Here is a 72,089-nt window from a genome sequence, read left to right on the forward strand (position 1 = left end):
ACTAATAGAAACGATAAGGATCCCGGCAAAAATTACCGTAGCAGTATATGTGTATTACCTTTTTGAATTTTGTTTTCTTAATACTTTACAACTTTTAACCTTATTTAGCTTTCCGATTTTTTAATGTGCATCTTATGAATCAAATTATAAGCCAGGTATTTTGGATGGGTTGTTTTTATTGCCTCCATCATAATTCTTCTGACCTGACGTGACAGGGGTTAGCAGATTTGAACAAAACATATGAACTGCATATGGCACAATTTATTACTACATTACTACGATACAAAGAATCTGAATTAAAAATATAAAAACAATGATTTTTTTCTGTTAAAAGAAACAATGCTTTTGATTTTACAATTATAGTAGAGATACTAAATGATAAGGTAAATAGGAATATCACAACCATATCTATTTATCTAAACAAAATAACAAAAATACGAAATAATGACAGTATCATTTTGCAATCACAGAAGATTTGTATCGACACTAAATATTATTTGTTATTATAATTGTAATATGGAATGCAAAAGAAGTGTCTGCAGCAATCTACACCTCATTTAGGTGTGTCATAAGTCATTTACAATATGAATTAGATGGCCAGAAATCCGGCACCGCTATTAATTGAATGTCTTTAGTTTTACAAGACATAACACACATTACACTCCGAAAATTATAAATTAGAAAGAAATAGATGTCCTACGATTTTGATCACATGGCATTTTGAAACAATGTCACGTTTGTAGAAATGTTTCAGGCACTATGGCTCTGATAGGATCTTAACTACATCCGGTTGAAGCGTCCAATGCTGTGGCGACAGGATGGACAGGTATGAACAACATCTTTGCAACCATCAATACAGAAAGGTATCAAACAGCAACCTAGCCATAACCTGAAATGAGACAAACACAAGTAACACGATGCTTAACAAAGTAAACATACATAAGAATTGATTAGATATTATATCAGTTGTCGTATTTGAAGTAAGTATAGATCATAGTATTGCACAAACATGTCTAATAAAAAAATATCAACAGAAATATCAAACTTAATATAATTTCTAAAAGAATGATATCCATAAAACCAGGCAAAATAGAACTTCAAACAATTTATCAACAAACAGGAAATAACGAAAAAAGAACTGTCATATTTCGAAAGTGTCATTTCTAGATTTAACTAAAGTTTAACAGGCAATAAAGATGTGTTATCTCTTACATACAAATCATTGCAATGGGTTCAGATGATTTTCGATGCAAAATTTTACAAAAACATGTAAAATGTTCAATAATTTACTACAGTTGTCTTCAGTTGACAGCCTGAGTAAATTTTTGATATTTGCTATGGATGAATATAAAATTATTTGAAAATCTCAATTTTAGTTTGTTGATATTCTTCGAGAATATTGCTTTGCAGTTAATTGTTTATGTGAAGCAAAGACAGGAAATCGCAATATCATTCATTTTTAGCATCACAAACTGTGTATTTAGGTTGAAGCGCTAGATACATTTCTAATTCAAATTATTTAATAAATTTTTGAAACGATTTAAAATCGAAAATTTTTTTAGTAAATCTAGTGTTTGAACCTAAATTCTCCGTTATAATATTATATACAATCTAAAAGGAAACTTCATTTACCCGACAAAACACAAAACTCCAGCAACAACCCAAGTCATTGTTCCTGTTTCATAGTGAGTTGAAGTTAGGATGTCTGCTCTGCAGCTTGGACACTGGGTACGAACAGGTGCCTCTCTGAACTGTTGTACCAATACTGTTGGCTGGCCAGTAACAACAACGGTAGCACTGGATTGCTGTCCGCCATACCCATACTGAGGCTGTGGTTGCGCAGGGTAACCGCCTGGCTGCTGGTTATATTGACCAGGGTATGCTGTAAAACAATAACAGATCGTGACATCAAAAGATAGTTTTTTTTCACATTTTGCAGTTGAAACTCCAGATATTTAAACACAATAAAAAAATGCATGCTACGAAATGTTAAACTTCATTTGGGGTAACGGTGGCAAACCAATACATTATAGATCCTAATGTGAAAGAGAGGCGGAAGTCACCAGAGGGACATTCAAACTCATAAGTTGAAAGTAAACTGATATTGCTTTGGCAAAATATATATACGATATCAAAAATAAACAAACAATAGTACACAATATTACACTTGTAAGTCTCAAGTACCCAATCATAAATAATTTTTTATCAGTAAAAACTACAAAAAATATTCGGATGAATTAAATTATAAAAATTAATATTCTAAATAAATAAACTGCTTGAAGGTTGTTTTAATGAACAAGAAACGCTCTGTTCAAAGTATCAAGGAGCCAAATGATTGTTTGGTGTATGGTCATATATCTTTAACTACAATAATATTTTTGTTCACATCATAGTGCTTTGAAAACAAAATATATACTGTGACAACAATGACAAAGGAACAATTTGACGTAAAATCTCACAAAGTCATCATCCCTGTTTCCACCACCAAATTACAAAAACAATCACTTTGCTTACTTTGAAATTATGTTGCAACTGACAAACACACGTTTTCTTTAAAGGAAGACAGTTTTATGTTACATAAACTTAATGGTTGCTCAATGATTGATTATAAAATTAGAATTATCTTAGTTTTTGCTTTAGCGTTACCTCGGAGTTTTACACATTAGAAATCATATTAATTTACTGATGACAATCATCTAGCATGGTAATTTCATTATTTTTAAGTTTTGACCAGACATTATTATACTATAAGTACGTAGACAATGAATGAATGGCTTTCGGCATGTGATATGACAGTATGTTTCCTTTGCCAAATCCGAAAATTTCTATCGACATTTCTTCGAATAACCGTTCTCTCATCTGATTTACATGTATGATGATGGAAGTTTTTAGCAAATCTGCTTTGTCTATATACCTTTTAGTATTTCTCTGTTACATATTTCTATGTTTTGGAGTGATTAGATAATAACACAATGTTGACTTCTCTATCCCTTTTTTGACATGTGTACTTATTATGTCTGTTTGTTTACATATTTTTGTCAATATAATGGAATTTTTTGCGACTGTCATAAAAGTGAGAGGTTTAGCTAGCTATAAGACCAGGTTTCATCCATTATTTCCTACATAAAAAAAATGCCTTTACCAAGTCAGGAACATGACAGTTGTTATTTGTTTGTTTTGATTTTGAGATTTGATTAAATATGCACTTTCCGTTTTGAATTTTCCTAGGATTTCGGTATTTTTGTTTTTATTTTACTGTAACAAATGACAATTAGCTACATTTTAAAATCTTTGTTATATTAAGATTAACGTGGAAAGACACCGAGAACTTTAAAGTATATATTCATTGTGAATTTAACACATATGCGTTTGTAACATGAGCTGGTTGGATTGAAACATTTGTTTTACATTTTAATATTTAACAGTTCATGTGTTTATTAAACATTAAAAATCCAATATCGGCAGATCTCAGGTGTACACATAATCCTTACCTGTATACTGACCTATTTCGACTATAATTATTTATTAGGTCTCTCTATATATATACTTATATCTAATGCAAATAATGTTTTGTTGTCTCCATGGTTATACCTTTAATATATTGATCAGACAAGGAAGAACACCTATTGTAATACTACCCTTCTAGATATCTGTATATTTATAGACATTGAATTTCTATTTATTTTTTCAACATGTAGGTACACAGCAATATTTTAATAAAATCTACTACCTAGAAATGGGTGCGGAATGCTGGTCAATAATTGTAACAATAAGATTAAGACTGAGGTGGTCGGCTTTTTTATGAAACGAAAAGAATTGTTTTTTTTTTTAGTATTGATTGATTTAAGTTTTCAAATAAAACCTGATTGAAATATATGTTAATAATTGTCAACAGTTATACTTCAAGCAGTCAGCTTTATTTTGATTAATAGAGACTATGCCCGTTGATTTCAAATGTCAAATTAAATAAATATTGAGTCCCAATTATTCACTCGTTGGTGAAAAATTTAAATGACCACCTTAGTTAAGCCCAATTAATACTGACCATAGGTTAAATTCAATTATAGATTTAACGGTAGTCTTTAAAAAAGATTTAATTCTACTTACCGGGTGGAGGTGGGTTATACTGAGGTGGTGGTGCACCTTTTTCCGTCATCTTTCACGAATAAACAAGGAAATTGATTATTCAATGCTTTAGAACTGTTAATATTGCGAAATACTACCTTTACAGGTTGGTACTGTTTACAGGTAATCGATCGCGCACAGTAGGCTGATAAGCCCAACTTAACAGATCTATAACTTTGAAAGTCCATTTGGTATTTTCCGCCCCTCTCTTTCAATATGCTTCCCTTTTGGAAGGATTTGGAAGAAATATCATACACTGATCATATTACTAATAGAGCTATCAATAAAATATGAATCTACAATAAATATAATGTTCATGACAAGATTTAGTTAAATTCCACATTGTTCTGGTGGAAAATACAAAACTAGATCAGAACTGAAAAAGGAGCATTTGATAAAGATTGATCACAATAATCTTCTAAGCATTTAATAAAAATCTACAAATAAACCATGCTTATAATTCTCAAATGGTAAATACTTGTTCAACTAATGTACACATTCAAATGTCTTTGCTTTTTATTCCCAAAATGGCGTGTGGTTGAATCTACAAATACAAAAAGAAATTAAACATAAAAAACCTACTCCTGTACCAAGATAATCACTTTCTTTTATTTATTTTTTTATCAAAATGCAAGGTTTAAAATAATCATCGAACACTATTTACATAAGCGTAACTTTCAACAACGTTGTGCACCAATTCCAAGAGGCGGAATTTAGGGGGAGTTACATAATAGTATTTCGTTAATACATAAACTATTTACAAGTCCGACTCCTAACGTTGCCTCGTTGGTATATCCAACGCCTGGATCAAAATTGAAATTTCCACATTGTTTTTATTTAACTTTAAATGATGCAATGTAACCCGACATGATGGCCGCTACATTACTGTGCTTATGTAAAATATTACCAAAGCCAAGGATTTAAAATGACGCTTTGGAAGGCTGTTAGACTATCTATATTCTTACTCAATTAAGTATGTAATACTTTAAAAAATATATATACATAAACCCAATGAGTATCTTTCTTTAATATAGACCATATTTTTCTGCAAATATACGGAGGTTAAACGGACAAAACATGTCGTGCAATTGAAGGTTCCATATTAGCCATACTGTATTTGTGTGACGACAGATATAGGCATTTCGCCAAACGCCCCGTGATAAAATATCGATACATATTTTAACTCATATACCTATGACCTAAACTTTTAAATTTAAATAGGATGTATTCAATAAACAACATGTGTACTTGTATATAGTTCGGTGATATATTTAGATCAATAAATTTAAATGTAAATGTGAAAGTAAGATCCCAAATTGACATTTTTCAAAATCAAACAGTTGTCTTCGTTAGCTTGTGGATAATCCCAAGAATAAAGGAAATGAAGCGTTTCGTGGTTGATTCGTCAGAAACCAATTGGGTGTGAGAGATGGCCGATTGTTGGTTGCTTAACGTCCAGTGGAAAATATATAATGCATGCTCAGAAGAAGACTAGCAAGAATACAGCAGCAAAAGAAGTATTGGTGGAAATTTTGACTCCCACTGGGAAATAATGGTTTATTGAGTAGGAACAGCAATATTGTGTTTCCACCTATGAATCTTTCTCAACGACTTGTTAACGTACATAGATCGTGGCACTCTCTCGATTCGAGACATCGGATTTAACAAAATGTATTTAACATTTGTTGGTACTGAAAAAAAAAGAAGTTATACCCCCAAAAAGTCTAAGACAAATTCAACCGTCCTCAAACATTAGTCTTCGAGGACTAACCAATAAATTGATGTTTTGAATTATTATAGTGAGTTTTGGATCTTTCAAATATGAAACGGAAAACATAGGAATTATGACAGCGTTTTGATTCTGCAATTCCTTTTAATTTCCTTCATTGTCCATTCATAAATTGTCAAATTATAAACAAAACTTATGTTTCAACTCCATCGGTCAAGATAATCTTCGACTGATTTGACTATATTTTATTGTCCATTTAAACAAATATCTCAAATAGTGTTTTTCTGTTCCTTTACATCTTTGACGCTCAAATATTCGGTGCTGGGCGTACATAATGAAGATCAGTTCAAAAATGCGCTTTGGACACATGCAATTCTTCTTCTTCTTCTTTCAGGTAAGGAACCGAATTCAATATTTGAATGTATGAGGTCCCGCGAAAACTAACGCAGTGCCGGACAACACAGAAAGTTTTCTCTTGGCTACTTACAGGATAATACGTTCTCGATATATATATACAATTGCAACTATGTACAGGATGTTACTGTCTAAATTTTAGCAGAACATGCCTTCAACTATGTCAGCTGATGTTGCTCAGTCATGTTGGCAGTTGGTTATTTACAGGATAATACGTTCTCGATATATATACAATTAAAACTATGTACAGGATGTTACTGTCTAAATTTTAGCAGAACATGCCTTCAACTGTGTCAGCTGATGTTGCTCATGTTGGCAGTAGGTTCCAGCCTTTAATGGTCCTTGGAAAAAATGATTGCCCGAAGGCGTCTGTTGTGGACCTTTCTTGGAAAAAGCGATTTTTACCTCTGGTCCGGCTATTGTTTGGCGTCAGATATTGGTGCCTATCTATGTCTATGTCTATTAGATCATGTTGAATTTTGAACAGCATGCATAGCCTATTTTGTTTCCTGCGGTCTTCAGGAAAAATGATTTTTGTAACACAAAATTGACTTTTGTTGCACAACATTGACCTTTGTGTTAAAGTTTCACTTCTGTTTAAAAAAACTCAATTTTGTCTGCACAAAAATAAACATTGAATTTTGTGACAAATTTTCAGTTTTGTATGCAAATTAGTTCACAGAATCCAAACTAAACTAATTTGCATACAAAATTGACTTTTGTCGCCAAATTTTCAAATAAGGTAACAAAAGTAGTCTGCGTTACAAAAATAAATTTTGTCATGACAAAAGTAACTTTTGACCACTAAAAGATAATTTTGTATGACAAAATTTTAATGTTAAACTGAACTCATTTTTGTTGAACAAAACTCACTTTTGTCCGTACAAAATTGAATTTCGAGTACAAAACCACAAGAGTCCCATTCGGCGCCCCGTAAAGTGTCTTTCGTCCTTTTTAAAAAGTGGGAAATCATTTGCATCTTTCCAATCTTGAGGGACTTCTCCGGTGTTGAGGGATGCATGGTACAGTTCTGTAAGAAAACTTCAAAACTTTTTGTCACTATTGCAAATGATCTTACTTGTTACTATTCTTTTGTCAATTATCAATAATACATTCGATATGTAGAAAACGCAAAGTTGCATTATTTTGTAAATCATATATTTCTGGAATCAGCATATTTTTGAATTTATGTTAATTTTTATTACATTCTAGCACCCCATTATTTTCTATTCTATATTTGATTGCCTTTTTTTATTTTGTTTTATTAAATTGGTTGTTTTGGTGGTCTCTTTTAGAATTAAAGTCGGTGATATTAATATGCTACAACCAACCGGCAAAGCGGGTTGCCTACTATGAATTAAAAGTTTTTACATTTTCTATTTTACTAGTTTTTTTTTGTTGTTGCCTCACTCTCGTCATGGTTTTATATATTTATATTTTTATTGGACTTTTTTCAAATTCTTTTTCAACGACAACGCATGTAACATCTCATCTTTTTATGAAAATTCTTCTCTCGGTGATAAGTTTGCATGAAATATTTGCCACTGTACGTTCAGAAAACAACAAGCAATCAATCATATCTCATCTAAAATTGCAGTAGATCTATCTGGTTGTGAAATATCGGGAACAACTTTTTACTGATTGTGAAAAGGATGGTGATCTACGTAGGATCGTGTTATCTTTTGAAATAGAATTGGATTTAATAGGATTTTCACACCAGATCTTTTACAATCGGATTGCAGCACTTAGCCAGTGTTACTTATTCTTTCACGATTATGTTTTTGTTAATCGGACGAAGGCTTTGAAGTTCGGCCGATGACACAATTCGTATGAAATATCATTTAAAAAGATACAAAGAAGCACACTAACTGTACACCGTTTTATACTACAAATAAACGAACTGTTACACATATCTGACCTCCCGTTCCAAGCACCTGTTTAATAATACCATTCCATATTTTTAAATTGCTCTACCTAATTATACATGTTATACTGTCACTTGAAGAATTAATCGATTTTCTAAAATAGCCATATCTAATTAAACCTTTGTTGATCCAATGACGTATAAAAAGATAAGGTTGACGAACTGGGTTAAAAACATATACCTGTATCATACATGTAATTCAGGTAGTTAAATCAATATAAAGCAATACTGTTGGGAAATACTTGTGACAACAGATATAGCAGCCATTCATTGATAAAAGTTTTCTTTTAAGGACAATGTCTACAGGACCACCACCGATATATACCAAAGGAAATGGACCATTACCAGTATTCCCAGCACCACCAGGACCAAATGAAGCACCACCAGGTCTGTTTGTCTGAATATATTTTAATATCCAAAAGTTGACCGAGTAACATTTATTTGAACTCCTATAAAGATATATATATGTTTTATCAAAATAAACGTGAGATTGACATTCTTCCTCTTGTAGACATTTTTATTTCGAAGAAGTGAACCGTTAATTCCGATTAAAATTTAATGTGAGATAAGCTTCCTGTATGTTATTTATCCATACATTTTTGACAGTTTGGATTCTTTATCTGGGGTTTAATAAAGGTTTCTTTTTGGGATATTTTTCTGTTTGTTTCCATTTTTTGTTTCTTTCCATCAATCTTTTAAAAGCAAATTCATTACCCTTTGGAAGCTTGCTAACACTACACATAACCACTGAATCTGCCAGAATTATCAGAATACATACACTTTTTATTGAGTTAAGCTAGTTCAATTGTTATTTTATAGTGTGTCTTTTCATGTTGTGATGTTACACTATTGTTTCAGGTTAGGGTGCAGGTTGGTACCTATTTAAAATGTTTAAACCATCGGCATTTGTTTGCACCTGTCCTAAGTCAAGAACCTGATGTTCAGTGGAAGTCGTTTGCTTATTTGCATATATGGGAACATAAGTATTAAAAATATAAGGGAGACGAAGAATGAACATCTACTTCATTTGAACTTTGGTGGATAGTTGTCTCATTGTCAATCATACACACCTCCTTATTATATATTTTATATTTGTTTTATACTTTTCCTTATATTTTAGGATATACGCAAACTTCACATTACTCACAAAACTTTGTGGTGGTCAATCAGCCTGGTATGATGAGATGTCAATCATTCCTTGAAACACCTGTCCGGACAACATGTCCATCGTGTCGAGCGGAGATTCTTACATCCACACATTATGAAACTGGTACTTTTACATGGGTTGCATGTCTAGTTATTGCATTTGTTGGGTACGTTTTAATTATTTTATACAATCTCACAAAAGAAGATGCTATTTGTTCATTAAGTTTGTTCTTTAATTTGTCAGGTACGATGAGCTATACGAATGAATTAATTTTATAACAATTAAATAAATACAAGCATTCAAAAAAGATAACACGGTGTTTTAAACTACCATGGGCCAGGGGACACTTATAATAAAATGAATTAATGGTGAATCACAGGCCAACAAAAATTAAGCATTCCTAAATATTGATTATTCAACGCTCAGTAGCATTTATTTCATACATGTTCCTTCAAAAACGAATTAACAACAAATCCAACAATAAGATTCGTCAAAAAAGGTGAACCGGAATAAAAGACGGAAAATTGTGACTGCAAAAACAAAAGAAGGGCATGTTTGAAAAGGACAAGAATTTTGCAATGCAACAGGTTACTTATTGCTACTCAAAGAGTTATTCAAAGTGTCATCTAACGTACAGAGAGTATGGCTCTGTCCCTACGACAGCAATCCCATTTCCTTCCTTTCGAATCATCATATGTTTTGACTGTCTACTCCGTTACTGCTTACTCAACGCATTTTTTAATATACAAGGTCTACTCAACTCATTTATTTTTAATAATCTAAAGTGTAACTCGATCTTGCTCGGACGTATACACTATACAAAATAATATTTACATGTACATTTATTTCAATTCATCACTTGTAGGTTATGGCTATTTTGCTGTCTGATACCGTTTTGTATGAATGCATGCAAAGATGTAGTACATACTTGTCCTAGCTGTAGACACACAGTTGGACGGTTTAGCAGAGCTTGATTTACAAGAAAACCTAGTCTACAGATATCGTCAAAATAATAATATTTTGAAGAAGGATGTCATAATAAATGCAGTTCCGAGAGGATTTGCATCGTTATCTAAAAATCTTTAAATTTCTGTTTCTGGGATATTTAATATAGTTTTTTTGCATTCATTTTTTTACATTTGTTTTGTTTTCTTATTAATCGTGATTGTAAAGCATAGTGTATGCTCATAAAAATAGTTATTCTCATTGGTTCTAATAGACAATCAAAGCTTTGTATAATACGCATGTTTTAAATTAATTGAAGAAGGCGGGCCACTGTCGACAATTTATTCGTTCAAACAAAGTATTTACACAGAAATCAATGAGATAAATGTATTTTCCATGCATTGCAAAAATTTTCATATGTTAACAATTTACGCATTTCGGATTGGAAGGTCATCATTGTGACTCCAGTTTTTGTAAACTCAAATGTCATTTTACCACATGACTTAGCGTCAAGGTTTTAGTAAAATTGAAAATTATGCTAGAAGGTTCAGGAGTTTACTATTTTTTCAAAAAAATTGTCTTTCGTTCTTAAATATGAAATTTTTTAACAAATAAATATCAGGGATGAAGAAAATTTAACCACCAAAGTAGTTCTTTTTATAAAAATACCCATAACCACTGCACAAATTTTTGTACCTTAATTATTTATATTCGTTTTAGTGTTTTATTGTTCAAATTGTAATAAAATGTTGTTAATGAAGTTTCAATAAAAAATATGCATCATTGCTCCTTTGTTGTTTATAGGTAAGATATCTTATGAAGTTTAAGAATTCGGAAAGGGAATTAGAGATTACAAATGTCAAGTTATCATCAACATATAATTTTTATTGTCTATCATAGGTTTTTAGAAATTTTGCCAATGATCTGACGATGGAAGTGTTTAACGACCTTGACTAACTTTACAGCCCTCGCACGGTCGGTTGATCTGATTTAGTAGGGCTTACCATATTACAGTCAGAAAATAATACCATTAGCTTAGAAACAAACTTGTGACGAAATCACACAAATAAAACTTTTGGAGCAGTTAAAGGAAACAAGGCAATCAAATCGTAAGTTGCCAAGCGAATCATCATCCGATGCCAAAAGAAAACAGTGCATAAACATTCCACAACACACCACATAGAAGAATGAAGAGTGAGCAACACGAACCTTAACAAAAAAAAAAACCAGACCGTCAACTTGTATAAACCAGTAAATAATGTGTTCCTTTTCTGCTTATAACACCTATCGTATCCGATGATGAAGCAGTAACGGTATTGTTGCTTAAACAAAAGCACGAATCCGTCACTGGGCAGAGATTATGCTTGGAGACGACGAGCGCATAGACAAATGCTTCTGATTAAGAGATTTAAACTTTTTAAAAGTCATTCTAATCTCTGATTTTTGTCGAGCCTTCGACTTTAGTCGAAAAATCGAGACTAAGCGATCCTACATTCCGTCGTCGTCGGCGGCGGCGTCCACAAATATTCACTCTGTGGTTAAAGTTTTTGAAATTTTAATAACTTTCTTAAACTATACTGAATTTCTACCAAACTTGGACAGAAGCTTGTTTATGATCATAAGAAAGTATCCAGAAGTAAATTTTGTAAAAATAAAATTCCATTTTTTCCGTATTTTACTTATAAATGGACTTAGTTTTTCTGCGAGGAAACATTACATTCACTCTGTGGTTAAAGTTTTTAAAATTTTAACAATTTTCATAAACTATCCTTGATGTGTACCAAACTTGGACAGAAGCTTGTTTATGATCATAAGGTAGTATCAAGAAGAAAATTTTGTAAAAATAAATTTCTACTTTACCGTATTTTACTTATAAATGGCCTTTTTTTTTGCCAGAAACAAAACATTCACTCTGTGGTTTAAGTTTTTAAAATTTTTATAATGTTCTTAAACTATCCTGGATTTCTACCAAACTTAGACAAAAGCTTGTTTCTGATCATAAGATATTATTCAGAAGTAAATTTTGTTAAAAAAAATTTACTTTTTCCGTATTTTACTTATAAATGGACTTAGTTTTTCTTCCAGTTAACATTACATACAGTCTGCAGTTAAAGTTTATAAAACATTTATTAGATTCATAAACTATCCTGGATTTTTTACCAAACTTGGAAGCTTCTTTCAATCAAAAGACAGCATCGAGAGGGAAATTTTTATTGATGTTTTTCCTCATTTTTGTTGAGTCTGCGATTAACATCAAAAGTAGGCGAGACACTGGGTTCTGTGGAACCCTTACGAATTTTTTTTCTTCGGGGTCATTTTATTTTTTACAAAAATAAGCAGTGCAATCAGTCGAGTGAACATATTTCTTTTAAAATTTGCCAGTCAACTGTCGGCCATCTTTCAATTTTGATGCTGTCGACATGTGAATATTGTTTATAGTGGTCTATGTGACACTTTATTTTAACAAAAAAAAACAAGTCTTAGAAGTAAATAGAGACTTAAATTTGCTGGGGTCATAATTGAATTTTCCGAAAACTTTGAGACATTTCACAAAAAACAAGTCAACCTCTTGTAGGACAGTGACAAATTGACATCCAAAGAAGGAGGTGCAGCTAAAACATTCTACCGATTGCCATATTACAAAAATCCTGCACCATATTAAAAAAAATACCCAAAAATGCAAACTAATTTTAACACATTTTTACATTACTAGAAATTCGTATACAACAAAGCAGCCAAACATCCAAACCCTAAATATTTACAGAACAGGACAGTCAGCCTCAGAGACAAATACATCAACTTATTTAAAGTACTACGTACGTAAATGACAATTTGGATAGCCATTCAACCATTTCAATCATCATTTTTATACACGGAAACAAGTAAAGATTAGGGGAAATTCCCTGTAAAGAAACTCTGCTGTTTAAATAATATATTGACGGGATACATCCAAAACCACTGGATGACAAGTATGTGTGTTAGGCCTGCAAGATAAGGCCAGCTGCTACAATTCAAGATCCATGTTGAGTTTCATAGTTAACCTGCTACACCAACAAATGAGAGTGCAACGCCTTAAATAATACCAAGCACACGATACACTCGGCACAAAATACGTTAATACTGTCATCTCCACCAACTGACAACTATTTTTATTTAGTGCGTAACAACGAGACCAGATCAGCAACGCATCATCACAAAATCATGATGCCTTGCATGAGTACGGATCAAAGCCCCCTGGAAAGTTCTAAAGACTTGCTCTTCTTCAATTTTTAAGCTGGTGTCTTAAAAATATCATGTTATACATATCAGAACGTTACTACAGCAGGTTTTTAATGGACTTCCAGACACACAAATTTTGGAAATTAAAACAACTACATAAAGAACTCTTAAATAAGTTAATTATAAATATTCACACCACAATTAAGTCATGAAAATAAAATGCATGCATATATTTACAGCAAAAAAAAAAAAAAAAACCAAAGCCATTAATGTAAGTGTTATTAAATATTGATTTTTAGAATTTTACTAATTATCCTGAGGTTTTGTACTCCTTTTTCTATATATTAATGTTTACATTTTCAAAAACAAATTGTTACTGATAAGATAGGTTTCTAAATCACAAGTCTGTCCACTTTTCGTTTCTAGATATTCCTTTAACCGGTGAATACTTTGATACACAAGAAAATACTAGTACCGTGTGAGGAAACTCTGTACAAAATCATGATAGCCATAAAACACAGGTATAAGATGGCTTCAAGGAGCATTTTAAAAGTTCTTAAAAAACACAAGATCCAAACAAGTACCACTTTCCTTTGTTATCTGTAGGTAAGAATGTTTAAACTCTTGAAGAATTTAAGATTCCAGATGGTTCTTGGAAAGTATGATTGAAATTTCCAATAATGAGTTCTTGCATATTCTTTTTCTTATCATTATCAATCAGTCACTGTACCAAGTTACTACAGACTAGTTGTATCGGACACATTAATGTTGTCAATAAAAGTTAAATAATGAAAATTCTAAACTCCAAAGAAAATTAAAAGCGGAAAGTTCCTCGTCAAATGGCACAAACACGTCAAACGAATGGACAAAAACTGTCATATTTCTGACTTGAAACAGGCGTTTCGTATGTAGAAAATGGTGGATTTAACATGGTTTTGTATTACTAAACCTCTCACTTGTATGACAGTCGCATCAAATTTCATTATATTGACAACGATGCGTGAATATAACAAACAGACATAATAGGTAAAATTGTCAAAAAAGGGGTACAGCAGTTAACGCCGTGTCACAATCTTAAACACAATAAAAACTAACAAATATTTACTAAAGAATCACAAAAAGCATATAGCACGTTTAACAACCACGGTCATTGCTTAATTATTTTTGTGTTTTATTTAAGTTTGCCAAATCAACCCATAAAGGATCGTGAGGGAATCTGAATGGCCTTTCTATAGGGTACAAACACACTTGATGTGAGGTGAAACCACTATTTCGTGGTGAAAATGAAGATCCCTATGTTTGAAGGTAAAAACTCCTCCTCTTCCTGTTGAATCCAGTATCATATTAGGTGATCTGTTGAACTGTATGAATCTAACATATATTTACACACTGGATTGAAGTGAGTCAACATCTTTACTTCTTTGTCTGTTTTATTTTGGATAATCTGCCACGGATATATGTTAATAACTAGAGGTCAACTATGGATAATTCATCTATCACCAGAACGCACAAGCGCACATATTTTAGCGAAGGTTATTCGGTAGGTTCTCTTCTAAAGTTTTGTAGGACACCTTAATAGCTTGATTGATAACTAAAGCTGAGTGAATTGGGGTTACTTCAATGTATGAAATGCAGCTATCCCAGTTGATGCTGTAAGAAGAACAGACATCACATTTGGAGTATCTGCATATTTTAAGATAATTCTATTTATACCTCATGGGATATGTATTGTACTACGAGGGTCTAAATTGGTACCGGACCACCAGATAAGAGAGATAAGATCGTTCTGAAAGTATTTTAATATTGTATCTTTTGCACAATTTTTTGATTTCATGAAATATTTGTTATTGTTTCTTGTTCAATTCTCACTGATTTTGTTTTTTTTTTGATAACTTTTATAGTCTTTAGAGTTCAATGAAATGAGCGACATGATAGCAGGAATGCTCATATTAAAATATCTCAAACTGGGGTAGATCTTCACGTTTCTTTGGTATTTTCACACATATAATATCCATTTCTATCACCAGCCTTTTTGCTTTTGCCTCTGTCGTAATCTGAGCTCAAGCATCCTAAATATTATCATCCAAGACTTGTCTCATTTATAAGGTCATGCTTATACTGTTTCCTGTTTGCAGAGATACCGGTTATATCCATAACAACTGAATCATCGAAATCTACTTATATCCGAAACTCTGCTTGTTTAAAGTCAACAATTCTGTTTGGCATGTACAACTGAAGTAAAGACATTTAAAACTGTCCTAATGCTGTTTTCATATTGAAAATTGTATATCTGTTTTCATTTCCTTGCCTTTTTTTTAATATATTCTAGGTAATTATGCAATTTTCTTTAGATTTTGTTTTTTGCGTGATGGGATAAATATTGTTCAATGAACAGAAACCCGCCAAATACATATCATTAAAGTCTTCATCATCTGGAAGATCATAATACTAGTACTTTTCTCTAAATTTAAGTAATCCAAATATGATCATTGTCATCACGCCCAGATCTGATTATATAGAAGACAAGGCCATGTTCATTGAATTACAACCTGTGTGTATAAATACAGTATTGCTATCTAATTTGAAGTTGCAAACACTGTACACTGTATCATGAGAAACATCTCTGTTGTTCATATACTTCTGGCATATTTTTTCATTGTTTTCTGAAGCATCTTGGTTGTCTTCTATTGCTTCTTTTTTCAGCACTTTGTATTGTTTATTTCACCTCCAATCTTATTGGTATAAAATACGATATACCCAACACAGGAGTAAAAGTCTGTCACATATTGTCATTTAATGTTGGTATTCCAAGCAGGTGATAAAACACTGTTGTAATTGTTGATCCAAAGTTCTGTATGATTTTTCTTGTGGTGTATGACATTCTTGGTTGTGATATTTTTCAGACATTGCTTATAGTCTTAATAAAAATCATTTTCATTACATCGTGGACAACCGCAATACTTATGTTGGTAATACTATTGAATCATTACCCTTTAACCTGTTTGTCATTGGCTATCGATAACAGTTAGTTTACGCTCACTCAGTGTGTAAGAGGCCTTCCAATGGGGATTAAGATAGAATAAAAAGTTAAATACATGCACGGGCATGAAAAGATAAAAGAAAGTTAAGTACTCAACATTTATTCGTATTATTTGATTGAGGCGTTTAGAACCTGTGGCGACCCCACAGTTTAAATGACTATAACAATTACGATATGACAAGTGAGCGTTACAGACCCTATTCTGACCCAGTCAATTAATAACCTAAGCGCGCACAGAAATAGTCTTGACCACGCTGTTATGAAAATGATCCTGTGGAATTTTTGTCAGTTTAAGTTTGCCATCCAATGACAAATCTGGTAAGGAATCAGAGGCTGATATGATTATCATAATTTCTTTTAGAAGAGGGGAGAAAGATACCAGAGGGACAGTCAATTTCATAGATCAAAAATAAACTACCAATGCCATGGCTAAAAAAGACAAACAGACAAATAATAGTACACATGACACAACATATCATGTACACATGACACAAATTATCATGTACCCACGAAATCCACGAAAATTGGTATCCAACGAATATTAATGAATCCACAGTAGTTTAATTCGGTAGGTCATAGAACATGTGTGGAAAACATATTTCAAGCGGAATGGCACATCCTAATGTTTACGGTGAAGGTGTGTGCCGAGCCTGGAAATATAGAAACGATTGAAGGGGAAAACGTAAACAAACCAAAAAATACACAAAAAGAGAAACCTCTGTTCGATATAGATGCAGCACAAAATAAAACACTCGAAAACGCGAGGAAAGAGAAGATTACATTCAGAAGGTATATATTGATTTGCGGCAAAGTTAGAGAAGTTACAGAAATAAAGTTTCACTGACATGAAACTACAAATAACAACGAGAGATCCGTAAATGACCTGTTACCATGCAAAATTTCTGTCTATATCCAATATACCATCGTATTCCAGGGACAGTCCACAATTCCTTGGACTTCATTCCGAACGGCCTCTATTACAGGACATACCTCTTTTCAATTATTTATTCTCGTCCCAAACATTCACGATCTGTATGATACTGGACGTTACTCAACCAAAGATCAATCAATCGACATATTAAGTGATGGCTGCACACAATTTACTTAAATAATACTTTTTACCACTGGACGTTAGGCAACTAACAATCAAACAAGCACACCATTGTATATAAAAAGTATTTATCACATAATTTAATTCATTTACCATTTATTATGTAATTGTAAACAATAAGTTCGTATAATCAAAAATATTACTTCCATGGTATAATATTGATTATTATGAAGGAAATTTTGCTTAGCATTAAATCTGTCTTTCGACTAAGATAAGAGAGTGTTATTGTTGACCACCAAGTAGTTAATATTTTGGGTTTGCTTATAATGTAATAACTACTTGGTGGTTTTTTTTTAAACAAAAAGTAAACAAAATAGTTGTGTGTCAGTTTGAGCAACAGCTGTTTTGGTCGATTCTTCATTTTTAAAACTAAAATGTTGCCTTTGATTTTGTTGAACAGTTTAGGCTAAAATGTAAAAAAAAAACATGTCCGATATCCAATTTAACAAGACGGTGCTGTCAAAATGCACAATGCAACTAATTATATCAAAAGTAAAATCACAAAAATACCGAACGCCGAGGAAAATTCAAAACGGAAAGTCCATAATCAAATGGCAAAATCAAAAGCTCAAACGAATGGATACCAACTGTCATATTACTGATTTGGTACAGGCATTTTCTTGTGTAAACAATGGTGGATGAAACCTGGTTTTATAGCTATGTAGACCTCTCACTTGCATGACAGTCGTATAAAATTCTATTATATCGACAACAATGTCTGAACAAAACAAACCGACATAATAGGTAAAAAAAATGTCAGCCAACATTGTGTTATAAACTAAATCACTATAAAAATAAAGAAATATGTAACAAAGAAACACAAAAAGGCATATTGACAAAGCACATTAATTTATTAAAACTAATACAAGAATACAATAATTTACAATAGCTCAATAACACAATGACTGGATGTATAAGTACAGAGCCACGTCATATGTAACAAAGAAACACAAAAAGGCATATATACAAACAATAGTTAACTTAAATAATAAAAAAACTGAAATTTAACTTCATAAGCTGGTTCTGTCTTGTTGTACTGTGGTCTGCACACTTAATGTAATGTTGCATTATAAATATTATAACTGAGAGATTAGACTTTTAAAAAATAAAAATATGGGATTGATTCTGGATTACGCTTGCGATCGTTTTCAAATTAAAAAGTGCTTGAATGTCTGAAAGTTCACTTTATCCTATCATATCTTCCTACTGTAACCCGGCAATTGGGACATGTATGCACTACATCTTTACATGAATTAAGGCAAAACGGAATCAAGCAGCAAAACAGCGACAAACTGAAACAGAATGAAGTTACTCGTTACAAATAACAATTTCTTTTACAAAAACTTATACCGTTATACACTTTATAGAACAGTACATCGTTTAGATATGTTCAGGAACAAGACATTAATGTCCCTAGAGTATCAGCGTCGATCATTACAAAATCCTTAAGTCAAAATTTGAATTTATCATAATCAATTATCTATTGCCGTTTTGTTTTACTCTATGTTCCGTAGTGTTCCATGCTAAAAGATTACCTATATAGTTATTAAAGAGGATCCAAAAATATGTAAAACTAATATTTTCGAGGGCCATAAGGTGATCCATAGCTCCTTGAGAACCGCTTGAGAAACAAATAGGATAAGATTGAAAGAAAAAAAGAAAATAAAAGCTAAGACAATAACTAATAAATCTCAGTTACATACCCAACAAATACCAGGAAAATACAGGCAACCCAGGCAAATGTTCCATTCTCATAATGAGTATTAGTTAAAATATCAGCTCTACAAGATGTACACGTCATTCGAACTGGAGTTTCGCCAAAGATTAGGGTCTGATATAAAACATTTGGCTGATTATGTATGATAACTGATGACTGATTGGCTATGTTATATGCTGAAACAAATATGGTACATACATCAATATCAAGATTTAAGAGCAATTTAATAGAAAAACCTTTGGATTTTAACACCCTAGACCCTTTAAATAAACCATGGCATTAGTGCAGATATAGAAGGTATAATACGCATTATTTTGATACTAAAAAGTAGTATACATAATTTAAATTTAATCCCGCAGACATTCACATGACATAAATCTTTCAGAAATAAGAATTGGTAGTTTTAAATTTCCTCTTGAATATTTTGCGTTGTGCCTTGAACTCCTACGATAATGACAAAAACATGCCATAGACTACCTAAATTTGAGATCATGATATTAATGGTTAGATGTGTGCAACAGCATCAATTACACAAAAAAGTAGATTGTTAAAATATTTCTTATTAAAATATTTAGATGCAAGTAAAATTCATTTTTGGTAAGCCCGTTGCTGAAATTTAATTGTACCAAAAACTATGTCGAAAGTGACTTTTTACTCTTTAGCCCATTGCTAATGACAAATTGTTCAGGCGAAGCAAGTGCATTGTATAGTATAAAATAGTTTTCCAACCTATTCTAGTGTTTGACATTCAGTTGTCTGACGAAGGTTGAAGGCCGTACGGTGACCTATAGTTGTTAATGTCTGTGTCATTTTGGTCTTTTGTTGATAGATGTCTCATTGGCAATCATACCACATCTTCTTTTTTATATTACCTATCATACCACATCTTCTTTTTTATATTACCTATCATACCACATCTTCTTTTTTTATATTACCTACAAGTATTACACATTCCAAACTAAAAGACAAATTGAAAGCGTTGGTATTGCTTTGTTTCATTAAAAATAATGGCCAACGAAGATACAAGTATCTTGTCTTAGGGAGGGATATATCCTACTTTGTAAAGAATCACTCTGATTCAAACAAAAAAGTCTCTGAAACTGACATTATCAAGATGCTTGATTCTTGATTGAAAAGATGTTTGATACGTTTGGACGATGTGTTTTTGAACAGACTGTAGGCATTCCATTGGGAATCAATTATGACCTTGCCAACGTGTTCCTTTATTACTAAGAGACTGACATCATACAAGAACTTCTTATGAAGAAAGATAAGAAGTTAGCAATATCCTTTAACTTGTACTTTCCGCTATAGAGATGATTTTCTCTCACTAAATAATTCAAAACTTGGTGACTATGTTGAACGTATCTATCCCATCGAACCAGATATAAAGTATATAACAGATACAACTAAATCAGCCTTATATCTTGACTTACATTTAGACATTGACAATGATGGTCGGTTGAAAACAAAACTTAACGACAAAAAAAGATAATTTCAGCTTCCCAGTTGTGAACTTTTCTAAGCTATTAAGCTAAGAGTTTCAAAATTTAAGGACGCCATCACGAGTTGTTTGAACGTTATGGAATACAACATTCACTGGCATTGGTAATAATATGTTTTAACACTTCGCCTGCTTCACATCACCTACATTTACTAGCAATGGTCACAAGTTATAACTCTTCACTACTAGAAGATGCCTGCGAAATTGCGGTACCATTGGGCAAGTGTTGAAACAAAGAGTTTTAAATATCGTAAGCAGTACCGTCAGTACGTCGACTGAGCATGATGCACGAAAGCGTATATGACACATATCGATAACGTTCTCTGAATTTGGATATTTTCTAAAATTTTGGCGTTTTCTGTGGAAAAAAGATTGTTTCAAAGACAAATTTATGAAGTACAAAACACTACATTTATACATCATATCGCAAATATTTCCGACTTTGTATTGTTTCAGAGGAGTTGTGACTCAATGAAATTGGTCTGAGGCTCTTTTCCTTTAGTAGTATAGAGAGTTGATCAGTGTGAAAAGATAAATTCCAATCAACTGCAACGTGGGAAACATTATGGGCAATTGGTATACTTGGGCTAAGGTTTTTTCATAATGACAGTAAAAGAAAAACTTGCATGTTCATAAATTCGTGTAAAAGAATTGATTGGACAACTAGGTTTTTGTAACGCCTAGTTACCTTGGTAAAAATCTATGTCACTGACAATACCCCGGGAAAAACTAATATCAAAACCAAAATGATAACCCCAAATAAAACTATATATTATGGTGTTCCTAGCACAAGACCATCGCGAAATCAGAGGCGGATTTAGAGGGGGCCATTCTTGGAAAAATTTGTTTATTATATAGGGAATCACTGAAGCTTTATGATCGTTTACGAGAATTAAACTTTGATAAACTACCTAGAGGTATAGGGAAGGGTTGAGAGCTCATAAACATGTTTAACCCCGCCGCAATTTTGCTCCTGTCCCAAGTCAGGAGCCTCTGGCCTTTGTTGTCTTGTGTGATTTTTAATTTTAGTTTCTTGTGTATAATTCGGAGTTTATTATGACGTCCATTATCACTTAACTAGTATGTATACATATTTTAAGGGGCCAGCTGAAAGACGCCTCCGGGTGCGGGAGTTTCTCTGTACATTGAAGACCCATTGGTGGCCTTCTGCTGTTGTCTGCTCTATGGTCGGGTTGTTGTCACTTTGACACATCACCCATTTCCTTTCTCAATTTTACCTTAATGTATGCCATTTTAGAAAAGTCGGAAATTTATTTCGCACAATTTTGGTTCCATCTTTTATTCAGACAAACGTTTTACCCTCCCGTTTTGTCAACTGTTTGCGAAAACAGGCATAATGTTGTTTGCAAACTCAGAGTACACAAATCTGTGATGGTATGGATTTTAGTAAAGATTGAGAGATTTTTGCAAATGACCCTAGTGTGAAATGAATACATGCAGATGAAGTTGGCCCTATCTCTTTCTCAGTGCTATTTATTAGGGGTCAAATATCGTACCTTCCTTTGTAAAATAAAAATAGAAATCATCCCATAAAATAAATTTAAAGAATTAAATAATACAAACAACTGTCATGATTTTACAAATTAAATATTATAAACATATGTTATGTTTGCCATAAAATTTCACCAAGTGAATAATGTGAACTGAACTGATCAAAAAGTAGAACACGGAATTAAGAAATAAGTTTAAAATCAATAATTGACCCGATCATGGTCATTTTGTGGCAAGATAGGTCGGACATTTATACCGGCATATATGACTAACATATAGTGTGAACATATATGTACTTTTTCATTTACTGATTATGCAATGTAAGTACCTGACAATAAAGATGCTAAATGTAATTCAAATGTTTATGATAGCCTTAATGACTACAGGACTTTTTGTGTACCATTGCCGAATAAATACAAATTAACAAAATATAAATTAACAAAATAGATATAGTAAAATAAATGCCCTTACCGGGTGGTGGTCCTTGTGGTGCGCCTGTGTTTGGATCATTGTATGTAAATGATTGTGGAACTTCAGTCGATTTTGTAGTCTCGATCACCCAGACGCATTATGAATATAGCGTCTGGATTTTTGTGTCTTTGGATTTCGTTCATAGATGGCGTTTTAAAATTAGGTAAATGACCTTGACTACATGTTCCCGGAAGGAAACACTTCAGGAATATGGACGATAACATGCGGCAGTGGTTGACCAGAGTTGATCAGAGTTGTGAGGTTCAGTGTAAAATGAAACGTTTAAACAGCATGGAAACTAGACAATTAACTTATCAAGGTTCATGTTTACGAATGTCTCTTTTAATAGGATAGGGAAAAGGTAGTTTTTTTAACACATAACTAAGAAAAGGGGGGGGGGGGGTGCAAACTTATCCTTGGTTGTTACAACCTACTGTTTTTGTACACCTTTATGCAACCAAGGATTAGTTTGCAAAATCATAACAACCAGAGGCGGATTTAGGGGGGGGGGGGCCTGGCCTCCCCTTTTTGAGAAAAAAATTGGTTGCTTATATAGGGAATCATTGAAGCGTGACTGGAGCGGACCCCCTCTTAGGTCAGTCAGTGGGCCCCCACTTTGAACATTTCTGGATCCGCCACTGACAACAAGTATCATAAAAATAAAATATTTGACAGTTTGTATTAGGTTTGTAGTTATTTTACCTCATGCATCGATCAATGAAATCTGAGACAACACAGTAATCTCAGCTGAAATCTCAATATAAAAAAAACCCAAAACTACCAAAACATTTGACTCTTGAGTTATACTGCAAATCACAAGGATATTTAATATGACTAATCTGCAGTAAGCACCAAGAATTGATGCTTAAAGGGAAGTCCCTTCTTGTACTTTATGCAGATGAGTCAAACTCCTAAATTATTTGAAATATATTTTAAAAGCATATTTTTAAGATTATAGATTCTGTGTCCAACCAGCAAAGATCATCAAGGGACGGTGCAAGAGAATATGAAATTCTTCTTACAATAAGACAATTTATCCTCATGCTATATATATGGATTATGCCATTTAGAATTTAGAATGCACTTAATGAAACTAACAATTAAACAAATACAGATTTACCGTTGTAACAATTGTTGATTGCCATAACAGGCTGATTAGTATTGAGAATGAAATAAATAATATGACCAACAGAATACAGTATATTATAACTATCTATAATCTATGTACATTGTAATCTATGCATAAAGTATCTGCATTGAGTTGCATCTGAAATAGTAAAATACTGACATATTATATCTTTTCCAGGTCAGTTATCTGTATTGAATGGCTGGAGAATACAAACCTAGTACAAATGTATAGGGAAACGAAGAGGCCTCACATATAACTGACTGTCATTGGGTAATTTTATTATTAATAAAAAATTGAGAATGGAAATGGGGAATGTGTCAAAGAGACAACAACCTGACCAAAGAGCAGAAAACAGCCAAAGACCACCAATGGATCTACAAAACACTGAGAAAATCACGCACACAGAGGCATGCTTCAGCTGCCACCTTAACAAAAATGTGTACTACTCCTGGTAACATGGGGTCAAGGTAATAATGAATGTTATACTAGACTCCGAAATATATAAATGAACTAAAATTAAATATCATACAAGACTAACAAAGGCCAGAGGCTCCTGACTTGGGACATGCGAAAAAATGTGTAGGGGTTAAACATGTTTTGCAAGATCTCAACCTATCCAGCTAGCCATTGTAGAAAAACAAAAACAATAGGCACATTAAATCTCAGTTTAAAGAAGTCATATTTAGTCCTATGTCAGAATAGGAAACAAACCAAACTAAGCAAAATGACGATGAAAAAATTTACAAAGGACTACTAGCAGTTACTGACATGTTCCTCTGACATATGTGAACTTAACTTTAAATGTCATACACTATATGCATGATATGTTTTATCACTTTTTGACTTTTTTTTTTTTTAGCATATGAAATATATCTTGAATATATTGTACCAATGGTTTTTTTAAGAATATTTTTTTGGCACCCTAATACCGGTACGACATGAATTACCAATAAGAAAAATAATTTCATTGGTTTTATTCCGATACAGATACATGAAGTCAGACTAAATGTTTTTTAACCTTGCATATCTACTTGAACTTGTTTCTTAGTTTTGCAAAATTACTTTATTCAGTAAAATTTCTAAACAAATGTATAGTTTTGTAGACATTGGCCTCACACAAATTGCATTTTATTAAACTTGAGCTAATTATATTTCAGCAAAAGGCTTTGCAGCCATACAAAACATGTATTTCATCTTGGAAGAAAAAGAACAACAGTCCTGATGATGGTGACAGGTCAAATTAATCTACCAGGTAACACATACACAACATATTGTTTTAAGGCTTTTCCATTTAAACATACATGCATGCATATTGGGACCAGGGAAGACACTTAGAGATCCAAAGTTATAATGTGGGGTGGGGTTAATTGCAATGAAAATGTTAGTGAAATTCTCAATTGGCTTCTATCAGATGATTATTGATTAAGTATAAATTTAACTTTATTAGCTATAGTTGAAAAATCTACTTTTTTCATCTGTTATATTTATCCTTCCATGGATGGGCACTTGTTGTTTAACTTACATACATTATTGTTATGTTAGTTTAGTAAAATATAATAATGGATTAAACCCAGATTTTAGTTAAATATAGCCTCCTTTTGTTGTGCTTGATATCCTGATTTTTTTTATATTAAGATAAGTAAGTTAACACTTATAGATATTCTCCATCAAATATAATATTTTTTTACAACCAGTATATATTTTAAATGGAACGTCAGAAAGCGAGAGTAAAAAAAAAACAATTCACAAAAACAGAAAAATTGAAACAAATGCATGACATAGATGTGTTGAAAAACAAAAGGAATGTTTCTCTGTTTAAGAGTTATTGTATGGACTACAAACACAATACAACCCTCTTAAAACCCAGGTTATATCAGGTGTTAAAAGTGAACATACACTGCTTGTATATGATTTATAGTTCATAACAGTCTCATTCTGTACCTCTGTCAAATTAGCCATACTTGGTATAGAATAAAGATTATTTGTACACAATGATTTTCAATGTAAAGTTTCACATAGGAAAATAACTTTGTATAATTTTCATATGTCTGTTTCCTGTAAACTAGTAACGATTACCCGTATAGTTGTATAGTTCTGAGCATTTTGTCAAACATATAAACTTGTAATAATATTCACTGAACATTTTGGTACAGGATTGTGGGTAAAACTCTTAAAATATAAATATTTCTGTAACAATTGTACATGTAATAACAATTAGCCACTTCATGATATCCATTACCAAAAATGTTGTATAGTCTGATATAACCACAGAATTTACTTTGCTTTTCAGATACTAGTGAAGAAATAAAGAAACAAGAGTAGACACCATTTGACCAACTGTGCTTACAATACTTGTGCAATAGTTGTAATTGATGTTCATACTACATTGTAGTGTCATACATGTATGATAATACATTACAGCATCCATAGAATTATCATCTTGGTCGTCAATGCCTCTCATTTCTTAATAAATTGCATTTGTTATTTTGGTTGTATGATTTTCTAAAAAGACTTTTTTGTTATTAATGGAGTAGAATGTTGAAAAAACAAATGACAAAGATCATTGCTGAATGAAGTACAAGTATTTTTTTAAAGTTTAAATAGACAATTGGTATGGTGTTTGAGTGATTTTAAATAGATATTTCTTATTTGTTTCCAGTACATTAATAAGCACTTTATCACACAATCAGTGGCAGATCCAGAAATTTTCATAAGTTGGGGCCCACTGACTGCCTAAGAGGGGGTCCGGCCCACTCCAGTCATGCTTCAGTGATTCCCTATATAATCAACCAAATTTCTTTCCAAAAAAGGGGAAGCCAGGGGCCCCTGGCCCCCTCTAAATCCGCCTCTGACAATACCATGAAAATAAATTAGCTGTAGCTATTTGTTGTATTTCGTTTTACATTGTTTATTTCTGACATAAAACCCGCTTAAAAAAATACAATTTGAAACTAAAAACACTTATCCTAAAAATTGCATTTTAATATTAAAACCAAAGAGAATGAAGAAAGAACACTATCGAGTGTACCTTAATATGATTCTGAAAAGTAATCATTACATTGAATGCTTATAATTATGGTATGATTGCCACTGAGATTTATATCCACCAGAGTTCAAATATTGTGCATTCAATTTGTAGGTCACCTTTCAACCTTCAACAATGAGCAAAATCCATAGCCTATAGTAAGCTTTAAAATGCTCTAACATGGCAAAAAACATTGTTAATCTAACTGATATGTCTAAATTACTGAATGTTCAATTGTTATGATGGAGAAAATAAGTGGCATTACAGTTTATCATGTTTATGTCATGGACACAAAGACCATCTAGGAGTTTTGCAAATGCCTACTTTGGACAGTCAAACGACAAGTAGGAATAAAAAAATCTACTTTAATGTTGAATATATTAAATTGATAATAGATATGGGGAATGTGTCAAAGAGACAATTAAGTAGAAGAAAACAGCCAAAGGACACCAATGCTTCTTATCACAGCAAAGAAAATCCAGCTCCCTCAGGCAGGCTTTAGCTGAACTCTAAAACAAAATGTGTACTAGTTCAGTGAAAATAGATGTCATACAAAACTTCAAAACATAAATGAACTAAGATTGAAAGTCCTACAAGGCTATTTAACATGCATAAAAATAAGAAGATGAGTATAAAAAAGATGTGATATAATTTCCAATGAAAAACTATAGGTTACTGTACAGCCTTCAACAATGAGCAAAACCCATACAACGTAATACAAATATACAGTTGTATAAAGATGAAGGAAAAACAAACGACAACCACTGAATTAGAGGCTGTTGCCTTGGGACAGGCACATATATACATACATACAGAATGTGGTTGGGTTAAACATGTTAGCGGTATCCCAACCCGCCCCCCCATACCTAGGACAGTGGTGTAACAGTACAACATAAGAACGAACTATAAAAAAATCAGTTGAAAAAGGCTAGTCATCAGATGGATACAATTAGAAATACTACATAGAGTGGACGTGGCCGGGTACTTGTATATCCCAACAACAAAGGTACATTTGAGTATGATTGCCAATGAGACAACTCGATCAAAGTTCAAATCAAGTGGATGTTATCAATTATAGGCAACTGTACAGTCTTCAACAATGAGTAAAACCCATATATAGTCTGCTGTTAAAGGCCCAGACATAAATTATATGAACAATTCAAAATGAGAAACTGACGGCCTAATTTATTACAAAACAAAAAATATCGAAAAATTAAAAATTACATGCATGAACCAACAACAACCACTGAACTAAAGCTTAAGGCATAACACTGTACAAGGGTTAAATAATACTATTAATTTGAAAGCATGCCTTTTATGGCTTTATTTGTAAATACCCAGCTATCTATCTAATTGCCAACTGCAGAAATTGTAATATTTCATAAAAGGCTATCAGGAACTATGATACTGAAAATATATGGTTTTTGGTAGGGTTTGTGTTGCTTTCTTTAGTTTTTGTTGTTGCGTTGTGTCCTTCTTTATGACTATAAATACTAGGAAAAAGAAATAACCTAGTAAACTGAATTAGTAAGTCTATCAAGCCTCTAATCCTTGTTGTTAGGGTATATTAAGAAAATAAAATTGCAATGAATAACAATACAGTAGAAAGTAGGTCAACAAACACTATCTCGATGTGGCTATATATGTATGTAGATTTATGTTAAATTGAAGGGCATGTAAATAAAATAATCAGATTTTCCTGTTCTTTTAGTTAAAACCATTCACAGCAAAAAATATCTGGTGAAATTCTGTTGATTGATGTGCAACTCAGTATATTATATAAAGGCATACGACTACAATTCACACATATGCACAGTACATAAAATCATGAGTTACTTAATCCTGCAAAAATCCATAGAAGAATATTGACAGCGATCGATCAATGCAATACTGCTTTGCTCTACAAAATAAAACAAATTTATTATACATTAAATATTGAATCACCTGAGTAAAAAATTGTCTATAATAATAGTCTGAGGTCTTACTCAATAAAATAAGACCTTGTACAGCTGTTGCATACTTGCAGTGTTTTATTCATATTATAAACCATTACCAGGGTAACAAAGAAATACAATATTAAAGACTTTAAATCAAAGAGGACTGACAGAAGACCAAATAAGGTACACAAGCTCCATACAAATTTAAAAAAGAATGTTTAGAGAGGGAAGGCATCACAGAAAAAACATGCCTAGTCCTATAATTTTTGCATCTACATGTAAGCAAAAATATAAAATAGTCTTTCAAAGTGTCAAAATTATTTGGACTCTTGGACATGTTTTGAACTTACGATACCAGATAGATGTAAATAGTTCTTTCAATGCCAATGGGAAACATTTCTTCAAATAATATAAATATATGCTCATTTGACATAAATTTTGTACTAAAAAGTGGCTTTTACAACAAAAACAAAATTAATCACTTCAAATGTATTACTTATATAAGGGAGCTACCATTTGCATTTGATTTTTATGGGGGGGGGGGGCTAGGATGAAATTTGAAAAAAATAGGCAGGACAGGAGTTTTGAGTAAAAAAAAAAGGCAGGATGAGACATTTGCAAAAAAAAAAAAGTCAGGACGGCAATTTAGGTAAAAAAAAGTCTGACAGGATAAACTAAAAAAAAAAGACAGGACCGAACAGAGTGAAAAATAAAAATTCAGGACAGATATTACAGCTAAAAAAAAATTCAGGACAAAATTTTCATCTTAGCCCCCCCCCCATAAAAATCAAATGGTAGCTTCCTAAGGGATAGTCATGCAATTGAGGGGTTGTTCCTAACCTGTTGGAGGCAATGTCTTTTTAATACAATTATTAAATTAAAATTATTTTGAAACTCAGATCACAGGGGTTTGTTTCAAACCCTGTGCTCAGATGTTCAACTGTTCAATAAATTTATGTTGCGCGACTTTACTGTTTTTGCTTTTATTTCAATATTTTATTGGAAAGAGCACAATAGAGGCGTGATCCAAATACAGACAATTATAATATTAAAACAACACATAAATGAAATAAAGATTCATGTAACAAGTCATGAGCCAATTCTATGTATACAAATGCTTTTAAACCTATCAACTATAACCTACAATTCACCTACTGCCTTTTGACAACACATTAATTACACCATGACCCTTTAACACGTATATGCTAGCTGCATGTTGATGTTCTGTGGTTGAAGTCGATAAAAAACAAGCACTCATGGAGGCTGCCATTTTGGATGTTGTGGGTCAAACTATCATTTCGGATACTATCGTTACTTTTCATAGGGTCTACGAATAATCCAAAATGTTCCGAGTCTCTGACAGAAATCTGTCATAAGAATTTTTACCATTGCGAAAACCCAGACGTTTGGTTTGTAAAATTCAAGCGTCTGGGTAATCGAGACTATCGATTTTGGATCATACATATTGTTTCTGGTATTATATATGTCGTAAAATGCTTCCCACCGACAAATATGTTTTAAAGGGATATAAAGGTAATAGAATATATAATTGTATCGAATTTGTCATGCATGAAAGACGTTTCGTTACGTACAGTTACTTTTTATTTCAGTAATATTACGAAATCTAGCATTTCAAATGGTTTCATTCTTAATTATCCAACTTTTTAAAATTATATGTAGTACAGGTAAAAAAAAAGTTGGATAGATGAGATCAAAGGTAATCAAGAACAAAGGGTTTTTTTCAATCAGAGTTTGGGTTGAATGACAGGTGAAAAATAAGACTGAAAATTATACTCGGATTAAATTTTCTGTAGTTTTATTTAGCATAGCATGTTAAAATGTGCAACTGACATTTAGTTAATGTAATGTAAATCATTTGAAAGTATTTTAAAGTTTTTTTAACCGTTTTAAAATCTAAATGTGAATTGGATAGAAAAATATCAGTTGCACTTTTATTCATGAAGAGATTTGTCAATGATATGGATTTTTTTTTGTGTAATAGATCCTCTTCGTTCCTTTTTTTTCTGTTCTTCTGGCCAAATGATCCAAATGGGACAAAATATAAGTTGAATAGGCTGTCTCTGCTGCGTTACGTGCTGCTGATTCAAAGTCCATGAAGATTCTGTTTGGGTTGATTGGTGTGCTGTTGTCTGCTCCACTTGCTTTACGAATTGCAAACAAACGTTGGTAGGTTGTCTGGCATTTATCAGGCAGGATCGCGAATATTAATGCACAAAAAGGCATCAACAGTTTGCAGAAGTTTTCAACAACATAATCCTGCTTAAAATCTTATGTTCTCAATTTATTACGCCCATTTCCCCATCTGGAAGAGGGTGAATTAACAATACTTTTCCATTCTTCAATATAATTATCAAACATTCTTGACATGACTGTATCAATAAACATATTTTTATAAAAATTAGTAGATACTGGAAGATGTGGTATTAGTGCCAATGAGACAACTCTCCATCCAAATAACAATTTATAAAAGTAAACCATTATAGGTCAATGTACGGCCTTCAACACGGAGCCTTGGCACACACCGAACAACAAGCTATATCAATGTACAAAGGGGTCCAAAATTACTAGTGTAAAACCATTCAAACGGGAAAACGAAGTGTTTGTATAACAAAAGTCAACCAATTCAAGTTCCGTGAAATGTTTTTTAACCATGAAAATTCCAATGTATTACAATTCTGTGTTTCAGACTGACCTCATCTGTCCATATTAATATTTTCCATATTTACTAATCTATGCCAGTGTCTTGTAGTGTAATAAAGACATTCATGTTTACTTTCATAAAATGATTTGTGGGTTTCTTCTGTTTAAATGATTTATTATTTAAAATATATTAAATTTTATTTGAAAATAAAATGTAACAAGTTTACTATCGTCTATTTTATATATATTTTTAAATAATATAAAAACGTACAGGAACAATTTTACTGTCAAATTTTAGAAAGACACCTTATTATTACTAAACAAACAAGTTACAACCCAATAATTAACAAAAATAAAAAGTTGGCTAAATGAGAATACCTTATTTTAAAAAGTTGGATAAATGGGAAGACACCTTCAAATGACCGTTTGATAGGTCAACAAATATGTTTTGTACATAAGGCTACAATGTATAACAAGGTTCAAGGAGAGTAAATGTCAGTAGGTATATCTTGTCTACAGGAAGAATTATCGTGTAATTTCAATCGCATTGGACTGTGGTAGGATTTGCAAGCTCTCGAATAGCATATAAACTGTGAGATATATACTCCATAGCTGTAACAATTTTGCTGCTTAGAAATGGAAAGTTCACAATTTAAAAGCTAGTTTTTAAGGGACCATCATTGTAATTTCTAAATGTAAGTCAAGGTAGGAAAAAGACTTATCTGGGTTTCCTTTACTTAAAGTTTCATACGGGATAGATGTGTTCAACATACAGTCATCAAATTTTAGATCATTATGTGAGAGTATAGTCAAATGTTTTATCCCATTGCACACACGGAAAGAGACGTGTATTGTTATTATAGACAACAAAAGATGTGGTACGATTGCCAACGAGACAACTCTCCACAAGAGACCAAAATGACACAGAAATTAACAACTATAAGTCACCGTACGGCCTTCAACAATGAGCAAAGCACATGCCGTATAGTCAGCTATTAAAGTCCCCGAAATGCAAATGTAAAACAATTCAAACGAGAAAACTAACGGCCTAATTTATGTACAAAAATGAACGAAAAATCAACAAACGACAAACGATTTATAGTATACTCTTAACAACCAATCTTTTGGAAATTTTATCTATCTATCTATATATATATATATGTACTGTCACACCTTATTCACAGTCACTCTAGAGCGGGAAGTTTCACTATAATTATTAAGCCTGGTTTTTATTTTTGATGTTAATAAATTTGAAAGTGTTTTCGTGAAACATGTCGGAGAACGATATATTTCGCAGCTTTGAGTGCAGGATAACGTATATGTAGCTCGGGTAGGCTTTGAAATATTTGGTCATGTAAATTTTGTTCATGTGAAATTCACATGAATTTTTAAAATAGAGTTATTCAAATAACATCTAAATTTTCAAATATAATTAAAATCATGAAAAATATCATTTTTTTGTTGTTGTTGTAAATTTCACATGAAATTCATGTAAAAAAATTCACATCAGATCCATGTGAATCTGAAGTCACGTAAAATTCACATGAACATTTTCACGTGAGTTTCATGTGTAAGCTCGATTGAGGTGAATCTCACGTGAAATTTTTCAAGTGAGATTCGTGTGAAATTCATGTGAGCAAATTTTGCCTGTGTAATCCTCAACTAAATACATAGATCTATATAGGGTTTTTTAAAGTTGTGTTTTCAGTTCAGAGATTTAGGCTTGACTATATATATATCGGTAATTTGGTAGTCACATCACGTAATAAAACTAACAAGCATTTAGACTCCATTTAGTTTTTAAAATGTTGTTGTTTCCTTACAGTTATAAAATGTGCTAGATCTTCTTGCTATTAGCGCAACCGTCCCAATTTTGTCCTTTTTTACGGAATATTATGAAAGGTTTGTTTAAACATTGTAAAAACTAGAAATATAGAAATAATAAATTATGGTTTTACTGCTATTGAAATATCTCACCACCAGAGACCACACAAAGGAGATTTTGTTTTACAACTTAGAATAGGTATCGTACGGCCTTCAGCAATGAGCAGCACAATACAACATAGGTAGCTACAAAAGACTCGTAAATGATAAATGTAAAACAATTATAACAAGAAAACCATCTGCCTAACTATGACCAATAAATAACATTTTTCTACAGGTAAAGACAAAAAAACCCGAATGTTTTGATAGAATTTAGTAAATATTACATGTTATTTGTTGTAACAGAATCCTTGATTACCAGTAATACACATATTACGTAAATTCAAAATAAAAACACCCTACATAGATAGGCGTACCGAATAAGTGGGGATACATTGATTCTACCAAATTGTCGACAGTTAGACAGTAAAATGCCTCGTTAGAAAGAAAATCAATGCCTTCGTCAAATAGGGATGTTGCAAGCATACAGTTGACTAAAATCACTGTTTGAATGAGAACCTCGTTTCTAGTTTTTATATAGATTAGACCGTTGGTTTCCCGTTTGAATGGTTTTACACTAGTAATTTTGGGACCCTTTATAGCTCGCTGTTTGGAGTGAGCCAAGGCTCCGTGTTGAAGGCTGTACCTTGACCTATAATTGTTTACTTTTATATGTTGTTACTTCGATGGAGAGTTGTCTCCTTGGCACTCATACCACATCTTCCTATATCTACTTATCTTAGAACGAATGCGTTTTCTAATGTCTAGCATCCAAATTATGGAACCGTAGTTTGCTGTTATAACTGAATTTCATTTGGCATTAACCCGCATTTTGAACAATGTTCTATAGGCATATGTTCGTCCCTTTTTAGGTCCCTTTTAATCATGTAACACCGTCAACTAATTTATGTACTTACATATTATTGACTTTCAAATATTTGGCTATGTGCGTTCATGATGAAGGAAAATCCACGTGAAAGATAACATACACGTTTTTATATATATGTGAACATGTTTGGACTCCGTGGCCATGTTTACCTCTTACTTTAGAATGAATCGGAGTCAACAGAAAGATATCGGTTGATTTTGTAACGTTGACAACTGAGACGTTTTTATAATTCATCATTGTAACATATATATATATATATATATATATATATATATATATATATATATATATATATATATATATATATATATATATATATATATATATATTAATTTAAAAGTAAAAAACACAAAAAATCACATCATAAATCGAACATTGTTTCTGTTAGCGCTTTCTATTTTCTGTACCAAGGACTTTTTATTTATCAAAATATATATATATATATATATATATATATATATATATATATATATATATATATATATATATATATATATTAATACATGTATGTATATCATGACTAGAATTCGTAATATAAATATAAATATTTTCAATTATTAGATCATGGACAGTTTGCATTTTCCATTAGTAAACGTTTATGAGATAATATATTTGGTTGTTTCTAGTATGTTGCAAAAAATCTTGTTGACAGGCCTTGTCCCTTAGATGTAAACATTACCGTTTGAACGTAGTTTGCTTGGCTAAATATAAAGTATACTCAAACAATCGGGTTCGAAAAATTTTGAAACGGAGTTATCTCGCTTTTTGCGTTAAATAAAAAACAGATCGATGATCAGCTTGTTTTTTCATCGTAACAGTGATCCCTCTCAAGTCATTTCAGTAATAAAAAAAAAAAAAAAAAACTATAACGATAACGATAATAAAATCAATTAAAAAATAATCTTATAATGAAGCTAATTATGCATAATGAGTCTGCTTGGGAAAAACAATTGAACCTCTCAAAACATGTGTGCAATTCCTCTGTTGCTTATTTAACCAAGATGGTAGTTTTAATTCGGAAGAATTTTAACAAATACTCTTCACTAGGTTTTAGTCACGGAGACGGGATACTAGTTTGTTCTTTGTTTACACAGAAGATTGACTTTAGATAAATAACGTATGAAAAATTATTCTCGATTGTCATAAAATTCCAACTTTTTAAGCTGTATCTCCACGTGTTACACATTTATGGAGAAGCGATAGCTATCTTATCACACATTAAAAGGAATAAAAAGATTACATTTGTATGATTTTCACACTCTTTTGGTTGTCAATGTCCCCTACCGCGAATTAAAAAGTGCTTAGACATTATGCTTAAAAACTTTACTTATACCTAAAAATACACATCGAAACGTGTTCCAATTTAGAAGAAGTTGTCAAAGTTAGTAGTATTTTTTCAGCAATGTCACAATAGAAAAGTCTCGCATAGTGCTCATCGTAAGACGATTTTTTATTGGTATACTTCACTAAAATTACATCGTACAGGGATATAACTTTTTTTTTGTATTTTCTACACATTTTTTCAATCTAGATTACTGTGGACATGTTGGATGATATACATGGAAAACACGAATTTCAGAATTAATAATGGAAAAAAGAGGATGTGGGTTATACGGCAATGAAACAACAACCCAACGACACAAATAAACAAAATGACATCAAGAAAATTAAGTCTTCGACAATCATGAGATTGTAATAGTAAATAACGTGCCAATCTCTAAATCGTCCAGAGTCTATAAACGATCTGAATAAAATTAAACAGCATATATTGAAGATCTTTCGTCAGCTTCATATAACCGCCAACAAACAAATCATGTATGACAATAGACAACCAGTGACGAATTTGTCGTCAACTTTATACAATCACCAACAAATCAAAGAAATTAGTAGCCGAATTTTTATTTTTTAAGAAATGAGAAATGTAATAAAATATTCATTTTGATATATTACTCAAGCATAACAAAATTAAAGATGATTGTGTCTGAGAACACGAATGCCCCTGCTCAAGCTTTGCAATTTTACGAGTAAAAAAGGTCATAAGTGTAGATATGTAGGTGACTCACTGCCCATATTCAAACTCTGTCTGCGAGTATCGGTTCTTAGCATTATGTCATGATAAGTTCATAACATTTAGATGAGAAGAACTTAATTTAAAGTGCGGAAACGAAAATTGGATGGACGGAAAGACGGAAGGACAACGGTCAAGAGTAATATGTAATGCCCACTTTTCCTATATGGCGGGGCCATAAAAAGAAATTGATAAAATCGAAAATTCTTCTTTGTGTAAGTCATTGGATGTACTATACATTGTACTTCTATGGTCTGTTCTACAACATTCTGTTAAATCGAATCATGACATTTTATAACTTGGCGAACACAAACAAATTCCGTAGCTGTGAAATGACAAAGGGAAAATACTACGTACAAAATGGTGAAAAATCAACAACGAAGGTATGCAATAATGATTTTAAAATAAGAATGTACTTATATTGATCTATGCATGGAGCTATCTCCTGATCTATAACGAAATAGCTATAACCCCTTCAAATAGCTTGATATTATCCTGTGTATGCCATTGGACTTGCAAGCTTGTCTGGGTAAAGATATGATTTTTAAGTGTTTTGCTTGGAAATGTTTGATAACGTGGACAACAATTACATGCAGAATACGTTAATAAATTTAGTAACTTATTTGATGTATGTATCGAGAGATATACTATTAATGCACTGTCTTTACAGAGTTCATAGACAATAAAATCAGAAAGGTTTTTATTATTCAATATTAAAAGTTCTAGCATGAAATTCGAAATTTGATTGAAAGACCAAAAGTAGATAGCTCGAAACATAAACAGACAGCCTGCATAAAACAATTGTGTTTGATCATCCATATAATGTGGAGAACGAAGTACACAAAATAAGAAAGAAACATGTTTTGAATCAATATGTAAAGTTAATGACCATACAATATTTAATTCCATAGTTCAGTAATGAAATTCATGCACAAGTCCAGTTCTATTCCTTATGACATGTAATACGGTATATCTGTTGATAAGAAGATATTTATATTCAGTTTGCTGCTGATTTTGGTCTTTCATCTTACAATAAAGATATAGAATATGGCATAAAAATATCAACGAACCTTATGAATTCTATTATCTTCTTCGATAAAATCAATCACGATCCAACAGTGCAAGACGTTCCATTTCCATAAGAGAATATTAATATATGGAAATGTATTCAAATTTATGACAGGAGTGTTCATCAGCAGGAGCTAAGTTTCAAACAGATATATCTAAATCATAATTATTTAATATTCATTATGCTGTCGTGCCATTGTCCATATAGGTTTCCATTTTTTAAATTTCTATATTGAATTGTTTTAATATAGTATAGTATTCAAATTCGTTCAACAATATTCAATATAAATCTTGCCAGTATATGTTGAAATAAAGAATTTTGTGGCCTTTGATGGCTGACTATGCGGTATGGGATTTGCTAATTGTTGAAAACCGTACGATGACCTATACCGGTAATTGTTGATTTCTGTGTAATTTGGTCCCTTGTGAAGATTTGTCTCATTGGCAATCATGCCACATCTTCATTTTACTATTTGTGATGAAAGCCAGTGATACGACGGTTCAGGCCATCGCAGAAATAAATCACAGGTCGGGTTGTTGTATCAATGGCCTTCGGCTGTCGTCTGCTCTTTGGTCGGGTTGTTGGATCAATGACCTTCGGCTGTTGTCTGTTCTTTGGTCGGGTTCTTGTATCAATGGCCTTCGGCTGTTGTCTGCTCTTTGGTCGGGTTGTTGTATCAATGACCTTCGGCTGTTGTCTGCTTTTTGGTCGGGTTGTTGTATCAATGTCCTTCGGCTGTTGTCTGCTCTTTGGTCGAGTTGTTGTATCAGTGGCATATTCTCGATTTCCATTCTCAACTTTATATTGCAAACAGCAACTATAACAGAAGCAAATAGGCATTACTCTCCTTGGTATGAAAAGGGAATTGTTTACCGGTACTAGTATTTAAATATACAACTCCTTGATATGAACAAACATAAAAAATCTGGCAGGGTTAATAAGACAAATAAATGTTAGTAAAGCATAAGTTTAATATTATATATATATATATATATTAATAGTGATACAAAACAGTATTCCATTTCTACTTCGTATCATAGGGTTAAAGAAAGTTCCAAGATACCACTTTCTTATATACTCTCCCGAGACACATTGAACAATCCAATAGAGTTGACATTTATGAATAATCTCGTGCATCTTATATAAATATTTAGCATATGTCCTATGGCATGTCTTATGTATGGTGCTTTTGAAAACATGTGGCCTGTTTATCGAAGCAGCTTTTAGACTATGACATGTAATACTTGTTTTGGGCACTCTTGGATGTTCTGATACTCATATTCACTCCTGTTTACAAAACTTTGCATTTTTTGAAAAACTAAGGATTTTCTTATCCCAGGCATAGATTACCTTAGCCGTATGTGGCACAACTTTTTGGAATTTTGGATCCTCAATGCTCTTCAACTTTGTACTTGTTTGGCTTTATAAATATTTTGATATGAGCGTCACTGATGAGTCTTATGTAGACGAAACGCGCGTCTGGCGTACTAAATTATAATCCTGGTACCTATGATAACTATCGGACATTTTTGGTAGTAATACAACAATCTTACTACTCCGTATTTAGGTGAAAGATGGCACTTACTTTGCTTCTGTATACACTTGATAATAAAAGAAACTGGGATTCAGCTCAATTTAAATTATTTCATTATTTTACCCATAAATAATATATATATTCTCATGCACCGGTGAATATTTATTTTTTTTAAGAATAATTGTATAAACAAGTTTAAAAGTTCATTTTCACATAATTATTATATTGGTTAATTGTTATGTGTTTTTTATTAAAATATTTTTATTTTTTTTTATGCTAACACAAAGGATAGCAGTATAGGTAAAAAGGACAAATGCAAAAAGTTTACTTCGGACTCAAACTCTACTTGGACTATATTATATATATCCTGGAAGGGGATTGGTATGATTGACATGAAGAAAATTGTGTTCTAGTGATCTAAGGATATAGATGTTAACAGATACAGATATAGGTCACCGGTGGGCTTTCATCAATGAGGAAAACCCTTACCGTATAGCCATTTATAAAAGACCCCGCCATATATAAAAGTGAAACAATCCAAAATAAAAAAAAACACTATGGCATGCATGATTGAGGCATACACAATAATCTTGAAAAATATGACAAACAGCAACAAACGACAACCACTGAAAAACAAGCTATTTACTTTGGACAGACACCTAAGTTGCGTGTCTGAAGTTGTTCAATCCTTCTCTCAAGACACTCTTTGGACAGTTTTTAGTCCCTAGATTCAAATGTATATGAAACAAGAACACATACACCAAGCCTGTATAATTAACGCTAAAATGAGTGTATTTCTAAATGTGCCTGGAAATAAACAGTCATGTCAAGTGATGATCATTTGCTAACACAACCATGATTAAGATTAACAGTAGCCTAGCGATAATTTTCAATATAAGGTTATTAATCTTTGATCTTTCAATACAAGGGGAAGGTTAATTGATATTAATTAACGGAAGACACTACCGGCCATAGAAGAGTTTTAAACAGACCCTTCGTTGCGTAATAACCCGAACCTTGTCCTATGGAAGTATTATAAGTATGTCAATATAATACGTCCATGCTGACTGTGCGAGGGCTGTGTAGTTGGTCAATGACATTTAAAACTTCAATCACCATTCATGCTTGTACTAAACATAGAACAATATTAAATTTGTCTTAACCATCATCCTTATGAATGAATGATAAAACCAATTTAAGATTCAAAATAGTTTAAAGTTAATTTGGAAAACATTAACTGTATTGTGATTATGTAATGTTAATGTGCTGGTTCCGAAGTGTACAATTGCAAGTTATCTCATGAGCATTAAAAAAGAGGATGTGTTTTGGTTATTTCTATATTAGTTGTTTTTCTATTATAATAGGTTTAGACAAAGAAATAAATTATGCATGATGATATAAATTACTTTTACTACTGTGGAACAGACATCTGTATATTAAACATATATATAATTTCGTAATCATCTTTAGTATATAAAGGTTGTTACTGTGGTAGAAACCATTCTTATGCTTTTATGATTATAAGATCGTTAATTCAAAATATATGCTCAGGCAGTTCTGGCGATTAATGAGTTCCTTTAATGCAATGTTTGCTATATAACAAATTTTCAAAGATGTTTTTGTCACCTCCCAATCTTTTTCTGTAGTTAGTGTTAGCCGTCATGCACCCATAACTAAAGGAAGTGGAAAGCATTGCCAAGGTACAAATTACAAAAGATAACATTGGTTGCATATTTCTGAATTTATATAATTGTTATTCAGAAGTGTCTTCGTATTTGATTTATAGATTCATTCCTATTTTCAAAATTTTTCAAAATTTTGTAGATGGCATTGTTCTTCAATGCACTGGTGTCTAGTGTTATTGGCATTCGTATAGATTATAATTCAAGCATATGGATACTAGAAACCATCAGGAACTTTCAGCGAGTGTAGAGATTTTGTGTCATGAAGGAGTAAAGATTAAGACTAAGCAACACAACTCCTCACATGAAAGGGAAAATGGTCAAAAATATCGAACACATGGAAGCTTCATATATTGCTAGAAAGTGGACACGTACATATCCTCTATTTTTCAGCGGCAGTGTTAGCAAACTATAGCTAGCATCTGTAGTAACGAGGACAGTTTGTCCCTGTTTTTTTTAATTCATTTCCCTGTATGACAAATTGGCTGTCTTGTCATTGGTAGCATTGTGCAAGCTTTTTATTGTGTGTTTTAGTGCTACAACATATAATATGGATATGTAGGCAAAGGCAAGGATTGTTTTCATGTATGAAACAGGTTTCATATTCAACCAAATTAGTCATGGATTTTGGACCTTGTGTAGTTAGTTTTTTTTAAGAAACATTATGCGGGTTTTTTTTCGGAGAAGTCTGTCAGTATTGGTTGTTAAAATTTGTAGTGCTGTGCGTGCGTGTTTTTTTAATTTTGCGATTTTAAAGTATTTTCAATTACTTTTGACAGATATATTTAAACGTATTTCTTTATAGTGGATTTGGAAACAAATCATTGCAACTTATATTAATCCCTTTCCACTTTGCGGGTGCCAGTGCTGCCTTATAGCGGCATCAGACTGTTTTTTTTTCGAAATCTACAAGTGTGTCTTTTATGTGTTAGAGATATTACTTTCTCTTAACACGGGTTAGACATTTATTGTCCCCTTCCGACGGACTATCGTCGTTTCCTCAATACCATACTAGCAAATGGCGAAAGTTGACAAATATATATACTACTATATGTCCCGTTTTTCAGCAATTTGTTTGGTGATTTTTGTCGAAGAAGTGTAAAAAAAACTACTGGATTATGGTTCTTAAATTGGGCGGAAATATAACAACTAAACTTTCGAGATAAATATATAGTATATTCTTCAGGTTGAAAAGTCCAATGTCTATATCAAATATAAATTACCAAGGGCTTACCGTTAAATATTTATATATTTTTTTAGTCAAATCAGGTTTTAGAAGATAAAACAAAAGGCATGGTTGCTAGTTCGTTTATAAATTCGGAGAATTTTGAAATAGAGCATTAACAGAACTATTTATTTTTGCGCCAGATATACACCAAGAAATGTCTCATCAGTGATGCTCGAGGCCAAAATGTTTGAAAACTCAAACTTATTAATAAATAAAGACATTATATGCAAACAGGACAAAAGGTAGGGTCAAAGGCTGACAAGGAATCAAATATTTCCAAAATGAAAATACAGTTTCTATGATTTCAAATAATTTTCCAAATTTTGTTACAGAAAAAAATAAGTTTATCCCGAAGTTCTGGATACTGGGCTGGTGAAATTTTCGTGAGAAGACGAACATAAAACTATTTATTTTAATTATTTTTTTTCTTTAACCAGTGTCTCTTTTTAAAATTGTTTCACTTAGGGTAAAGGTTGTTTTACGTAACAAATCTTGTTCTAATATTTGTCACGCCTTGACCCCAAGAGGTTATATATTTTTTATTATAATTATGCATCATTACATACATTACACTTACACAATGTAGGTACAGAAGTGTTAATTGTTGGTTTGACCAGAACGGTGTGGCGGTTTACAAGAGGCAATAATTTTATGAATTTTTAATTAACACCCAGGTAAAAACCGCTACCGTCGGGACTTCAGAAGGTAGTCATAAACCCCCAATACCTGCTGCTACAGCCATGCATGTTTTAATTAGCAATTATGTGTACATCTACAAGAAAGAATAAAAATTCCCTACCAATAAATTAAGGACGGATTTGCGTAATTAACACCATAACTTCAAAATTATGTAAAACATTGTTATGTTATTGTCTACAAGGAGTAGTCTGAAGAATATTTTTTTTCAAAACTATAAACTATACGATAAATATAGTTTTATTCAATACACGATACCAGAGTGTTTTTTTTTTTTTTTTAGTTTTTGTCTTTTTTAGATCGGGAGATTACTGACTTTAAAATTCTGAAATAAAAGGAAAAGTAAGATATCTTTTATACCAAGGAATTGTATATTTAAATATACATATACAATTCTTGTTTATACTCAGACATTAACCATCAACACATAAAATTAAATTAAAAATATAGATCCAGAAGTTGACGTGCAGTTTTACACTTTTAACTATGTACCTTACATGTATATATAGAAATACACAAGGACGTATAATAGTTATACGTCCTTGAAATACATTAGTCTCTGCTTTGAAGCAGTTATATTTGCGTTTAAGATATATAGTTGTTATCGGATTTATATATTAATTTGTGTATATAAGGAATAAAAATTCAGTAGCTTTTTTCATCCATGTATTTCTTTAATAATTAGAAAAGTAAATCACATCTGATTAAACATCCGGTGTCAGTCCCAAAATATATATGTCAAAATTAAATCGGATTTTGAATTTCCCGCGACATCGATGGATGGATCATAAAGCTTTCAAAAACTCGTGTATTCAGGACGGCACGCGTATACTCGAGCGCGTATAACTTCTGTATAATTAGATTAATTTTGGCATTCATCAGGTCTGAAAAAAAAAAGAAAGAAAGAAATTTAAAATTAAAAATAATAAAAAAACATCAAAAACTAATTATACAAATAAAAAAATACTCTTATGTTGGAAAAAGTTGCTAAAATAAATAAACAATAACAGCAGATAACGTATTGAAAATATGTCAAAATATATTGAGTTTGTATATTTTCCCCCGATATAGAGGAGAAAAAACAAAAAGATTGATTTAGTTTATTCTAGGAGATATTTTGAGGTTAACGCTTTATTGTTTATGAACTTTTCGTAACTGTCATATTATAGATTAAAATTACTGTTACTTTAATTTATTTCGATTTCGTTATTTTTCGTATTTTACGGTTCCATCAAATACGAACTAGTGATATTCCACCTCCTGACTTATCATTCTTTTCATTGCAATATGACATTAATTTCTAATGCAGCTGACGGTAATTAATATGAAAATAGGATGATGAGGAAAGATTGCCGATTACTCAAAAGAGTATAATGATATAGTTATGAGTCAAACATTTATGTGTAAACAACAATAACACTTTAACAAAAACGAAACCAAAACAACGCACCTCTATTCCGTTTCATTCTTGTCTCTGAATATCGAGGCCTCTTTGACCATGGAAGTATTAGTCAGTATAATACTACCATGCTTTGACGTACTAAGTGTTATAATTTTGGCTATTAAGAAATAAAATACGATGCACATTTTTCAATTATACAAAAGAAGTAAAAAGTTAATACATCCAGTCTTATGATGAACTATACTCATGTTTTTAATACGAAAAGAAAAAAATCAGAAGTAACTTTTCAAATTGCTGCGTTCGGTTCTTGTGAAAATGCATAATTACCTTTGAAAAATACTTCTAAAGCTTTATATAGAAATTAACATTTATTTTACAAGGAAACTTACTTTGTTTGCTCCTTCGAAAAATGCACAATTACTTAGGAAAACAGTTTGTTGTTTAAGTTTATATCTCAGTATTTATACAAAAAAATGGGTTTTCAGGAATATTTGGCATTAATATAAATACAGATACAAATATATCACGAGGACTTAAATTAAAACTTTCCCGTGAAAGGTATTATATTTATGGAATGATTGTTTGTTTATTTCTATGATTGGTCATTAATATTGGTTGTTTTTATAACACTAATCTGTGTAACTTGGCAGATAAGATTTGATCATAGATTTGGCAGATAAACTAACGAGCTGATCGGTATTCAATGTGAAAGATATCAGTTCATAACGGTCTGACAATCCTTCTTTAATCCGCTTTTACTTTTCACGCGAAAAAATGACAGCAAGATGTGCTTAAACCGTTATGACACAGTAAAAAATTAACGAAGTGGGAATGGTAAGAAGGATAAAGACAAGATTTTCATGGATTATCGCAGTTATTAATCTTTCGCTTAACACTCGAATTGATAAAACAACAGTTAGGTTTAATGCAAAGTTAATATTTGTTGATGATTATTGTCATAAAAATCTGATTATGATCAAAATAATATTTAGACAGGATAGAGTTTTGGCACACGAACATGTTGTGTAGTTGGAGTGACACTGATTAGGGGTATAGTTTTACGAAGCAGACTCACACCCTAAAATCACTTCCTGTTTAATCTATATGTTACACTATTTGACATGGGAATGTATTGAACAGAATATAAAATCGGAAAATTATGAACTTTTTAAAATCATGTGCATCAATTATGCATCTTATAAATACATTTTGCCAGAAAGAAGCAAAATTCAACGTAACAACACCACAATACGCACCGATAACTGTACATGAAAAAAAAAATATGAAAACAAAACAGCAAAAACAATGTTAAACCAAACAGCATGTAGTTAAAAAAAAAAGCTGTTTTATCATCAGTGAGACAACTATCTCAAAATAAACAAAAAAAAAAAAAAAAAAGACGACGATTTAAACAACTATGTATAGGACAGTGTAAAGGTTTCATACACTTACCCTATATAGTTCAAAAGGCCGTGATCAGTGGCGGATCTAGAACTTTTCCTAAGGGGGACCCGCTCCAGTCATGCTTCAATGATTCCCTTTATAACCAACCAAATTTTTCCCACGAAAGGGGGGCCGGGGCCCCCAGCCCCCCTTTGGATCCGCCTATGGTGATAAAACATGTAGTGTTGATGCCACGATCTATAAAAATGACCATATTGAAGCACAGGGAAAACCAACTGCCTAAGTTATGATAAAAACAACAAAAAATATTGGAGACAGAAAACAATGACAGTCATTCAATAACAAACGTGGGACAGACTCTTTATAGATTTAATATACAAACGTGGGACAGAATCTTTATAGATTTAATATACAAATAAGCAGATATAACAAACGTGGGACAGACTCTTTATAGATTTAATATACAAATAAGCAGATATAACAAACGTGGGACAGAATCTTTATAGATTTAATATACAAACGTGGGACAGAATCTTTATAGATTTAATATACAAATAAGCAGATATTTAATGATTGTCGAGTTTAAGTAAAATTATTTTTTTTTCAAATTCTTATGAGGAAAAATAAGCAAATGTTGTGCAAACCATTAGATCAAACTTAAAACCTTTGTAGACAGCTTTTGGAACAGTCTCTAAAATAAGGGGTAAGCATTTAGATTTTTCATTTTGCTATAGTTATAACAAACAGTGGGATTACTTTCCATTTTCACAAAATAAATCTAATCTGCACTAAAATTTAAATTTCCACACATTCTTGCGTGTATGTTAAAATTGTAACATAATTATATGTATGTTGGGTTATTTTTCAACACATAACCTCTGACCTTAATATATATGCTTTACTGGCACTTTAAAAGATTTTGCGAAAAATGAAAAAGAATGATGACTTTAAACCAAAACCACATTATTGAAAGAAAAACGATGTATTTTCTTTTATATACAAAGTAATTCATTGTTGTCTTTGGTGCAAACTCTTCCAAGTATTTCATTGCAGTTAAGCTCATCATCCTAAGTATCTTTTACCTGCGACTGAAACATATTATATATAACAACTCGTTTAGCCAAATTTATTATCAAACAATGAATATGATAAATATTTGTTTTTTCGGGAAACTGTGAATTTAATTTATTTACTAAGTCTATAAGTAGGATATGTATAATTTTAAGGAAATATTGGTCTATATTGCAAATTATTTTTACTTCAATGATTTTAGGATGAACACATTTGATTTATAGCACCAGAGAGAGCATTTCAAATATATCGAAAAATAAAAAAAATATAAGAATAATTCTAAATTATATCCTGACGCAAAAAATAAAATTAAACATTAAACATATTTGAAAAGTTTTAAAAAGTAAGAGAGAAAAAATATCATAACACAAGATAAAATAATACTTTATTAAGAGACTCAGACTAAAGTAAAAAAATATTCAAAAATAAAATAGATGAAAAAGAAACACAACACAAGATCAAATAATACATTTTTTTACCATAGTTACAGATAATGTTATAAAAATTCATTGGGTATAAAGTCAATTCTAAATGAAACAATAAAAAAACACATATAATATAAATTTTTTCAGTATGAAAAATACAAAATTAAAGAATTATTAGAAAAAAATATAAGAAAATAGTTAAGGTTAAAATTGAAATGAAATTTTTGCATAAATTTAAATTGTTTTGGTTATATTTTTTTTCATGAATTTGACGTGATGAAAAACAGATGTTATTAATAATCAGTAATAAAGTGTCAAAAAGTGGGAGGAGTTTGGTTAAACATAGCGCATTAACTTTTTGTCCAATCAAAAAACTCAATAATTAAGCCACGCCTTTTTCACAACTTAATCTTAATAAAGATCAATAAATACCACTGTTATCCACATGAAACCATCATCATATGACTAAGTTTGAAAACGATCATAGGAGTATCTTACATTTAACTGTTATTTTTTTACAATTAAGAATTCCAGGCCTGCTATTGGGATCCGACTGTGTTTTTATCTAGAAAACTTCTCGGAGAGATTCACAGCGCAGCTGCTTTCTGCAATCAACAGTGTGAGAAGAAGCGAAACATAAACTTTTGAGGACTTTATTAGTCAACAATATAACTTCAACTGCGATTTGTGAAATCGAAAGGATTTTAATCTCCGTATGATTAACCGAGGCAGCAACGAAATGATCAGCCCGTACGTGGATACCTCACACAACCCACACCTGCCACCCGGCGCCTTAAAGCTGAGTCCGTCAGACCCAGTGATCGAAAGCAGTATCCACAACCAAGGGAATTCACCGTACAGCTCACCACCGAGTGGATATGGTGTTCCAATGTCACATCATGTTGCCAGTAATTACACATCAAGAGACTTGTTATTCCGTCGTCCAGACTTAAGTTTTCCCGATACCAGTACAACACATTCTGCAATATATCCGTCTAGCGGCACCTTCTCGTATCCAGATAGCACAAATCGAGTTTTGTTTCCTAGCTATCACGAGCCATCTCATTATTCAGGACATTACAATGACCAGATGAGATTTGCATCCGACATTTATTCAAGAGCCGATCAATTTAATCAGCTTGCAAGACCTGAGCCATTTGGACATTCTCAACACTTTGGTATGGGGCATATGAACACTATGAATCCAATGAACATTGCATCTCACAGTCCTGGTGCTTTCTTTCGTTATATGAGACCCCAGATTAAGCAGGAACATACATGTTTATGGATAGATTGTGACCAACAGGAGCCAAAGAAGCCATGCAATAAGGTGTTCAACACTATGCACGAGATTGTAACACATATAACTGTTGACCATGTTGGAGGTCCAGAGCAGAGTGACCACGCATGTTACTGGCATGAATGTGCTAGAGAAGGAAAACCATTCAAGGCAAAATACAAGTTGGTAAACCACATCCGTGTCCATACTGGTGAAAAACCGTTTCCATGTCCATTCCCAGGCTGTGGCAAAGTCTTTGCTAGATCTGAAAACTTAAAAATCCACAAGAGAACACATACAGGTATGTTTCATTTAATTTTATTTAGTAGAACACCTATAGTTTTTGATTTTGATTTTTTTTACATTTTTGCACTTTATTTTGAATTCACAAACGAAAAATTTCAAAATGTAAACAAATATTTATTTTATTTATACACACGCAATATTTAAAATTTGGTAAACCGGGGAAATGAAAAATCAACATTTCTAAATAGTTTATATTTAATAACATTTTATTTTTCATAATTTTAAACGGATAAATTAAATTATGACATTGTAAAGGGTGATATAAACTGTAGTATTTGATCATCTCTTTGTTATGAATTTTAGAAAGTTTTTTTATCTCGAAAAATAGTGAAAAAATCATTATTTTTTTTTCTCACGCTGGTTCAACAATTTATACATTTTTCCTGTAATAAAAGTCACCGATACCAGGAACTAAATATCATAATTAACAAAACAGAAATTCTTAACTGTATCAACAAGTTGCAAAAGTCATTTAGTTTTTAAAACTCTGTTAAGATGCTTAGTGCCCTCAGTAATTTATATGGGAAATAGTTTTGTTGGACATTTATTACCGTCTACAGGACACACGAACAGTCTTCAAAGAAAATCTTATGTAAATAATCTGGTAAAGCACATTCTTATCAAAGAATAAGTCAAAAATATTTCGTCACTAGTTAAAAATAAAAAAAAATTATTGAATATACGTCAATGTGACAGAAACTCTAAAACTTAAATTAAATTCAAATAATTTGATTGATTAAAAATAATACATGTAATATCGGGGTATTGCCTGAACATTGTAAATACATTTTGTCTAGACCATATTTTTATTCCGCACTAGTTTGCGAGGAATACTATTCACCAATGTACATGTAATTAAAAAAAAAATTAATAGCAAAGCTTGAAAAACACTTTTTTTCACTGATGACGTATATGTAACTCGGTTGAAACAGGAACATATATATTGATATATTATTGTTAGATATACTGCTACCTGGTTGAAGGACCAAGTGCACTAGTGCAATATGTTCCTACTGTACAAAAATAATAACAACAAAAATTACATCGTATACACACTATTATTTCTTTACAGTGAAAGCTTTCTACAAATGTATTAAACTTGTACCCGAGTAGTCCGTCATTTTCCATGCTAATATTTCATATCGAGTTTACATTTAGAAAATTTACAAATGAACACATGAGTTTACCTCTGAAAGCCGTATGAACAATATAACTAAAATGGGCACATGCAATTGTATAATAACTTGTTTCCGAATGTAGAATGAAATCTTTATTTTCTTCATTTATTTTTTCAGGAGAGAAACCATTTCCATGCGAGTTTCCCGGATGTGACAGAAGATTTGCCAATAGTTCGGACAGAAAGAAGCATTCACATGTTCACACTAGCGATAAACCATACTGCTGTCGCGTTCGAGGTTGTGAGAAGACATACACTCATCCTAGCTCACTAAGAAAACACATGAAGATTCACGGTAATATTTCACCTGTTCCCGACAACGAATTCTCCACTAACGACGAAACTAGTGAAAACAGTGACTCTACCCATAGTCCAAATTCTCTTAAGTCTATGCAGCCATTATCATCATCACCCTGCAGCAGTGATTCCGAAAGTCATCACCATGATCAACAACCAATGTCTAATGCAACAAGTCCAGCACTTCCGGTTAATCCAACACCCACACTTCCGCAATCTAGTTTGTCGCAATTAAACGAATGGTACGTATGTCAGAATACCAACGTGTCTCAACCTAGTGAACATTTGCCTATGAACAGTTTTTGTAGTCTTCCCATGCATCAGCAGCCGCTGCTTCAGTTCTCTTGATCAACCGATATGGAATAATATAGTGCATTTTTATTTGAACATACATGTTTGTGTATGACTGTTTTGTTAATAATGTTATTGAATATTGTTAATGGGATATGTTCCGATTGAATCTCAGTTGTGTGTTTATTCTAAAAACATTAGTGCTAATAATACGGCACCATGTAAATAAAATTATGGACTCTAATGATATGTATGAAGGTTAAAATACCTCAATTTTGTGCAATAATTTGACATATGAAGAAAAATAAAATAATTTATAATTGTTTATATTTTTATTTTTTTATGTTTAAAATAGTGTAAAATTAAGATTTGTTCTTGGTATTATTTGACTTGAAAAAAAAATCGTATTTCTCCAAAACTATGGTACCAATTACACCATTTTCATTTATGTTTGAATGGTTTGAGAAGTTGAAAAATTTTAACTTATTCATTTGGGATCCATGCTTTCAATGTCCAAGGATAAACATACTACATGATGTATGTTCTGGTTGTCTTGGTGTACATTTACTATAAATCAAATGCTGAAAATTCGATTCAAATTTTCAGTAGAAATTGTTATTTTCTTGTGTGAGTTTGTTCCCTTTTATGACGCGCAAGCTAAGCCTGGGATACCCTGTTGATTATGATTTATACAAATTTTATATAAAAAAAATCAAGTTAACTATCCAAACAAACGGTTAAAAAGGAAGATTATTATTCTCTTCCGATCTTGTGATAAATTCTGAGTTTAACATTTCAAATGATTTTGCTGGAAACCAATCATATTGTGATTAAAAAAAAATTCAAACTTAGAATTTATACAATATACATTAAATTATTTAAAGCACATACCAGTCTTCAACATGACAAATGCAATACACTACTACAAGATACCTTTAATTGAGTAGCATTCTGTATGCCATATGTTATGTATGTCAACTCTGGTTAAATGTTGACCATTGACGGTTTTGTTCAGGTCTTTCTTTTTTTATTCTGTCAAAAGGTTTGTGTCTGTCTTATTCAACGTTTGTTCTCCAGTGTACCGGACAGTGTTCCTTGCAAAGATAAGCAAAACTTAAACGTAGTATTGTTTTATGTAATTGGTACACGAGTTCTAAAAAGATGAGATACAACCGAAGGTACATAGAAAAAATAGTTTTTTCCCTACATTCACCCGAACCTTTCCATTGAGGTTAATTTGCAGTCAGCTGGGAGACAACAATACAAACACAAAAAGATCAACTATCAATTAAGTGAAATAACCCCTCTGAAGAGAGGGTCATAGTTATTCATCCGTGTTGACTTCCAGAACATTTAATTTGGTATGAGTTTCTGAAGGTATGTGAATAGGTTTCGTTCCTAGCTCATTGGTTAGTCGTACTACTAACAAGAGAAATCCGTTAAATATTATTGGTTTTGTAAATACAATAATATATATGCCGTTTACCCTGTCGACGCACCTGTTCTTGTCTGACCTTTATTGACATACTATTAGGTATAAATTAGCGGTAACCGTATGTGGTAGATAGACAATGAGACAACTTTCTATCAGAGACAAACATAAGACGTAGAAGTTAGCCACTATATGGGTCATCGTAAAACATTAAACAATAAGTAGAACCCATCTCACTTAACACATAAAATAACATATCCATTCATTCCTTCAATTTACACATTTCTATTAGTATAGTACAGATCTATCCTGATTCCGGTCCATTACGCCTGAAACTCTTCATTCCTTTAATTCACACATTTATATTATTGACCGCTTTAATACATATATATAAAAGATGAAGTATGATTGCCAATTAGACAACTCTCCACAAGAGACCAAATGAACAGAAATTAACAACTGTAGGTCACTGTACGGCCTTCAAAAATGATCAAAGTATCGTGTAGTACAATTCTATTCTTAATTCCGGCCCAAGATGCTTGAAAATAAAATGGGTTTTTGGTCTTAGGCAATGTAGAAGGCCTATTTCTGGTGGATAGTCTGTGATTGGCAATCATACATCAGTTATCTCATTATTTTAGATTAAATTAGACAGAGAACAGGTCTAAACTTATCTACTTGTGAAAAAGAGAAGATGTGGTACGATTGCCAATGAAACAACTCTCCACAAGAGACCAAAATGACACAGAAATTAACAACTATAGGTCACCGTACGGCCTTCAATGTACAAAACATGAACGAAAAACAAATATGTAACATAAATAAACGACAACCACTAAATTACAGGCTCCTGACTTGGGACAGGCACATACATAATGTGGCGGGGTTAAACATTTTAGCGGGATCTCAACCCTCCCCTAACCTGGGACAGTGGTATAACATTACAACATAAGAACGAACTATAAAAATACTATACTTGGCCTTTTAGAGGACAGACATGTTTTGCTGATAATGTTTTCACTTACCAACTGACATATATGTAATAGTTCATTAAACTACTACATATATATATATGATAGAGAGAATAAGAAAGAAAAAAAAAACACTGAAAATTCAATAATTTACACAATGTCAGACAAACAACGCTAAAAAAAGTCATTCGAGGCAGTTGCTTACAACAATACAGAGCCAAAAAATTGCATCAGAAAAGCCAATTCAGCGTTGTCACGCCGATTATACTAGCACACAACATCACTATCTTCTCTAATTTCCTATATGGAGGCAGTCTAAATTGCTGAAGTTATTCGCAAGCAGAAAAAAAACCCAAAATAACCCAGTCGAATCCAAATAAGTTGAAAAGAAAAATAGTTGGGTTTTTATGCAATATTTTAGCGATAATTTTCTCTACTGAAAATTTGCAGTTTTTTTTCATTTCATTGGTCACATGTGATGATAATATGGATTTTTGTACTAACATATGAATTTATATATATACATATAAAGTAGTGTGCCCAGGAGAATTCGCCACATAGTTATCATGAATCAAGAATGACACAAAAAAACCCAGAATAAGATGTCACCAACTCTGAGAGAGTGTATTTCAAGACGACTAAAACGGAATAATACATAAAATTTTGTTTCATTTTAAAGTCTTTCAATACAATGGAAGCTGTTTTAATCGATAGAAAATTTACTTTAATTAGCTGACACTTTTATCAAGAAAATGTTGACTTAGAATTATTATACAATTTTAAAATACAAGTACTTTTAAAACTTATATTATATCTCTTTTTATTTTGTATGTGTTTAAACTTTTAAACAGATCCTTGAGGTATTGAAAAATCTTGAGAAGCCGAGTATAATATTGACATTGCGAACAAATTTCCGTTAAAGTTAAGGATTTAAGCTCAATTCCAATATTACCTTTTATGTATCAATTTACATTTTTGAATACATCCATCACAAAAACTAAATAGACATATTTTTGAAAAACCTCCCCTCTAATTTTTTTTAGACATTCTGTCAACATAACCACTCATTGAACAATTATTCGAAACTAACATTATAATAATACGTTTATGTCTACTTTTAAAAATGGGTAAAATGGTATATCAATGAACAATACCCCATGTGTCACGCAGAGACATTTTACTTCTCACACTTGTTAAACATTGGAACAAAACGGTATTAAAAATGATTAAATTGTAGGAGGTGCCGTATTATCCATTATTTCTCAATTTATAAACCGTAAATCAAACCATTCAATGATGATTGTCACAAAGACGGATGAGCTCGTAGAAAAAATATTACCAAGACAATATCTCATTGTTCATTGCTGATTCAATATATCTAGAAATTCCGACGAATACAGCTATCATAGATAAAGAAGGGACAGGTTTATTATATCCGCGGTTGTCTACCTTTTTATATCAGGCAATAACAGTACTTCAAACAAACTTTTTTTCAAAATACTTATAAACTAATTAACAATCAGTACAAAAAAAGTAAAATGACAAAAATAGTGAACTCCAAGATTAATTCAAACGGAAATTCCCTTATCAAATGGCAAAATCAAAAGCTCAAACACATCAAACGAATGGATAACAACAGTCATATTCTTGACTTGGTACAGGGGTTTTCTATGTATAAAATGGTGAATTAAACATGGTTATAAAGCTAGCTAAACCTCTCACTTGTATGACTGTCGCTTCGTCTTTTCAAGAAAGGTCAACCGATAAGAAGAGTGAGAAATGTGAACTATCATTAGAAAATAAGGATGTTTGATATGGCCAAAGTCCCTTCAAGAGTTGTTGTAAGGGCATTCATCCTGCATGGGCCATCGGATCCGACAAATCCTAATATAAAAGGACTATGGGCATGATGGGTGATAATCATAAAGTTTATACATCGCTTTCTATTGATTTAATTTAGATCGGACATTGGAAGTTAGTCGTATAAAATATAGAACACATTTATACTATAATAGTATATAAAGAAACACAAAGGATTAACCAAAACATTTTATTTAGTAAGAGAAACAAATATACTATCAATATTAAAACTCCAATTAATTTGGTTTCTAAAGTAGCAGTTATTTCCCCTTGACTCAGTTTATCTTAGACTTTTTATCACCTGTTGCATCTATCAGTAATGATCAATACATTCTCTTTATTTCATTTTTAAAAAGAGACATGCTATCTATATACACTCCATGTGGTAAGTCTATAAAGCATAGCGAATTAATTTGAATTAATATAAAAAGTGACAACTTCGTTATAAAGAGATATTTTCATCAAAATTAAATACAATTAAACCTGATAAAACTTTCTTGAGATAGTTTTTTGATAGTGTTACTAACTATCAATCTCAAAATAACCCCTAGAGAGACGTACAAAAAACTTTAAACTCAGCCAAAATTGTACAGTTTATTCAGACTCGCATACCCGCTGGGCTGTCTTTTCACAAACAAAATAGAGACCTAGCGAAAATCTTTTAATCCTTTCTTTATATTGTTATGGGAATGTTCCTAAAATGAACTGTTTTTCGACTTTCAGTAGTTATAATTGGTCTGCCAATAATAGCGAGTTTGCTTTAGTTCCATTCAAAAATCTATTACATAACAATATTTAAAGTTTTGTGTCCAGCCCTATATTGTTAGGAGATAATGGTCCGTGTGGAATCCCGTAGAGCGGGTAGGATTATAATGAGGTTAAATTATTTGTCGCTTTAAGAAGACATAATCAACTCTACATTCACTGAACATTTTGTAAACAACTTTATTGAACAAGAATATTTTGTTAAAATGTGCAGTTGTGTGGTTGTATTATAGTTTATTTCAATGAACCTCAGAAGATGGCAATAATTGAAAGAATGAATAACTTTAAAATCATACCAGAAAAAGTCCCCAAAACAATTCATCAATTTTATGTATTTTTGACCAAATGCGGGTAAAACGAAGCATGCTCGTTCATCATCTGATTTATAACCACGACAGTGATGTTAGGCGAAAAGGATACACATTGAAAGCAATAGAGCTAAATGCAATAAAATACCTGTTTAGCTCTTTTTTTTCAGTGATGCCGCTACACAAAGTGACAAAGGTATTGATATATGATTTTGATGTCCCTATATAAGAGCAGAATCATGGTATTTTCGAAGTTCGTAAATGTTGCAGCCCTTTCAGTTTGATGGGTTATGAGGTTAAAATGCTCATAATCTTCACCAAAACATGCTTTGTTATCCACGAATTTTTATTATATATATAATATAATTAAGAAACCAGAAAATTATAAATAAAAATCTATTCATTGTGACAGTACACACATAAGACAAAAGTAACGACACACGTTTACATAACTCAACCTCGTCGTGACGTTTACGGAGATTGTAACTTAAAACTAACATTTCGGGAAATAGAATATTTCACACAACAGCTGATCAAATAATAAGGTCAAGCTTCTTGATATATGGACAGTCGGGATCAATTAAAGATATACATAATAGACATCTAACACTGATATAATATTCTACATTTGACAGATCAAATATCTGAACATATACAAGTCTGGATTTTCTTTTTTAAAGTATTTCTCTTGATATCTTCCTATTTTTCCGTTTCTTCATCGGAATGGTAAAATGTAGTTTTATAACAGTTGAAAATACAAAGTATAACAGTTCGATACTTGAGTAGATTGTATTTAAACAACATGTGATAGGAAGAGACCGTTTTATAGTTGATTTCTTATTTAGTGTATGAATTTACCTTCATATAACCTTTCCGAAAGATTCTTGCACTTTTCGTGTATTGAGTTGTGGAATTTAGTTTTATTTACATGAACGATTTAAGAACACTTAACTTACAATGATTTTAATCTGTAACAATTTATCTTTTCTGTATCACATCGTCGTAACATAATATCTGCTTTGTTGAAGAGTGAAATTTAAACAGAATGAAATCGGCTTAGTTTGCTTAATTTGAATATCAAGAATAGATATTTCAAGTTTGGACAAAAGGGTCGGATAACACACATGAACGAAAATATTATCGAAAATTTGTCATTAATTGTCACATAAGTACCATTCACGTGAACGAATAGGTTGTTTTTCGATGAGCCAAGGCTAATGGAATTCGCGCGTTATCAAAACGAAAAACATATACCAATTTGTATAGATGATATTACACCGTGATACAGCCCACTTCGGAATGACAAATGGCTACTTGTATACGATTTATTATCATCTAAATGTCAAAATAGTTTGCACCCCATGGCACTTCAGATATCTACCTGAAGTCAACACAGGTAAAATATACAATTAAGGTAAGATTGATATCGGTGTAGCACCTGTGCATCTTCATGAGCTACCATAGTATCCTCGGTAACACTTAGTGCTGCAAAAATGAGCAGAGTTCAAGTGGATTAAATGTAGGAAATACTAAAAAACACAGGTGTTAGGAGTCTTATGATCTTTTATAAGCCTTTTGATATAATTCATAATAAAACAATTAAGACTGATGAAATTTTTACACCGCAAGACTTCGATATTGTTAAGGAGGTTCTTGAAAAGTGTCTTGGATTTTATTTCCGCATGGTTCAAATATGTCGGTTACCTTAGAGACTATAAACAGAATGGTAGAAAAATCCTCATACTGCTGTCAACAAACAAGTGTTGAAGCATTTTAAGAAGACAGATATGTTGTGATATTCATCTCTATAAAAAAAAAAAAACCAATTTACCCTTTTTTACAAATAATTTTAATACATTGATCAGAAAATAAGCGTTATGATATTATCGCTAAACCATTGTCATTTTTATGCTTATTGTAAAAGTAAAATTACAAAAATACTGAACTCCGAGGAAAAGTCAAAACAGAAATTCCCTTATCGATCAATGGCAAACACATCAAACTAATAGATAACAACTTCCATATTCCTAATTTGGAACAGGTATTTTCTTATTTAGTACAAGGTGGATTAATCCTTGTTTTATAGATAGATAAACCTCTCACTTGTATGACAGCCACATCCAATTCCATTATATTGACAACAATGTGTGAACAAAGTAAACATACATAATAGGTAAAAGTTTCAAAAATAGGGGTACAGTAGTCAACATTGTGTTATAATCTTAATCACTAAAAAACAAACAAATATGTAACGGAGAAGCACAATCGCAAAACTGAAAGACAAGAATACAAAAATTTATGACAGAACAACATCACAACGACGCACAAGCACAAGCACAGAGCCACGCCACATGCACCACAGAAACACAAAAAGGCACTTAGACAAAGTACATTAATCATCACAGAATAATATTACAATGACGGGATGCAACTTGCTGCACTTTGACCACCAAAGAAAGAACGAACAAGCATTATAGTGTATATTTGGTATGCAAATAGAAAACTAAATACTCAGTACAAACAAGAAAATATCCCTTAAAAAAACACCAACAACAAAAACAAACTCGTTAGACAAGATCAAAATATTTGAACCAAGCGCCGTGGTATATAATATTGAACATCGGATGACCGCATGTTTTTGTTGATGTTCACAAGCATGCACTTGTCTCAGAAAAAAATCACAGCTCTTTATTTATATACCTGAAAGTGGGGTTAATGAACTAAGATATATTTTTCGGAGACAAGTAAACTCTAGTATGAAAACGATGAGATTTGGTATGATTGCCAACGAGACATCTATCCAGAGTTAAAACAACGTAGTAGTAAGCTATTATGTCTAATGAACTTATTTTTTGTTGTTTTATAATGCTGTTGATGGTACTGTCTCTTTGGCTTTTACTTCTCCTTGCAGACTTAATTGTATGTGCATGTGTGAAGAAGTGTTTAAAATGTATCGTTATGACATGTTCTCGTTTATTTTCAGAGAAAAGAAGATAGCCAAAGTTAGAGCTGTGGAAGATAACATGTTTGTTGTAAATAACGCTTTCACAGACCATACACGCACTTATCTTTTAGATTTATGTCCAATTAATGTATAATTATGACGTTACGTTACTTTTCTATTAAATTTGACTTTTTTGCACTGAAAAAATATAATAAAAAACAAACATTATAAAGATATTTTTCGTTTGAAAGAGAATCTAAATTGTCCAAGCCGTCTAACAGACACGATGTGGAGACTGCCATGACATATCTCCAACAATTATTTTCTTGCTGAGTTGATAAAACATATCAATAGAAATACTCTGAAAAGAAACCTTTTCAAGAAGAACTCTAACATTATAGTCGAAAGCAAACACTATTTTAATTATCTGGACAATTTTCCAAGTAAATTTCTCTGAATCGTGTCAGTTTTAGATTCTGATATAGTTTTGCGCCTTGTTGACCATCCGTGGAAAGATGTTTAATCAACAGTATTGAAAATTTCAATGAATAAAATCGGTTTCTTTTGTTTGGAATTTGGAACACTGAATGATTCTTTTTCTTTTGACAGATGGTGGGTTGAAAAGTTAATTACATTTATTGCACTTCATTTTTCAGGTGTTGCTGCATGCAATGTTCATGTTAGAAAGGTAAATATGTTAAGTTTGTGATAATAAAAATACATTTTCATTAGTATATAGATTTGTGCAATGTAAATACTCTAATAAATTGAAATTAATCTTTAGTTTTCTTATTACGTGAGTTATGAAAATAATTCAAATCAACACTATATATAGATATAAGAAGTTGTGGTCTGGGTACAAATGAGACAACTCTCTCATACAAGTCACAATTTGTAAAATAAAACCATTATAGGTCAAAGAACGGTCTTCAACATGGAGCCTGTCTTACACCAAGCAGCAAGATATAAAGGGCCTCAAAAATGACATGTGTAAAATCATTCAAACGGCATGCATAAATCGTTAGCCAAATACATTGTTTTAGTTGGTGTTGTTTTGTCAAGGTGTAATACCACCAAATCATGGTACGTCACATCCGGTTGTATACGAAACTCAAGTAGGTCTAAAAAAATAATTCCTTGAATTTGACAGTTTTAGGTAATTAATCCTTCATTTTATTGCAGTAAAGACATTTCTGTGTCATAAACATATGTCTTGGGTATTTCAAAACACCATTATTCTTTATTTGGGATTTCTATAGAAAATTTTGTAATCTTGAGGTTACATGGTGGCTAAACCTTGTACACAGATAAAATAAGGGGAGAAATTTGATTGGTTAACTTCCAGTGATGGTTGTTTTCTTATATGCAATGAAATGTTATGTGAATTTTTTTTCTATAGTACTACTGGACAGGATAAAACTTTACTCATGCCAAGTATTTCTATATTTGAAACAAAGATAAATTCTGCACATTTTTTTGAAAAGTGTCAATTTAACAAAGACTAATAGGGGAAAATCAATGGTGGTATTACACCTCAAGTTGTTGCCTGTCTGTCATCGACGTTTTATTTCTTTTGCCTCCCTTGGTATAATTTTATTTTTTTTAGTCACGGCGTACCAAAGATATGTCCGTTTTGGCAAGTTCATACTTTCACTATATATGGTCAATCATGCAATATTTTATTTTTGTCAATTGTTACTGACAACAAAACTATACGGTATCTGTCCTCATATATATATATGTATTAGATATGACATCGTTTTATCGGTCTTATCTATATATATTTTTGCTTACTGACCAATTATAAAAAAAGTTCTAAGAAGAGTTCCCCAAATGTCGAGTATGAGTAGGATATGAGCAGTTTGGCACCTTTTTAGCGGCGTTGTGGACTTGTGAACTTAAGAGGAACTGTGGACATTAACGGTGCCACAGTTTGACATTCGGGTACAAAGAGAGAATCATTTTCGAGCTGATAGGGTTCATATGGTGATAGGGTTTATATGCTGTTTTAAGGTGAATTCAAGCATTTATTTGTTATGTTATGACTTTTTAAGAAAAGAGTTTGTGGCTGAAAGTTATTCACCTTGATTGGTTTTTTTATGTTAAATAATTTGTAATAGCTATATTTAAAAGAACGGCGGAAAATACGAAAGGCATTTTCTAGCTCATAGGACGACGACAAACTGACAACACCAATGCATAAAACGAAAAACCACCATTAGACAAACAACAGTATCCTGAACACAACGTATATAGAAAAATATAAAGACTGAGCAACGCGTACCCCATGTATACTGAAAACTGTAAGTGATCTCAGGTGCTACAGAAAGACAAGCAGATCCTGCTACAAATTTGGCACCTGTAGTGTTGCTCGTTTAATGAAAAAAATTCGACGAATACAGTAAAATCAGGGATGTAGCATTCCAGAAAAAGAGGACGGAATTGTTGTAACGATTATTGAAACATATCTGACGACATCTGTAAATATTCAAGCGTGAAACCAAATCGTAAAAATGCTGAATCTGCGTAAGTTCAACTATTCATATATAAGTATTTTATGATCTTATCATATCTGTTTCAGTATTTTTGTCATTTGTCGAACTATCGAACGAAATAAAAAAAAAGGATTAAGAGATGATGCTTTTTTTCATTCTGTTGAGGGTATTATCATGGTGCGATATACGTAACATACTTTATTTAAATTATCTGCTAATTTTCCCTCAGCAAAGTTAAACAGAAATGTATCTGTGTTTCTTTTTATGTCCTTTTTGGTCATGTAGCTCTTCAGTAAGTTAATCATCTCGTGGGATTTAATTTTTATTGGGGTTGAACGTTCATAAAGAAGGAAAATCCAGAAAGGCGTTTTAAGTATACCAAATGTATATACACATAAAACGTGGTGTTCATTTCCAAGCACTATAAGCAATGCCGCTGCTGTCTGACTTTTTAGTAGTGATTAAGGGAATCATCCGCTGCCGTAAAATATCTCATACTATATACCTTTTTAAAATTTTCTGCATGATGATTAATTTAGAAATTATTATCTAAGGTTCCTACTCCCTCAGGCAAACATTATATGGCTATTCTTTTTATGTCCTTTTTGGTACACGTATTTAGTTATTATACTTATACATCCTTGTTTTATTTTTTGTGTTTTTCTGATTGTTTATTTAGAAAAGCGGTTTGGAAGCACCAAACATAAAAGTGGTAAGCACAATAGTGCACAGCTTCATTTACCAGAAGCTTTATCTGCATATATGCAATTCCTTGTAATAAACAAGATGATGGTTCTACTTATATTGCTATTGTTATCATCTCCAGAGTGTTCCAACAAACGAGAATATTCTTATAAAATCAGCTGTGGATTCGACTAAAAAAAGCTAGTGACATATCTATTCATTCTGTTGGTGTACGCAACAGAGTGAGAATATGTTTTATCCATATAGTCTATATTCAAATGACAATACGCGAACATAAACAAATCTGATACAACGGGATAGGTGAACGAACTAACAAAATTGAACATGTTACATTTACAGAATTAGTAGGCAAAATGATAAAATTTTAAAAACTCCCACGAAAAGTGGTAATGTAAAGTAAATCTTGCTCTCCATGTTTCATTCGACTAATTGGTCAGCAGTCAATTAGGTAAAAACAAAGATTTGTTTGAGAAATACGAGTTATCAAAGGTTAACGTGAACATTTGCAACAATTCAATTCTTACTACTAGTATTACTGGAAAGATGACGACAGGACAATGTGGAACAGGATATGCTAACCCTTCCGAAGCACTCAAAATCATGTCCGGATTTAATGAATGTTTATACTGTCGAATCTCTGGTCAAGCAAATAGGAAATCGGATGGAAGTACTTGATACACTGTATAGTATCGAAGAATTTGATCTCTTCACTTTGCATACTTATGGCCTTTATAAGTGTGTGTGTCCCCCATTTTAGTCTGCATCACTTAACTCAATCTGTTTTCTCAGTTTTCTCAGCTGTCGATTTCGACATTTTAAATGTCACTCAACAAAATTGTTCTTTCACTAAGTTTATACTCTTATTCATCTGCTGCAGTTGTCGATTTCGACGATATCCATTTAATGTCGACAAAACATATTTCAAATGTTTATCTCGATAAATTTATAGTTCCTGATTACTAGTAGTCTTTTCATGATGTGGATATCAATATTGAAATTGTTCATCCTGATGTGTTTCTCTTTTAACTTTGTTTAGTTTAATTACAGAATTTTTACTAAAATTGAAAAAAATAAGGATACGTGGTATGAGCGCTCAGTTTTACTCCGACATTCCCATCTCCATGCCTTATATATCATGTACTGTAGTACGAACGCTAGATTAAAACTGACGTGGAAATGTAACAGGACGGCTACAGTGCATGCGATTTGGTGTCACGATATCTCAGTAGCATGGGTTCGAATCCCGGCAAGGGAAGAACAAAAAATTTGCGAAAGCAAAGGAGTAGGGGCATTAAGGCCTAGTTTTGGCCCAAGAAAATAAAATGTTTGATAACCATTTCAAATTGGCACATAATGTTTAGAAATGCATAGAGTCAAGAAATATAAATGAAAAACATAAAGATTTTTATCTGATGACGTCACAATTACGTCATAATATGTACTGGTTTCACAAAAACGTTGAAAAATACAGAATTTATGCAGTTTTCAGTCTTTATTTCCGTTGTGGAAACATCCAGCGCAGCCGAGAAACAACAAAATAATTTAACAGAAGCTTTATTATAACTATTGGCATAATCTCACCAAATATAAAGTTGTTTCTTGGGTGCGCACATACTTTTTCAATCAAAAATATACTTAAAATTTAATGAAAAATCAAGGAAAATCACGTATTTTAACAAAATATGCAAATTAGGTCATGATCTGTTACCATGGTAACTTGTTCGATGTCAAATTTGTTTTGATTTTCTTAGTACCTTATACCCAAGTCAAGTTTTCGGTTATTTAAGAATCAGTATGATCAATTTTAAATTTGCAGTAATTTTTGGGCCAAATAAGGACCTTATTGCCCCTACTCCTTTACACATCTAACATTGTTGGGTTGATGTTTAGACGAGTTGTATATACATAATGTACACAGCCATGTATCACCATCTCTGCTGGTGATCAATCTTGATCAGCTCGATATATTACAAAAATCATCGATATTGATTTGGTACAGATACGACATTGCACATATAGACGATATAAGCATTTGGTTATCGTCATCGATATCGACACCAGCTTATGTTCTATGTGTAGAAGTTCATCATCAATATTACCGATATCGATATCTAGATACTGCATGGACATGTATCGAAAGCCTAACATTCATATCTAGTTGATATCATCCTCGTCCTTTAGCCTTTGGCAGATATAGTTGTATCATTGGCCATCATATAAAAGTATACGTACCATTTCCTTAATTTTATATTAACGAAAAGCTAAATATAAATCATACCAGGGAGGTTCAATGGAACAATTGAATGCTTTTTTAATTTCAATAAATTGTTAATTAGGTTTATATTAGTTAAACTCAATAACAATTGAGTCCTTCAATCAAGAATGTATTCTAATAAGTATTTCTTACGTATTGGATGAATGTTTTCGCAGGTGGTACAGTAAGGTTAACTTTCCTAGAAAAAAAATAAACATTCATCTTTAAAAGGAAATATATCTACGTAGATGGTATTTATACCTTTATTATATATGATATTTACCAGTTCGGTTACCCAGTGATCTAATTAAATAATGAATTGAATGAAGAAAAAAAAGGTGCTAAATATACGAGTTAATTTAAGACGCCAGCTACATCGACCAGAAGGTTATTCATACATTGACGCACTAATATACCGCGCAGACGTTTAAGAAAAGTGACAGGATATCTTGATTTAAATATTGTCAAAAGGTTATTTTGAAATTATCCAATGAAAGGTTAAAAAAGTATAACACGTTTCTAAGAGTGATAAAAATATCTCAGGCTTCATTAAATATACGAACCCCGGAAAAGTTGTTTTATTTCCCCCTTCTATATACGTTTATAATGCTGTGCCCCTTATGTGTCACAAGCTATAAATAGCTATATCTGTCCCATAAGATGTATCTAAATACCTTACAAAGATGACATCAGTCAGTTTAAGATCAGCTCAAATTTTCTGGTGGCAATTACCAAGTAAATTATTCTCCAAATACGATCAAGTTAGAGATTACGCTTCCTTAGTACCATTCTTTGTAATATCTATTAACCTCCCTCACCGTGTGTCGTCTTTATCTGTCAATTGTGTACCCTGTTAATTTGTAAAAGCTACAATTAAGTGATGCGTCTGTTGTTCTGGCTGTCAGAGACGCTGCATTATTTAATGGAAGTCTTTCAGGATAATTTGTCTTGGAATAAAAGAATCGCGGATGGCTGTAGGCGAAGTTTGTCTGTACGATTTACACGGACCAAGCACACCTGTGAGAATGGGATATCTTTCTCAATTAGCCGAGACATTTAGCATGCATTTCTATTCCGGTTTATCACCCGCCCTATAATTTATTTTAAATTCCAGAAGAATTCATTAACTTCTTAAGACAAGCTTTTCCGCCCAAAACGAAACGAGAATGTCTTATAAATATGAAGGAATCTGTTTGTATTATCATTTACTGATGGAAAGATAACATAGACGTTTGGATATGTTGATTTCAAATCAGTTTAGATTAAAGCAGTTTCTGAATACTTTTGTTTGATATTTTCATCATCTTATAACAAATTTCGGATCCAATATGAGTGATTAATTCGACATGTATTTTTGGAGGGAGGTGCACACTTAAATGTTTCAGATCTCAAGAAAACTGGAGGACATGTATACTTTTACATCAAGTTATACATGTATACAATTATATAAAGCGTTCCACTTTTCATGATTAAATTGTCCTACCATATGTTTTCAGCACGCGTATAGTATGACCGTCAATATTTCCTTGGTTGATAAAACCTTTGCTCTTTAACGAAAACTTAATGACAACAAAAGTTGTGACTAATTTTTTGTATAGCGAAAAGTAAACAAGCATGGTCACGAAACTTTGATAAGCATATTTTATAGAATAAAAAGTACAAAACACATCAATCATCCTTTCAAGAATATTTATATTTCTTGTCGCTTGATATTACTACAGCATTAATTAAAACCAATTGGATAATAATAATAGAAATATCAAACACTATATATTACAAATTCAATTATGTATTAAAGCAAGCACATTCTTTTTATTAAGTTACACGACTTGCGTATTTGGTGGCGCCACGCAAAGTCTCTGAATAGCGAAAGTCAATGTAGTAGCACAGATGTTAAAGTTTCAATTACCTATATCAAAAGATTCTAAACATAACATATAAAATGGATTTTTGAATGAATATGACCAATAAGAATACAAGATTTACGTTTGAAATGAAAATCACAGTCGAACGCAATCTTGCATTGATAAATATATTTATTGAATTGCCATGTTGTCTACAATGGCTGCATAAGTTAAGAATATATTCTATGCATATTTAACTCTATTTAATTCCATATCAATTGATAGATTTTAATAGCAACAGTGCTATAATGTAAACGTTTATGTTAGTAATGAAATGAAGTATACATCTTAACATGTCCCAAATCTTAGATTCTGCTCTTTATGGATTAAGCGTGCATATGTACGCCTTTAATGCTTACTTTGATACTAAGTTGTATTCTATATATGTTATTTGATGCGACTGTCCTACACGTGAGAGGTTTAGCTAATAATGAAACCAGGTCTAATCCACCATTTTCTACATAAGAAATGCATGTACCATGTCAGCAATATGACAGTTATTATCAATTCGTGTTTGAAATTTTGATTTTGCCATTGATTATGGACTTTCCGTTTTGAATTTTCCTCGGAGTTCAGTACTTTTGTAATTTTGTAATTTTACTTTTTATTGTGTTCTTTGCAACGTTTGTTGCTCTATTCTTGAAGATTTTTAGCGATAATAAGTATACCTTTTGTCGACTTGATTTCTCTTCTGATCTGAACTCCCTTACGTTTGGCTACTAATAGTAAATATCAATTATTCTGCTAACTATCAAGTCTAAAATCTTAATTGGACACATCAGTTATATTATTAAAATATACATGCGACAGGTTTTCTTTGAAGTAAGTCGGATTGGCACTACTTTATTGTTGAAGCGTAAAGAAATCTTCTATACATACAGGCCCGCTGCGGTATTAATTAACGTAGTATGTACAGTCATGAACCTCTGATAAAAAATCTGTCAAATTTAATCCTCAATTTATCATCTGTCCCCTATTTGAAATAAATTTAAAAATATTTTTAATTGATCTATCAACATCCATATGCAATTTGGTCCCTTCATCTTCAAACTCAACGATGCGAGTCCCTCCCTCAGTTGGATTCGACGCATCTAACGTTACAACAGCACGGTACTTATTGTTCAGACTCAGCATTTGAAAACGATACGGTTATAATCATGTATCAAATCATTGACAACGCTATTATCACTCAAATCAAAATAATACAGAGGATTATTTTAGATATTTATTCCGAATTTGAACTGCGTGTATACGTTTCCGTTATAGTGGTTCTCTACCAAAAAGCCATCCGTCACTGCTGGAAACACGACTAAGTTAAACTTTGTTTGATGGTACAACAATTGAAACGAACTAAAAAATAATGCCTTGAATTACTTAACATTAGAAATGAAAATTATCATCTAATTTATAACACAATAAAGTACTGAAAAGATATTTAAAACTGGACATGCTACATTTGTTTCCAAAAGATGTCAGTCACAATGAATAACGAGTTCATTCTTACATATTTTTTTCGTTTGATTGTTATAATGACATTATCAATACATTTGCAAACTTGGATTTAGATAATGTAAAACCGTTGTGCTCGAGGTAAACCATGGACACACGGAGAGTTCCTGAATTGTTTTAAAAGCTGCTGATGCTTTACAAATCAAAGTGTTATTTATATAGTACATGTATATTAAAATAACATTTTACAAACTAATCAAATGCTATCTCGAAGACAAAAAAATATATTTTCATCATCGAAAGTATTGCACAATGCAATTTGTATTCGTCAACGTATTTCATTTACATTAACTTTACAAAAAAGATGTATAAATCTATCCATCATTTTTTTTTAATCTTTAAAAGGAAAATAATAATTTAATATTTTGTTCGTAAAGTACAGTCTAAACAGTTTTGGCCAAGATTTATCTTGACTACAAACCTCTTTATTTGTATAAAAATAAAGACTGAGCGAAGAAAGTAATTTTACTGTCATTATCTAGGTCCCCAATTACTCTATCTAAAAGTTAAAACTAGATACTCGTACGCGTGGCATCAGCGTTGTTATAATAACAATGGCATTGTTTAATGGATATTTCATTAAGAGGACGTTGTCTTTCAAAGAGGTTTGTGTAAAAATACAGATCCGTTCAAAATTAGGGTTAATTTAGCAGAGAATGACAGGGAAAGCATGCTAAAAACGGGAAGGTTTTCCGCACGCTAATGTTTTTCCGGGACGTGTTTCCTGAATTGTTTTTGTTCTTGTATGAATTAATGATCAAATTCTATATTTTTTCAATTAAGCCAATTCCACATGAACAAAAATAATACAAGCCGCACGCAATCTATAAATTTTGGTATGAAATATTACATTAATTTAAGAAATAAAGTGTAAATTGAGAGAAATATTAATCAATCATTTAAAGTCACTAAAATAAGAATACATAGCGTTTTACATGGATCAGTTTTATATTCTATTTGTATTGTTTTTTGCATTTTTCATTTTATTTTCATGGATACAACAAAACAATCCATTTTCTAAGGTCTATTCTTTACCGAAATGTCAAAGATCTGTCAGTTTGAAGTTTCTTTTTGTTTTACGAACTAATCTGAATAGAACATTAGCGAAGAAAATTAAGTATTGTTTAAAGATCTGTAGCAAAAGGATTTGAATAATTCATAATCTTCTGTAAGAACTAACAAACCACATGATGGTTATTTAAGAACCTCTTTAAATAAAGTGAGTTACTATCTTACTTGACAACAACAAAGAACTCGCTTGTTTACAATTGTCACTTAATTCATATTGTTGTAGATACCCGGTGAGGTCGGGTCGGTGTGTATTATTTTCTCTGCTGTTTCACGACGTGGGTTACGTTAAATAGGATTAGTGTCATCACTGGTCAATACTGATGTCAGGATAAGCATGCTGGGATAATAAGGTATTATGGGGTACCTACGGCTTGGTAGCACTTCCGGCAATGTATGCATACAAACAAATAAACCGTTTAGTTACTAATGTTAAGACAAATCTGCACATGGTGAATGTAATGCGTGCTTAACTATTGATATTTGGACGTTGTAAATGTTTTGGAAATTTTAATCCAAAGACAGGAATAGAAGGAACTTGACATAAGTGAGGGAAAAAAAATGAAAATGATAATTATTGCATTATAGACGTGATAATTATGTCTATGTAGAGTAAAATATTTTAATATGAAACTTATTATATGTTGATTAAAAGCTTACGAGAGCTCATGTTATTTCTTTTTTTTCTTGTAAATTACTGACTCTAAATAAAGCTTATGTATTTCTATGTATTACTATGAAAATGATCTACTCAAAAAGTCATGCTCTTGAATGTTATCATTTTTTTTTACGTGAGTGATTCGATGGCCTTAAACGTCAAAGTTTCGGAAATGATCGAGTTTTATTTATTTTTCACATTATTACAGCCTAAGGAAAATAACAATCGTGTATAATCTTTCAATAATTTTGCCCCAAGTAATTTAAGTTTTTCTATGAGTTGATTTCATACTTTGAAAAAATGCAATGTACTTATATTAACAAAGAAATAAATGCAATGCAATGCAAAACAGTCGATATAATGAAAATTGCGAAAATTATTATTTTCATAATTATTTTTGCGGTTTATTTTAGCGCTCAGAGTAGTATTAATGTTATCAGTTGTTTTATGTTGAAACGATTCAATAAAATGACCGTGGGGTGACCCTTAAAGGTTCGTTTGGCATTTACTCGACATTTTTCTTAAATCAATGTCATGCACAATTAAAGTGTCTTTTTAAACATGGGAGATGGAAAAAGAAGTTTTAATATACATTTTAATTTTGGGAAGAAAAACACAATATACTAAGGAGTTGTGGTAATAATAGAAACACCGACCATGCGAGACACCCATGGTTAGTCAAGACATTTCAATGGTAATCCAGGTTCATATGCCACTCATCTAATAAACGCAACAGTAGTATACCGGTGTACAAAAGAGAGAAAACAAATCCGGGTAACATTTCCGAGTTACAAAAAATATAATTTTAGTCACCTTTAGCTGCAGTATAAAAACAATGTAATGTAAATGTAAGATATAAAAAAGAAGATGTGGTATTATTGCCAATGAGACAACTATCCACAAAAGACCAAAATGACACAGACATTAACAACTATAGGTCACAGTACGGCCTTCAACAATGAGCAAAGCCCATACCGCATAGTCAGCTATAAAAGGCCCTGTAAGACAATGCAAAACAATTCAAACGAGAAAACTAACGGCCTTAGGGACGACATCAAAAGATCGATGTAGGATAAAAAACTTAAATCATATAGTTTGGGGTGGAGGGTTAAAATTCCACAAGTTTTGTATATCTAAAATCGATTTTTACATATATCCCTATTGGTAAATCAATTTTTCCTAAATTAAGTTAAAAGGGGGGTTGGGGTGTCAGTGAAAAAACTATGTGAATTAAGTTTTTTTTATCCTACATTGAACTTTTGATGTCGTCTCTTATTTATGTAAAAAAAGAACAAAAAACAAATATGTAACACATAAACAAACGACAACCACTGAATTACAGGCTCCTGAACTTGGGACAGGCACATACATAAATAATGTGGCGGGGTTAAACATGTTAGCGGGATCCCCCCCCCCCCCCCCTAACCTGGGACAGTGGTATAACAGTACAACATAAGAACGAACTATAAAAATCAATTGAAAATGGCTTAAGAACCTATCAATTTATTTTATATACGTCACAAAACTGTTGAATGAATCGGTTAACCTCGCCTTCCCTAGTTTCATACAAAAAAGTTAACATTTACCTAACATTGCATGTTTGGGTCAAGATGTGCAATTTATTAAAAAGAAGCCTGTAATGGTACATGACGATGATTTGTATCAATATCATTAGCAATTAATTCACGTGATGACCATTCGCTATCGAAACGTTTAGAAATGACGATGAGTAAACCAAAAATGTTACACATGAATTGTATATCTAAGTCTTAAATACAATAACCGATTTTGAAAACAATCAAATAACAGTATTTATATTATATTGCAGTTACAGCGGATGCTTGTTTGGACTTCGTTTTAGAGGTCATTTCTAACCACGATTTCTTCCATTAATGAACAGTGTTAACTATCATTCATAAAAGGAATTACCATGTAATGTAACATGCAGTGGGCTTGGTGCTAACAGTTTTAATATACAGAATTAAGTTGCTCTGACACTCATGAACAAAGGTGGTAATGTCTTACCCAAGTAAGTTAATTGTATCGACCTACTTTTGCTATGTTAGTGTGTCAATAGACCAACACAACCGATGACTTGAAGTTCAATTGACAACTTAGCGAATATCAACCATAGACTGGGAGAAGGTCAATGTCTTATTCTTTTGAGAGAATATTTATAAGTTAATCAATTATTGCTTGATGTCAGGTCCATCAAAATAGATTTCAGGGTAAAAAGATTTTTGTTGTTGTCAGCGCTTAATGATTTGCCAAGTTTATGACATTCGATTCGGTAATCATTTGAGAAAAATCTGTATTTCTACAAAATCTAAGTAAACTTTGGAAAAATGATATTACTTTTTCCACGGTGATCTTTCCAATTTCACAGATGAGGCAAGGCCTGCATTTCACAAGGATTTCCTTGTTATATGATTGCTGACTTTGCGTTCATATATTAAAATGAAAATGCCATCACTATTACAACGATTTACCCGAAATTATCAGATGGCAAAATAAAATAGGGTATGTGGAACTTCCTTGTGGAATGTTGCTACATAGGAATGAAAAGTTCACAATTGTGCAGTTGAACTCATTTCTTTTGTCGTAAACATTTGGTTTTAACCGACTGTCATTGTATATGTTTAAGATGCAAGTCAAAGTATGAGGCAGAGGCAGACTATTTTGTAAATTAAGAAACCAAGCATCTTCATATCAGTTTCTGAGAATATTTAGTTAGAATCAAGAGGTTTTTTTTACAAAGTACGATTTATCATTTATAATGTACGTATTAAAAGTAAACTGTAAATAAACATTGGTTAAAGATTTTTCAATTAAGACACATAAACTGACCAACGGACAATCAGACAG

General features: G+C 32.0%; 3 protein-coding genes and 1 long non-coding RNA gene across 4 annotated transcripts; 2 read left to right on the top strand and 2 right to left on the bottom strand.

Annotated features, from left to right (window-relative positions):
- Window positions 1-243: 243 nt before the first annotated feature.
- On the bottom strand, window positions 244-4,259 carry LOC143068011 (LITAF domain-containing protein-like). Its single transcript, XM_076241746.1, has 3 exons — window positions 4,108-4,259; window positions 1,633-1,882; window positions 244-889 (listed from the first exon to the last, which is right to left on the bottom strand). Exons 1-3 carry the CDS (start codon window positions 4,154-4,156, stop codon window positions 781-783), a joined length of 408 nt encoding a protein of 135 aa, XP_076097861.1. The 5' UTR covers window positions 4,157-4,259; the 3' UTR covers window positions 244-780.
- Window positions 4,260-18,486: 14,227 nt separating this feature from the next.
- On the bottom strand, window positions 18,487-30,501 carry LOC143066260 (LITAF domain-containing protein-like). The gene is made up of 4 exons (XM_076239253.1): window positions 30,395-30,501; window positions 22,859-22,924; window positions 19,358-19,547; window positions 18,487-18,946 (listed from the first exon to the last, which is right to left on the bottom strand). The coding sequence occupies exons 1-4, from the start codon at window positions 30,411-30,413 to the stop codon at window positions 18,835-18,837; spliced, it is 387 nt and encodes a 128-aa protein (XP_076095368.1). The 5' UTR covers window positions 30,414-30,501; the 3' UTR covers window positions 18,487-18,834.
- On the top strand, window positions 23,041-26,879 carry LOC143068014 (uncharacterized). The gene is made up of 4 exons (XR_012976080.1): window positions 23,041-23,219; window positions 24,165-24,257; window positions 25,145-25,239; window positions 26,278-26,879. It is a non-coding gene; the product is annotated as an uncharacterized LOC143068014 (long non-coding RNA).
- Window positions 30,502-47,449: 16,948 nt separating the features above from the next.
- LOC143068012 (zinc finger protein ZIC 1-like) lies at window positions 47,450-50,676 on the top strand. The gene is made up of 2 exons (XM_076241747.1): window positions 47,450-48,581; window positions 49,882-50,676. The coding sequence occupies exons 1-2, from the start codon at window positions 47,717-47,719 to the stop codon at window positions 50,406-50,408; spliced, it is 1,392 nt and encodes a 463-aa protein (XP_076097862.1). The 5' UTR covers window positions 47,450-47,716; the 3' UTR covers window positions 50,409-50,676.
- The last annotated feature ends 21,413 nt before the right edge of the window (window positions 50,677-72,089 follow it).

The sequence above is a fragment of the Mytilus galloprovincialis genome, chromosome 3 (assembly GCF_965363235.1).
Source record: "Mytilus galloprovincialis chromosome 3, xbMytGall1.hap1.1, whole genome shotgun sequence".
NCBI lineage: Eukaryota > Metazoa > Mollusca > Bivalvia > Mytilida > Mytilidae > Mytilus > Mytilus galloprovincialis.

Coding starts and splice junctions, on each gene's coding strand:
- LOC143068011 (XM_076241746.1), bottom strand. CDS start 4,156: ATGACGGAAAAAGGTGCACCACCACCTCAGTATAACCCACCTCCACCC. Junction 1,883..4,107: donor GTATAACCCACCTCCACCCG/GTAAGTAGAATT, acceptor ATTGTTTTACAG/CATACCCTGGTCAATATAAC. Junction 890..1,632: donor GGAGTTTTGTGTTTTGTCGG/GTAAATGAAGTT, acceptor GTCTCATTTCAG/GTTATGGCTAGGTTGCTGTT.
- LOC143066260 (XM_076239253.1), bottom strand. Junction 19,548..22,858: donor ACCACAAGGACCACCACCCG/GTAAGGGCATTT, acceptor TATTTGTTTCAG/CATATAACATAGCCAATCAG. Junction 18,947..19,357: donor ATTTTCCTGGTATTTGTTGG/GTATGTAACTGA, acceptor ATTCTGTTTCAG/TTTGTCGCTGTTTTGCTGCT.
- LOC143068012 (XM_076241747.1), top strand. CDS start 47,717: ATGATTAACCGAGGCAGCAACGAAATGATCAGCCCGTACGTGGATACC. Junction 48,582..49,881: donor CCACAAGAGAACACATACAG/GTATGTTTCATT, acceptor TTATTTTTTCAG/GAGAGAAACCATTTCCATGC.